Source organism: Trichoplax adhaerens, genomic scaffold, assembly GCF_000150275.1.
Source record: "Trichoplax adhaerens TRIADscaffold_16 genomic scaffold, whole genome shotgun sequence".
NCBI classification, from domain to species: domain Eukaryota; kingdom Metazoa; phylum Placozoa; class Uniplacotomia; order Trichoplacea; family Trichoplacidae; genus Trichoplax; species Trichoplax adhaerens.
In genome coordinates, this window is record NW_002060958.1 from 1,265,956 (window position 1) to 1,332,617 (window position 66,662).

Sequence of the window (66,662 nt, forward strand, 5' to 3'; positions counted from 1 at the left end):
AAAGCAGAAAATTCGGATTTATTTAATTCAAATATAGCTATAATGACAATATTGGCCGCCTAGTGTATTGATAGCATAATAGATTAAACGTCTTAGTAAGATATACAAGATGCATAAAAAACGATGAAAGTCAAAGAAACGACCTTTCTTAGAGCTACGTTTTTTGGATCGGTGCTCCATGTTATGATACGAGACATTGCACGTCGATTATCTATGAAGTCCAGTAAATATCAATAATTCTAACTTATCGTTGCAAAAACGAGTATAACAAAAGTATGCATCCTTACCAACACTATTCACAAATACAGATGGGTCCATTAATTCCGCGACTTCTCGAGCAAAATTAAGGAAAGCCAATTTTACCTACGCATTAATTACAGAAAAACGATATGTAGATAAACAGCCACAAGCCTATACTGCTAACAACGTGAGTACGTAACATTTTACAAACTTTTATATTGATATGATCTCCATTCTCAGATATAAATTTAACAAGGGCTATGAATTGGATGTCATAGGAAAAGGTTCGTCTAAAAATGAAGTCAAGGTTATTATGGCACATATTCCACGTCTATAGCACATATTACAACTTACGAACCGAATGGTATCCAAAGCATCGATCAACTTAGAGTAAACTGGTGGTGGCATGTCACTGCTTACTCTTAGCAGCAATTTGGTAAATATAGTAAAGAACCAGTCTTGCAATTTATTATGATATGTGGTAACAAATTCACAAATTGTGTTCAAAAACTTGTTATAAACCTATTTGGTATAGAGTTAATAATATGTATTATACCATTTTTTAATTTTTTTTGTCTTATATAAAATATCCAGTAGCATACTTGCATATGTTTCTCGTCTAACATTTGAGTAAGGCACTCCTTGATACGGTTGATATCTTTGTAGCTGCATTAACAGTGATGTGTCATTAGTTAACATCGTAAGCTTACAAACATGATAGTATAGACACATATTAACTTTGAAGGAACAGTTACTATAACCAGGTGTATTACAAATCTACAGTAAATATAGTAGCGAATGTAGCTGTTGGTTCAGGGTAAGTAAGTAGATGGAACCACATGTACACTTTGTAATAACTAGTGTTCAACAGACTGCTTTTCTCATGAATGGCTAACATCTTCATCAAATTTCAGATAAACTCAGCCCTAAGGTAGCAGATGCATTTAAGGGCTAACTTTATTTGCACTCAGGGCTGGATAAATCTTCAGTATCAACATGACAAGAGTGTAAACTATCAAACAATCACTGTTATTTGATTTCATTCAGATATAGAAGAAAGCGCCATCATTAAGCTCGAGTTTGTATTTATGCAAAGCAAGAATTATTCTTTCAGCAATTTTGCATTCAATATACACTTGATTTAATAGTCTACAATCTAGTATAACGAGAACTGTAAAAAATATCTTTTACCTCAGTTTATGTTCCCCAACTAGCAATCCCATAAATTCTTCAAGTCCTTCCATTCGTTCAGACCACGACGAACTTTTACATTTAGTCAGGCCAATTTCAGTTTCCTACATCAGTAAGCAATATATAATTTAGTACCTTTCAACGTAAGCGCCTCTAAAATTGCTATTGTTCGTTATGGTCCGTACTGTAACTCTTCCAGTGTGATGTTACCTTTAGGGAGGTGAAGTTACTTCTTACAGAGCTTTCAGATGTCATACTACCAGCATCGGATTCGAAATCCGCTGAAGTATCGCTTTTCCTTTGAGTCTAAAATCATTAATTCGCTTTATGTTTATATTTTGAGAATGCGCAAATATAAATTTTTATACCCGACTATATATCTTCTTACCAGAGCATTCCATACGTGAGTTTCCACTTCCGTATTACGTGTTAATGTTTTAAGGTCTACCAAACGGTATAATATGAATAAATACACAAGTATATACGATACCGAATAACAAACCGAGGTTTTATCTGAGTCATTCTTACTTGTTGTTTTTACTGGCTCCTTCACTTTCGGCGGAGCTGGTGGGCGTAGAGCCTTCGATTTAGTAATATCTACGGTCGGTGTATGTACTTTTCGTGTAGGAGTTTTTGCAGTAGATGAAAGTTTACTTAATCGCGGTGGCGAATTGGAACGACTACCAGCTGTTATTTAATGTATCGTATAATCAATAGATCATTTTGCACGGATTAAATAAAAAAGTGTACTATACAAATAAATTTTATTTTATATATTACGTTGCGATTGAGAAGCACGTGGTATTCTCTTAGTCGTATTTCCAGCAGGAGAAGCTCTGCTAGTCGTACTACTTTTCATTCTTAGTGAACTTCGCGCGTTTATCTTGCCATCGCCATTGCTTCGCCCTCTAACATCTTTAATTAAGCAGGAATCTAAGTTACTTTTGCTTCAATATATTGAAAATTATTTATGACTTACCAGGTTCACTATCTCGGTAAGTACTTAACAAATTCGTTTTCGGTTTCACAAACGAGCGCCTGGCATTCGAACTTCTTTCACTAAAAATCAATAAATGATTCAAGGTATAATTCTAAATATCTATCGGATAAACAATCAGTAAAATACTAGTATAGGTTGACTCACAAGGCAGCTGCTTTTAATTTCTGGGTACCGTCACTAGTATCAGTTAAGCTGTTAGTACTGCCATATGCATCGTTCTCTGCAATCAGCTGCTTTTGTTTAGAGCTATCCAGCGTAAGCATCATTCTAGGGGCAGGAAGTTAAATTATGTACAACACTGAAAGCGTAATTTTATAGAGATTTACTTGATTTTTATATAAACACCTACTTGTCAGCTCTGCTTTTAAAATGATTGGCGAAACCCCAAAAAGATCTAGAAATGTGAAAATAGTAGCAAGCATAGCTTTGATATCGGTCGTTATTTGGCATAATAGCATCAATAATGATTGTTTAGGCGTAAAAGATTACTATTAATATTAGGTAATAACCTTCTCGCGCTAGCCCTAGCACTTGCATTTGCATCACTTAATCCGGCCTTAACTGTCTTTTCTAATGCTTCAGCCTGCCTGAAAATAAATTTGGAATTCAGTATTTAAGGTTTGACATTATAGTTTAGTAACTGAGAATAAGCAGTAGAGTCAACTTTACTTTTCTAGGGCTTGCGTAGGCCAAGTGTGCAAAATTATATTCATAAATTCGAAAGTATAGCTGCAACAGGATCCAATGAAGAAATATTAGAATTATGAGACCTTATTAATTTAGTTTATTAACTCCTTCGAAAACAAAAACAAATTTGAAGAAAAAGATTACCTTCTCACTACATTGGCTTTCGAAGTTGCGTAACTAAGTATTACAGGAATCAGTTTGAAGGAATGGACGTGCTAGTGATGTGTAAATTAAAGTAAGAAATATATAATAGCCTAGTTCTTTAACGAATAATCCTTATGAATACCTTGATTATAAACATAATACAGGTATATCCAGACGTAGCCATCACCTATTCATTGCAATAAAATTTACTAAAATTATCCAAAAGTTTTAGCACATATAAACTTATGTTTATATTCTTTCATCATAAAAGGGGCTTACCTTTGCACTATTAGGTAGTAGCTGAAACAGCATAGGAAGTACCATTCCAGCAAAATGATCGAATTTTATTCCAATCGTAGCTGCTAGGAAACTATAAAAATAGTGAAAGATCGTGATTGTTTTATTAAATGTATAACCGATCATAGTGACAATTTACAGTACTCGTAACGTGGTACGAAAAATATCGAAGTTGATCATTACGATTACCTGACTGTTATACATGCCTCTCTACAAACTTGAGATCGAAGATCTTTGATCTATATAAAGTATAAAAGGTATTAAGGATATTTCATTATTACAAATGCAAAATTTAGACGGATACTTACAGCAGACTGATGTGCTAAAACTAGAGTTTTAAGCTGCGGTAGGAAGACATCAAATTCATATCCCCCAGCGTGTATGACGCCTCGTAATCGTTTTAACTAAGTGATGCAAAAGATGATTACAATATAATATTGGCAGGTGTAAGACAACCAGCATCGTATCCATCACTTACTGTATGCACTCTTTGCTCCCATTCTGACTTTTCGCTTGTCAATACCGTATTAATATCAGTTATTAAATCTTGTAGTTCACGAGTTGAACAAAACTAAAAAGGAGCACAGATGTTATGATAACAAAATATCTCTTTATAATAGTAAAAAACTACCTTACCTGAACGGGAACAAATTCATTAAAAGAATTCAAGAAATAATCTTCATTAACTGCACCAGCATCTGTATAATAGTTTAAGGTGATATACATGTACGTACAATTTAGAAGTTAATGGCAATAGATCACTAAAGGAATATTCTATAAATTCGAAAATCCATGTTAGTCACCTGCATTACTATTTTTATTTTTGGTTTGACCTATTGGAGGTTTTCTTGACGCAGGTGCAGCACCGGGAATGTTCTCTGTGGATGCATAACGAGATGAGGTAGGCGTTTGAAGGCCTGATCGAGTCTTTGGTGTAGCCACTCTAGATCTTCCTTGCATTGGAGATGGCTATCAGTGATAAATAAAAAGAAAGCGCTATAAATTAATCATCTAATTCCAATTGAAACTATTATATCGGTTGTAATTTACATTGTACGAGTTCGTTGCAGAACTGGCATTATTTTCATATTCAATAGTAGGAACATCCAAAACTACAACAGTATTCGGTAAGAGAAATTTTTTAATATATCAAACATTCATTCAATTTTGCGTTAAGCTAACAGTAAGAAGGACAAAATTAAACGATTCGTATATTTATATTTAGTTACCGGCGGTATCTAAGAGGTCTCCATTTTCAATTAATTCATTAAATTTCGTAAATAACACTGAAAGCCTAAAGTAAGCAATAATATCTTTCCTTGGTACCATATTTTCAATTCCATAATATAGATATCATTTTAACTAGATAAATTTCACGTACTTTGCGGCAGGGATATTTCTCCTACTAAGATCAGCTCGAACTTTTTCTCCGACATGCCGATAAATGTCAACTAACGTATCTATTGCAGTATCACGCACCTGCATGATGTAACGAAATATAACATTAGAAGGATAACACTAAATTATATCTTTAGAACTAATAGAGAATATTTGTAAGATGCTACCTGGCCATTCGGATCTGCGAGAAGTTTACATGCATGAGGTACAAACTTGGAAATTGTCAACGATGAAGATCCGAACCTGGTAACAAAGAGGTACTCATGGATTATTACCCCGTAATAATAGGACACGAATAGGATTATACTTACCCGTCAAGTGCTTTTTGAAGACACACTAGAGATTCGTCTCTGACTCTAAAATTTTTATGCTGAAAAGCTGGAATCATTTTCTCTAAAATAAACTACAGATGACAAAAGTTAGCGAAATGCGAACTCCAATAAAATTTATTTACAGATGCAAAAAAAGTATTTTCACCTGAGGTGAAGATCCAGGATCCATAAGCTTTTGCAGTAAATTTTGACATTGATCTCTAACCTATACAGAAGCAGTGGTATATCTTTCACTACTGGTAATACAGCGTTTTTTACTTCAAAAAGCACACAACCAAATTTGTTACTGAAAAGCTAAATTCACAATTAAATCTCTAAGATTTGATATAATGGTATGCCTACCTGTCCTCGACTATCCCCCAATCTATCTACAATGGCATTGAATACTAATTGTAAATAAGCAAGGGAAAGTATTAGCCCATTACTATATCAAAAGATGCTAATTTACAGAGTAAATAGATTCTACAGAAGCAAACGGATAGATCCGTTTCTAAAAATGTTATTTTTCTATTATAACGTTACAATAGTTATGATTGATAGTATCAACTTGATAAGTAATTTCGAACAAAACTATCTTATACGGAAGTAGATTTTACATTAACTTCTACTAAGTAGTAATGCGTTAAGTTATAAGATGCTAGCTAGCTAGTATAAATAAAGGAAAGGAGTTATTGTAACGTGGAGTGTGTTACATGGTTTTATTGGTTTTCTGATATATGACATTCCATAATGGCTAAAAGTAAGTATAAAACTATCTAATTTCAAAGTAATCGAGAATGTTTTAAAGAGTACAACATAACTTTTTCCGTTTAGAAAAAAAAACAGCGTTGATGCTTGTGTATGATAACGTACTTAATGAAACATACGGCTTAAAACCATCCTGGAGTCTTACAACAACAAGAGAGAGGCACTCGAGTCCAATGAGACTAACCTGAAGTACAAAAAAGCTAGCACAATTAATAACTTGGAATTCTTTTGATAAATTTAAAACTACAGTCCCTAACAAGTTGTACCTCATACTACAGTATGTTACGTAGGATTACTTTCTACAGATTGCTAAATAGCGTTAATATTTCTAGTAAGCAATGAACAAAAATAAAAAATGTAATGGCATTCATAAATTCCGTAAACCTGTCTCTGATTTTGCGAAAAGATACGTAATACGCTAAAATCCGGTCAGTGATGATCTTCTTAAGTATACTGTAAAGGAGTTCAAAGTATTCTTTCCATATTCAGAATTGTAATAGTTTCAAAGCTATCATACCTGAGCGGATATTTACTAATTTACTGAACTATGTGCAGAACTATTTTAGAAGAAAATGAGACTGTTGTATAGCAATCATCTTTGTTAAATGTACTGTATTGCAAAGAAGCATTTCATTGGATTTAGTGTCATCTCACAAGTCAACCAACGACTTGACTAAGATCCTATACATAACTTCATTAATATATCTTCGATTTAAGTTACTCATCCATTAATGGATGAGTAAAATTTTAGTCCAGTAAAATCCTGTTTTATGTTGACGCTACATTCAGTATGGGATTGGTGGAAGAATGGTTTAACAGTAGAAGTGGCGATACTTGAACGTTTCAAGGTAGAGGGAAATGAATTAGAAAGATTAACTCGATTTTGTTCTCAGAATATGTGCTTGTATAAATAATCTATAGAGCAGTATTGTTAAGATAGTGATTGCAGTCTAATATCAAACCTAATATCCTAGTACTGTGTATCATAGCAGAATGCAACCTCGAAAACGAATGTACGGTAAGCAAGTTTTTCTACAGGGTTAACCAGAAATTAGTAATCTAACTACACTGCAGTTTCGATGCAACTGCAGACACGTTCTTTATCGTAAGAATGATTTCGACATAATGTCAAACCTTGTCGAAGAGATCATTCATTGATATGACCGTCTATGATACTGGAGTGCTATATAAATAATTAATCGATTAACTTACACTAAATCTAAACATAGTGAATTTGGAATAGAGAATATGTATTGTCACAACAGTTACCACACGTTGATAATATCAGTCATGAACTAAGTTATCCAAATATTACGTTGTGCGATGATTCAGAAATTGGAACAAAATCTATTTACATGGTAATCACTCATTCAATGCAGTGATTGCGTAACGCTTGAATACAATTAAGACATGCTGGAATTGAAAGCAAAAAATTTATATTTCGAAGAATTCGAGTATACGACGGGATGCGTAGGGTAACATTAGTTAAATGTACAGAATATTCATTGATGGCTATAGGATGATAGCCCGTGAAATGGATTAAAATGATGATTTCAAATTCATTAAAATACAGTCACTATTAAATTGTGAGGAATTTTGCTTCTTTAACAAGGATTACATTCCAAATTGAAACAAGATACTGTACAAGCAGCAGAAAGCAATCCTACACTGAAACGAACAGATGTGTTAATATTGCAAATAATTAAAAAAGCGTCAACTCCACCTTATAGTTGCTGCTAGTAATCCAGCCGACAAGACTTTCTAGAAAGGCTTCAAATAGGCTAGGAGAAAAATCGATGATTTGGCTATCATCTAATAGGAAATTAATCAATTCTGAACCAGATTCTAATCTTTTCCTGGTGTCTTGTTGCAAGACTGCCGATAAGATTTGCTCGGCATTCTCGAAAACCATTTTGATGATTATGTAGTCAGTTGTAGCTTTAGAGTAGTACTATATTTACAAATCAGGTGTAATTTACGCGAGAGAAAATTATGCCAATAGCCAATTTGGATGAATTAATGATAGCTGTACGCGTATGATCGATGAAACCCACATGGATAGAGCGTTGGGATTGGAGGAGAATCTGTACAAAACTACGCCAATAATTATCTTGTTCGTCTAAGAGATAATCATCAATAAGAACATAAATTAGTTTTGATACATGTAAGCTCGACAAGATGAGTAATTTGAAAGAATGTTTTCTATCCGGTATAATAAACTAACTGGTTGATTATTAAGACAGTTCAATTAAGACAGGGCAAAAGACAAGGTGAACAAAATTGTCTTTCAAATCACCGCTTGCAAACAAGTTAATGACTATTGCGGTAAGCCTAGAGGCTACAGTTGATTACAGTCTATACGTGTGGTTTATTTCTTATTTCATTAATCTTGTAGATAGGACAATGGCCATTTTCAATTTCCACCTATCCAGGTCAAATAGACGATTAACTACTGTTATTGGCGACAGTCTCTGAATTTCTTACTGTCCGTAGGGAACAAGTCAGGGAAGGAGTGAAATGGGTTCATTTTTAGATTTTGCGTTTTGAGATCGATTGTCTTTGACTTTCAATTACTGTCAGTAAGACTAAGAATGGAGTTGAAGAATTTTTTTCTTTTTTAATGATTACAAGTATGACCATTGCAAAATAACCGCTGAGCAGTGTAAATGGTTACAGCAGTTGGTTACTGTAAGTAGTTTCATTTTGCAATGCAATGACTGGAGATGTACATACGTAAGCCGAATTGATTCAACTGCTGCAGTCTAATATTAAAGAGGAAAATAAGAAACTCTTACAAGACTTGCAGTAAAAGATTGCAAAGCAATTTTGACTGAATAACCGGGTAAAAAAAGTCTCCAATTGATTGGTATTCTTTCTTAGAAGATTGTCTATAATCCTTGAGGATGAACTCGATGAAGTGAGGAGGAAAATAGAAACTATTACTAAATTTGGCTGAATAACCGGGTTAAAAAAAAGTCTGCAATAGATTGGTATTCTTTCTTAGAAGATTGTATAATCCTTGAGGATGAAGTGGAGAGATGCAACTACTTTTTAAAGAGGAAAATAGAAACTTTAACAAGATTTGCAGTAAAAGACTGCAAAGCAATTATGACTGAATAACCGGGTAAAAATAACAGTCTGTAATGGATTGGTATCCTTTCTTAGAAGATTGTATAATCCTTAAGGATGAAGTGGAGAGATACAACTACTTTTTAAAGAGGAAAATAGAAACTTTAACAAGATTTGCAGTAAAAGACTGCAGTGCAATTGTGACTGAATAACCGGGTAAAAATAAAAGTCTGTAATGGATTGGTATCCTTTCTTAGAAGATTGTATAATCCTTGAGGATGAAGTGGAGAGATGCAACTACTTTTTAAAGAGGAAAATAGAAACTTTAACAAGATTTGCAGTAAAAGACTGTAGTGCAATTGTGACTGAATAACCAGGTAAAAATAAAAAGTCTGTAATGGATTGGTATCCTTTCTTAGAAGATTGTATAATCCTTGAGGCTGTAGTGCAGAGATACAACTACTTTTTGAAAGAGGAAAATAGAAACTTTTACAAGAATTGCAGTAAAAGACTGCAGTCACAATTGTGCAATTGTGACTGAATAACCGGGTAAAAATAACAGTCTGCAATTGCTTGGTATCCTTCCTTAGAAGATTGTATAATCCTTGAGGATGCAATGAAGAGATACAACTACTTTGCATTGAGATTCTTCCACTTGGATCCAATTGTAGTCGACCACACCGAGTCATGATGCCTGTGGAAGTGCGTCTACAGTATTGGGCAGTTCAAATGGCTGATCCCTTGTTACTCCCTGTAGTCTATCCACCTACCGCATGAATTTAGCCATAGTCTTCTCTATCCCTATTCGACATGATATCATGCAATAGCGTTGAAAAGAAAATGAAGCTATTAAATGCTGATTTTTCAAAGGGTAAAGACTGCCAGTTCAGCGTAGTGGCTAGCCCCTTATTAATTTTGACTAATGGAGACTGTATTTGAAAGTCCCTGCGTTGAAAGGCAGCAATCTTTCTCAATGGATGTACCAAGGAAAATGAAGTCATTGAAGTCATTGTAAGCATAGTGAACATGTGCAAGACTTCATGGATGTATGGGGCCATCATTGGCTGCATAAACTCGTCCTATTCCTGTTCAAGAATGCCTCATCTTGCTAATAACATGGCCATATTGATTGAATTAAATAGTGATACAGTGCAACTTTCAAAGGACTTACCCACCAGTGAAAGTGGTCTGCCAATGGCGACAACTGCAGTTCAATGCTTCAATTGGTAATAGTGGAGACGACCAATTTTACAACTGGAATTGGTAAACTCTTTCTATCCGCTTTCACAACAGTTATTCGACCCTTAATGGTCTAATTCAACTAGATAGGCTAAAGGAAAGTGCATAGAAAGGCCAAAAGGCAGGACAAAGTTTTGCTTTGGTCTTGCAGCAAATTTGAAATTTTTAATTTACCTGACTGAGCGCTCAATTCTACTCTTGCAGTAGAGTATCGCATGCTGTTGAAAACTTGTATCGCACAGTATAAGTTACTGGCGTCTGTCTGCGATGATAGCCTCGGCCAATGGTCTTGGCTCAAATCGCCTTCAGCAGTTAACGGTCGACCAATGGTACAGTACGTTACGTGGGCACTACTGCGTCTGCTCACATCAGCTGTGGAAATTGAACAGACCAGACGGACAGAGCCCTTGGCGGCTGGACACTCAGTGGACAGTGGACAGTGTACAGTACAGTACACTGTACACTGTACACTGTACAGTACAGTACAGTACACTGTACACTGTACACTGTACAGTACAGTACAGTACAGTATATTACAGTACAATGTACAGCACAGCCAGACTGTAGACTGTACCATGCAGCAGGGACTAACTGACAACGCAGTCTAGAACGAAACATCATACTGTACTGTCTACGATTTTCGTCGAAATTAGCCACTTGGTTGATTTTGTACATTGTAGTAGACGGTTTCGGTTATAGCGTATAATAGAATGACCAGAAAAATGGTAAACCCACTCATTATTTTGCCCTGAACGGCTGTTCCACGTCCGTCTTTCTTTCTTGTAGTCCGTGACCTTACAGTGTACAGTACTGTATATTACAGTACAATGTACAACACAGGCAGACTGTAGACTGTACCATGCAGCAGGGAATAACCGACAACGCAGCCTAGAACGAAACATCATACTGTACTGTCTACGATTTTCGTCGAAATTAGCCACTTGGTTGATTTTGTATATTGTAGTAGACGGTTTCGATTATAGCGTATAATAGAATGACCAGAATAATGGTAAACCCCCATTCATTATTTTTGCACTGAATGGCCGTTACGCGTCCCTCTCTCTTTCTGTACGTGCGTACAGTACATTGGTGCAGTGTACAGTACACTACGGTAGACTACAGTACAATACTGTAGTGTACAGTACTGTACAGTGTACAGTACAATGCTAGATACAGTACAGTAGTTCTGGGTCTGCGACACGTTCTGTCTGTCCATGTTTCCCAGGTCACACTGTACAATAAATGGGCTGCGAAATTTGTAGAGTACAGTGTACAGTACAGTATGATAGGCGATTGCTGTACTGTACTGTACACTGTACAGTACTGTAATAAACAGACGTCTGAAATGACTGTACAGTACAGTGTACAGGGGAATGACCAGAAAAATCAGAAGCATGCGCATTCATTACCACTCAAAGGCCACTTTGGACTTTCTATACAAGAGACTCGATACACAACCCGTGGGTGATTCTTAATGTGACGCATTAGCGTACGCATGCTCAATTCTTGCCAACATGGATTCCATTGTCTTGGTAAGTTTCCCATTAGAAAAATGGCGTTACTAATTGCGATATTCTTGCTATCAATCCTTGCTTTAAAGTAGTGATATATTGCATGATTACAATTTTAAAAGAAACACTGTCATAGTCATTGCTATTGCTTTAAAGGGCGAAATAGTTCAATATTATACATTAGAAATAAAAATCTCGCCTATCCAAAAAGGATGACAATCGCCAAGCGCTTGTTCTAGGTTGTCCCTATTTCTACTGTAGGATCATCCACCAAGCCACTCAATACTAGTATAAAATCTTCCACTTTCTTAACCATCTAACACATGAGATCAACATAAAACCAATTAGTTTAATATTCTACGTTAGAAATGAAAATCTCGTCTATCGAATAAGGATGATAATTACCCAATGTTTGTTAGACGTTGTTATGATTCCGACGTGTACAGTGGACACGTATGAACAAAGTATATCAAGACTGCACTGCCATAAAAAATCTCTGGCGCCCGCTCTTGATACTAGTATATGTAAGCTAACTGTGAGAAATCAATGTAAAAGTAGTTCTCTTGGTAACCATGACTGTTCTGCATTGATTCCATCTATTGTAAATTAATCTTGTTATAATCAAACTACAATTTGCAAATGGAACGGCTGCTAGACACGACAGTACTGTACACTGCAGTGAACAGCTTTGACCATGTTGGTATACTAGACTAGAAATTAGTTTGATGTCGATAAAGTGCTTGGGCCATCTAATCAACCCTTCAGAATCGTTATACAAATGACTAAAATAGACTGGATCAATATCTTTAGGACGTGACGTTATACGCTGTTAAAGCCATTTTGATCTTAGACAACGATGGAGAGAGAATTATTGCCAAGGTAAGTCGAATGACGTGACAATCAAGTTCAAGATTCCATAGTGGAGCATGCAGCGTAACATGACTGCTTTACTCATTATCATAGCATCGATATCGATGAAAGATTTACTGTAGCTTTTTATTCTACTTGTTATCCTAACGTATTTGTTGTATTTTTCTAGTACTACGATAATACATTCACTCATCTGAAAGAACAGAAACAGTTTGAGAAAAAACTCTACGATAAAACACCACGTAGTAGTGGTAAGATATGCCCTTGTTTCGTATACCTATTACCTACTGACGACAACATCAATGTTGCTTATTGTACAATATATACGTATATGGATAAATCCCAAAAATGGGTTGTTAGCCGATAGATTACAGTTTATTCAACTTAGGATACTCCTCTATTTTGCAATACCAACATGACTAACATGATGCATACTCATTGATCAACATTTGCAGCTGATATCATCATGTTAGACTCCATGACTGCTGTATTTAGAAGTAACGTCGATTTAAATTTTTACGTTATTGGATCGTCTAATGAAAACGAGGTATATCCACATAAATATAAAAATGGTGTAGTAAAGGATGAAAAATCACTAAAATTCTATTTCAAATGTGTTCTAACGTGATTGCTCTTATTCAGGTGATGTTGAATTGCGTCTTAAACGGATTCTATGACGCTATTAGTACAATGTTAAGAAAGAATGTAGAGAAAAAATATCTCATGGATAATCTTGATGGTGTTTTCTTAGCTCTTGATGAAGTCGTAGACGGCGGGTATAGATTCACTCTGTCTTGTTTGGCGTTAACTCGAATGATTATTGCCATCTCATCATTTCTTCCTATCTTATTTAGGATTATTCTTGAAACGGATTCTACAAACATTATTTCAAAAGTTGCAATAAAAGTATATCACCATACTTTCATTGGAGTGACTTAGCTTTCTTATACCTTGGTAGTATCTAACAATACGATCATTTGTAACTTTTATCATTAGTCAAATCCTTTAATTCAAAATGACGACTTACCATTAAGTGAACAAACTGTGGTACAGGTAAGATCGATGATAAATTCATGATACGTTGAAATAGCTTACTTTCTTAATAAAGAAAGCTTCTAATTTTTTGTAAAATAGGTCTTACAGTCTGCTAAAGACCAACTGAAGAGATCTCTATTAAACTAATCGTTGTGAGATGTATCGACAAATAACATGAATAAATGCATTGGCGTTAGTTTCTCGTGCATTCGATATGAAAAATTTATTCTATCATGGTACTATGTCATCAAACAGGGTAATTTATGGCGGATTATTCTAACATCCTAACTGGAATGTAAAGATTGCATTTCTAGGATCAAAATGTCTTTGTTTATTATGGAAGTAAATATCATATTGAATAAAATTTAAATGTAACGTATGTCTCTGCCTGTGGCCGCAATGATTGCAAATGTTCAATGTGCATGAACTGGTTGAAATCGTGTGTCAAACATTCATTTTATTACATGCATGGTTGTTGACTGGATACTTCGCATACAGTCTTGTAGCGATTCAGAGTATTCTACTACAAAATGAGAGATTTTGTAATTTGCTTTCGAACGATATCATTTTAAAACATTGTTACTATAGTTGCAGTCTAATCGATACGAATGATGTATTTTGTCTGGCTAAAGCTTTCTCTACTTTCAAATCGGCAACGCAGTCAGGTCGGTAGTTTTAGTAAACTACAAATTTTCTAGCTGAGTTCTATTAAGGGTAATCTTTATCGCTATTTTGCTTCAAAGATTTCTTTCAACTCACGTAATGTGCTAATAAATGAGAAATTGACTGTATCTGAATCAATTGCCAACAATAGTTCTCATTCAAATTTTGAATTCCATCGAAAAATGCTTATAACAGTATCATAATGTTTTTTAAAGCAATTTAATTTCCGTTTTGCGTTACAATATCTATTCGATTATGAAATTGCTATTGATATTTTATTTATTTCCGACGTCAATGTACAGATGCACCTGTAACACTTAACCTTTAAATTATAAAAGATATTGCCCCTTACCCTATGAAATTAAATTAAAATTAACCTGCCGGCTATAACCTAGTGCAAGTAGACATTCGAGTTCGAAGTCAATACAATTTAAAAGATATACCGTTTAATCCTATTTCCTGGCATTGTTAAACATCTGACAAGGTCAAATTTCGAATAGGATTCTTGATTTATTCATACAAAAATCTAATGCAATAATATAACCAATATTGGATTGAACCGTTAATATGATGTTCAGCTATGAATTTCTGTTAATAATAATAATGTATTTATTAATATTTTTGATTTAGCAACTCCAAGTTAACTTACGCCTTATATTCTAACTTAAAGTGCTAAAAAATATAACTTTTTAAACTTAAGATTCCACGAATTAGCGTAAATATATATGTTAATAACTAACGAAATATTACAGCTTTTTGTGCTATGTCCGACATTCTATCATACTATCTTAATCGAAATCGATTGAACTAGCGTGCGAATAATTTACTGCTTATGCTTACTTTAATGATTCTTAACTATTGATTAATCGCAGTGATGTTTCATTAAATCTTCTATTAATTTTGGATGATATGCTCCATGCCTTTAGATAGCAAGAGATCTTCTATACTGATAATCTTAAATCTTTGTGGCTTTCTATTAATCAGGTTAAGTAAGAATTATTTATTGTTCGATGATGCAAAGTACTGTAATTATTCTATCTAGAATTAGAAAAGACTTCTCATCGTCAAATGTAATCCAGAACTTTGATCTAAGATATATCAACAGTAAATCATTATAAATTGAAAGTATTTTACCTAGTTTAGGAGAATTATAATCTATCTGTGTTATAAGACTGTGACGCTTGAGGATAACATAAAGTATTTGATAATTTTCTTCGTAAACCTAACAAAGCTATCTCGTACCTTGCTATGAACTGGAATTTTCCTTCTAATGTTTGTCTCTGTACTAATATCGTTGATAATATTCTAACTTTTATGTTACTGACAGCTTTGTGATTATCGTATAGAATTTTACTATAGCTAGCTAGAGCTACAAACTACAGCTCAACTCCGTGACCTTCAATACTTTTTATTTCATGAATAATCCCTTATGTAGAAATTTCTGATAGTTCGTTAATGAATGAATTAATTAAGATTCTCGATAACACAAACAACAACACAACAACAATAACAACTTAACAACACTTCTGAAAATATACTGATCAATATAGCAAATGAACGTTAATATTTTACTAATAATTTTCGCTACAGTCTAAAATTAAATTTACAGAGAAGCAACAATGATTATTTTTACATTTTTACAATTGTCTCGTACTTACGGATGATAATTGCAGGGAATTTCTAAATCATAAATAAAACCAATCAATTAGTAATAACGATACCTAAACAAATTTTACTCAAGTAATCTAGTTAAAATTTAATTTGTACTAATAAGCCTATACTACCATGCCAGCCAGTGTCTCGCTTGGCATCGATCAATGGGTAGCAAAATAAAATAATAGCAACGTTAAACTACATCTACCTACAAAGAAATTTCTTGCGTTTGATAGTCGTAATCTCGATACTTGCCATTTAAATTACGAAAAGATTACTGTAGAATATCCTTCCAAAATATGAGATATTATTGTATTTTATTTAGAATTTGATAATCTGCTATTTTTTAAATGCAATTCAATTTGAGAGAAGAATAAGTCTAAAAAGTCTAAAAAAAGTAGCTATGTAATTCTGATGAGTAAAAATATCTGGATGTAAGTTCGTACAATATTTATTTCTTTTTACGAACAGAGATAAAAAAATTTTAATATATAGTACTCTGTCAATGTATATATATATACAAGGGTAGATGCGAGGATATGATTGATTAAATAAGGAAATGAAATGTTTGATATTATTCGATGATATCATGGATTAAGAGATTGAATAATTAAAGAATATGTTAGCATGAAAAGATGAGTCATCTCTATTAGTCATAGCAACTTAGTCACGATGGAGCTCGTTTTATTCTGTAATTCCTCATTAAAATGCAGAGTCGAACATTAAAAGGGAAAACAGACGGATAGCATTAAAAAAATATGAAAACTATATAATAATGAAAGAGTAATAATTTATGTGTGGAAAATGATTTATTTCAGACATTGCCTTGCTTTAAAGAGGGCAATGGAAATAATATAAATGAGATTAAGTATGAAATTATACGCTTACGAAATAACTAGTCCTAAACATAGGAACGATCTGTTTATATGTTGTCATCTACTAAGTTATAAATAGAAAGATCAGACTATTTTACTCCAGACGTAGCGCGTAGAATGCGAGCTTTATTTCTTTATGTAGCCCAGGATTGCTAAGGACTATATGATATAACCAAGATTGCATTCTATTCATGCATAATTTAATTAAACTTATTTGAATAAATATAGAGAAATGATCAATTGGTTCTATCAAATTCATGATATTTTTCATAGAAAGTCAATTTTAGGCTACTTGCCTATATTAGCGGGGACAAATACATTTTTTTTCTGTTGTTTTGATTCAAGCAAACAAGACCGAAACGATGCCCATGGTCTCACTATCTATTCATCAATTTACTTGTATTCACATAATTTGCAGACTTCCGTAGAGCAAACTGCAATGCAACGTTATAATGATTAAGCCCCGATAGAAAGCAATATTTAATAATATTAGCTAACCAATCAATGACAATGGCAAATTTTCCATTTTCATTATCGCACTGCTATATCAGTGATTTTAAGTTTTACTTTATAATCGCCAACAATACGACAAATAAAAACAATTTTACTTGATAGGCAATCCTCATTCAATATAGGAATTTTGTAGATATTTATATTCTTTTTTGAGTTAAAGTATGTTAGAAATTATATTTTTGAAATATACTCTATTTAATCAATGACAACCATGGATATTTACTCGTCCGTAAAAACATTAGACCGGATATAAAGCAAGGCATGATTAGCTAGGCAGTTTTTGAGAATGCAAACGTAATGCCACTTCCTATTATCGTAGCAAATTCATAATAAAATATGAAAATCTCCCAAGCTAGATTACATTCATTAAAATTACTTGACTGCAGACCGATAAATTAATTACCTTTTAAATGTCGAATCGGAGATGTACCTGATTGATTTTTTTAAATTAAACAGCAGCATTGCCATTTTTAAAGCCTTTAAGCAAATTTCTATGCCACGGCTTGTATTACCATTGCCCTATCAATGAGATCAATATGGCATTGGCTATTTCACGTTATTGCGTTAAAATTAGATGACAACGTTGTAACTATTGAATCTCATGATCATTGTAATAACTTGATTGATTGTTCCTATAAGATATCACAGCTAGTGGAAAACATCGTTTAAGAAAAATTTGTATAGGACCATCATCTGAAAAGAAATTTAAAGTGTTGAAAAGGTAGAACTGTAGCTATTACTAAGTAGTGGAAAATTGTAAACTATATTGGTCTGGTTGAAAATTTAGAGTGTCTCGCATTCATTTTCGCTATTTTTAAAACATAAAAGAACGATTATGAATAAAAATTACAGACAAATATTTTATCAATAATATTACGATCAATAGCCTAAAGAAAACATTATCTGAGTTAAATTATAATTAATAAACGAGCACTAGAATTATTCTTTCTTAAATCAATATCACAGTAATGATATTAAGATTCATATAATTCGTCTTTAAATATATATTGCCGCAAATTCAAGACAGTGCTCCTGTCACTGAGCTTCGAGCAATTCAAGTTCTAATTTAATTTTCTTATAATCACTATAGTATCACATTTCCTGTCTTGACGGATTATTTTTAGTCTAATAGTCGTGCACTATATTGAGAGGAACAATACCTTAAAAGGAGCGCATTGACTTGATTACGCACGAATATTAAATGTAGTATACACGCGTACATGTTATAAATTTGTTTTCCATCTATTAAGTCTTTAATCAGTATAGTGGCGCAAGCTAATGCATAAATCCCTATAAAGAAGATACGTTTTATTTATTTCATCAGTTCGACCTTACATACCTATTCATCCACAGTTCATACTATGTCTGCAGTGCTATACTACACTATCCTAAATCTCTCTCTCTTAAAAACTCCCGCCGACAAACTTATATCGTAGGGTGTCTACAGATTCTACAGTAAGCTTTCCTAATACTTACTCCCTTAAAAATTCCAACTTTATATCTTCGACGGCCGGCTTATATTATTTAGTTAACTTCTAATTTGGATATACTGTATTTTAATATAGCATTGACTTTTTATGACACTTATACACATACTGAAATTAATAGTTCTAATAGGGAATGCAAATCATCTACTTACAGTTCCAATCATTGTGATTGTAATTTACTTATGGTAGATTGTAAATTATCATGGAAATGTTCCGTGTTAGGACATATCGTAATCTGAATATTCTGTATTAGTCATTACATGTCTATGTTCGTAAATACTGTTGTCTGCATTAAAGAAGCAGTAGCTAAAATTAATATCTAATTCAGTAAATGATTCCAAGGTTAATTGTATTAACTATGACTTATGAACTATTGAGAAATAGTATATAAATGCAGCATATCGTGAAATAAAGGGAATTCTCAAACTTAGTGTTTAACGTAAAATACGAGGCGTTTAAGTCTTTGTGTAGTCTGCTAGTAGAGCAAAAGTGTTTGTAATAGTGCAGATATCGTTCCTTGATTGTGGTTCAAGGAATTGACTTATTGATCATATATTGCGTTATCTTGTTGCAAAGCTGTTTTCTGACATTATAATAATGATTTTAATCGTCTAGTAACTTTAAGTTCTATGCTGTACGGTTCTATAGCGCAATGGGCATTCCGGCAGCTACTTGTAACACTATTAACTATAGTTATATACTGTGCTCAACTTAATTTCGATAAATACGGTATTAGTTCTAGAATCTGGATAAAGACGAACTAAAATCTATTTTGTGAACGGTATTGGGAATTGTTTATAATTTCCCTTCTTAACTTTGATCTATGGTGAAACAGAAAAACAACGCGCAGTTACAGATGCCTTGGTTAAATTTGAACTTTTTAGCTATGTTTAAATAGAGTATACTTGTTATACGTTATACCGATATTAGCCTATATTGTGTATCAGCCAAAATTGAATATTAAGGCCTACATGGACTATAAAAAATGGTCTTTGCGAGTAAGTGACTGATTCTGATATCATACTAAGTGTCTATATAAGACATATATAAAGCGCAATGGTACGAATTTCAATTATTAGATGCTAGCAATATGGGTTAAGAATGTAATTTAAACTATTTACTGTCACCAGCGACTAATCGAGATTAGTAAACGGAGTCATCAGGCGATCTACTGTAATAGAGAATTTTTTTTCCGTAGCCTGAGCCCTAGTCGACTAGTCCTAGACCATAAATTAGGTCTCAACTTAAAAGGAAATCACAAATTTAATCCGATTGTAATAAATACTATCACCAGAAAATCTGATAGATAAAAATCTAGCAAGGACTATAACATACATTAAGTCATCAGTCAGAAAGATACGGAACGAAAGTACTTGAATATTAGTCCCTCGGACTTTTGCGACAGATGTTATACCACTTTTAGCAATGTAATATCAAGATTACAATATTTCTCGGTGAAATAGGTTATTTCTAGGCAATATCCCATCATATAAAAGGTTACTTAAAGTTATAATTCTTATAGAATCATGATCGTTTAATAACGCCCTTTACAATTTCTGCTTAAGCGTAGTTGGAGAAACAGCTGCATAGCAAGCATCTCATATGGAACATAGAAATGCAAAGAAGTTCAGATTATTGGTGAAATTTCCCTAAATAACAGGTATCGTAATTACTATGATTTCTTTCAAATAGTTTGAGCCTTGCTAAAATTTGAAGTATGAAAGACTGAATGTAATTGGAATAACTGGATACAAAAACAAAATTATTTGCGGTTTGAGCTTCAATGAGGTATTATATAAGATCTTGACAGTTTTTACTTCATATATAAATCCGTATATGATATCTATACCTGATATCCGCAAAAGACACTGAATTTCACATGCTTTAATTTCTTTTTCTCATATTATAACGCGTTGTAATGGAACTAGTATTGTGATTGTAGACTGTTAGCCATGTTTAGTATAATGTACAGTAGATATTTATCCTAAGAGATATTTGGTAGCTATAACTATAGACTGTAGTGGTATAGATTCTATGCTAGCGTACACATGACTATATACAGTAAGGTGTTGAGTTACTAATAAGGCTATAGGTAAAAATAGAACTGTAAATCATATATTAGGATATGGTTAATTCATTGTACTTTGGCTGGTGTGAATAATGTCTACGTAAGTACTGTAGTCGTATCCATATTGGATTAATGATGGTCCGCAGTAGAATAGTCTTACTAAGAATAATATAACTATGTATAATATAATGTAAAAGGTTGCCATGCGGATTGCAGCTGCGAATGCTACGAAAAGTATAAAAGCATGCAACTTTAGATTATTCTGTTAGTTCGTTGTAGAAGTCTTTAGAAGTAGTATTCGGCTAGAGTAGAGCTGTGTAGTTAATCTTTGTATAAGATTCAATAAAGCCCTTATTTTTCTAAAATTTGGAATTTCGTGATTGGTATATATCACACAGAGGAACGAAAAATTTTTACATACATATTACAGCTACATTTCTACTTATTCAATGTTTAACTTGATTACTATACAAGTAACTATGCTGTAGCTACAGAAATATTAGCAATGATCGTTTTAATATTCTTGCTATTTCCGATATTATCTTCTATGCTCTATTCCTTTTTTCGAAGATGTTCTGGATGATATTATTCTTAATTTAAAATTTACTTATCTGTAAATAGGGAGTTTACGGCAAAATGCAGTAGGGCATTCTTATTGCAAGTTTTGAGAGGGTAACAGTAATGTTATGAGTAGCTATAAAATTGATTAATTTTCTGCGTCAGTTATTCTATAACGCAGAAATACGATACTGAGGATATAAGCTTTAATTACTTCAAATATTATAATTTACCTATTTGGCAAACAATAATATTAATTACCGCATATTAAAGCAATGTCAAGGTCAATTTAGAAGTGATTATTTGTTAATATTACTAGGTATTTAACTATTTTTCAGGCCAATTTGCTCACACTAGTTTCAAATTATAGCAGCTGTCCTATTAAAGAAATTAAAGAACTATGGTAACACTGAAAAATTCTTCATAATTTATTTATAGTACATAGTTACTGTTTAGATCGGATAATTAACAGCTAAAGACAATATGTTGTAAGGTTAACAACTAGGTATAAAAAAAGCATCGAATAAAATCTACAAGGAATAACCTATTTTCAGGTAATTTCCGTACTGATGCCAATACATCAAAGTAATTGGATGAATTATTTGCATTACGCATACCAAAGATCTTCTTAATAATTTATATAAAGTATTATTGATAGATAAATGGCATATCTAATCAGCGGAGATATTTTCAAGCTATTAATCCAGTGGGATTTTACAAATTTACTTGAATTAGGAAATCAGCTTTAAAAACGTATAGATTTACATTGTTGCCTGATATCTTAGGATAACAATACTTTTGGTTATAACGATAATACTACTGCAGATTTAGAAATGGCTAAATCAATAAAGGATTATATGTTTTATATAGTGGCTAGCTACCTTAATTTCATGGCGATAGCAAATGACTGAATAGATATATCTTTCCTGTAATAAGTTCCAAGGCATTTTACGAATAGCAAAAAACACCCACAGCCGGCTAAAGGAAATCCAAGTTGTATGCTTCTACATAATAACGCGCTGGTGTATACAAATATTTTTTATTAACTAATACAAACAATTAATAGGTAAGGGACATTTAAGGTGATGTGTTAGTTTTACTAAGGGAACTTTCGAAAATTTATATAGAATGCTTCAGTTTATAAACCCATTTTATTCCCCTTATAGGAATAAAATATTTAGGCTTCGTTTTACGGAATATTTTTGCTCAAATTAAATGACATTATTCTACACTGCTTCTAATAACTTGAATTAATTACCGTAACATCTGTTGAGATTTTTTTGGTTCTGGATTTCTTTATTAATAATCTACTGTGAACCGTGATAAACTACCGTACTAAAGAAAAGTTCTAGCTCGGCACGGTCTCGATCGTAAAGAATTAATTTACAATTGAATGCTTTTAATTTCCGTTTTTGCGGAACCTAAACAAAAATTCTTAAGCAGCTGTAGTTACTTATTTTAAAAGATCCTGACTGACACGTTAAATAACAATTAGTTTTGCTTTGCTGAATTTCATTGCGTAAAATTATACTAACATAAGCTAAAATGTATAAAAGAGTCTCTACATTTTAAATATAGAAATTTAACTAGAATGGAGATCATCCTTTAAGATTTCGTTTAAGTCATTCTTAGCAAGAACTGCACTTGTATGTAAGTTTGATTTTTAACACACGCAGCTGCATAGTAGATTTAGAATAAGGTGCTAATTAAGTTCAGTTAGGGGCTTTTAAGGGGTACATTACTAAAATGATAATCGTGATATTTCAAATGATGATATAGTACTTATAACAGGCCATGTAGTACCGTCGGCTGTAAGTAAAAGTACGATGCAATAAAAACATTACGATCTATTTAAAATCAATTTTACCCGTTATTTCAGATAGATAAAACAATAACTTTACTCAGATCACGCCAAATTGTGTAGATTAGATTTTTGTCTATTTATTCTCATTTCTAATTCCGCAGTTTATTATGATAGCTCGATAAACTGTACCAGGTTGAAAGCTTTAAAATTTTTCAGTTTTTATTAAAAATTTTCTTTTAATTTGAAATTGAATGATTATTGCCATTGATTAAAGTTGGATATTGCACCGGCAGTTGCAGACTCAAGAAAGGAGTACTTATTTACCTTGTCATCAGCAATAGAGTATAATGAATAAGAGCTATTATGGAATTACATAGATATTAAAATTAAAAATTATTGTATGATTAGATTCTTACAATAATAGCAATTTGCTACTTAATAATATTGACTGCATGCGATGAAATCATATGTTGTCATATATTGCAAAACTATTTCTGTGTATTATCTTTCTAATTATTCACTGGAAATTAATCTATTTGCTTACTTAAGTATTAAAACAGAATTTTAATTAAAAAATTTAATTGAAGTATTGATTGAATAGACAATGTTTCATGCCTAATTTGAAATAAAAGACTATATTTTAGGGCTGAATACAAATTTCTTTATTATCATTGATAAAACTTCTTAAGTCTTATTATGAGATACAGCATTAGATGTATGGGAAAATATAGGAGAAATTAATATTTGCACGATGCATCATATTATCATGCTCAAAAATGAGTAGGTACCAGAGTTGCTTGATTTTCTTATGATTTGATGAAATCCGAATTTAACAAGATTCAGGAAAGAATTTCTGAGAATTTGTTGTTATATGATCATTATAAATATTTTACATACATCAAAAGTTATAGGAGAATTAGCGAAATTATAATAATAACTCTATTATAAATTATTTTCAATCAATTAGAGCGATACGTGACTCAAATTAAATACCAACTCGATAACTCAAAATCGATTTCAATACTTTCCATTTATTCTATTGATAATAAGATCATGCAACAGGAAAATATCATTCATATACAAGCAAAACACTCCATTTTAGATGTAACTTGATTTACTACCTATTATCTTCAACACTTTAATCATCATATTCATTAGGTTTAATATATGTTATATCTCTACATTAGTAATGATAATATTACAGTGGACGACAAGAAAAAAAATTAAATTGAGTATCAACTTGGTATTTCTATTGAAATTGATCTTACAATACTTTCAGATTATAAACAATTTATTTATTTGTTGGGTTAGACAAGGGAAAGAAACGGAATTTCTTTTTATTAATTAAATACTTTATATACTCACGATTCGACCTATCACAAATTATCAAACAGCAGAATCTATCGCTATTGTCATAAGTCCATCCTATCGATTCAATATCAGCCAAGGAAGGGATATTATCTGCTGCTCTCTTACGTTATCAAAGAATAACAGTTAGCATGAAGAATCAAATAGGAACGATAGATTGAAGTAATAATATTTTGCCTCTTTTCTCACTTTTGTATTTAACTCGCCGCTTGGCAAATCAGGTCATAACAATGGATCGAATCGAAAGAGAATTAAAGCTTTTATGTCGTTGAAGTACAGTCGCATCTTCATTGATTTGTAGTAATATCCCTTTAAGGAAGACAGAGTAATTTGCCTTTAGATGACAAATAATCAAAGGTTGGGCAAATACAATATAATAAAATAATAATGATTAAGTAAGCGATGCGTTCAATAACTTGAAGTGTTCATGTAGGCATATTAAGGGTAGAGATAATTGATAGGATAGCTCTGGGGTACGTAGCATCTATCATTTATTGATTAGAATCTTGTCGATATGCAGATTATTAAATATGAATGAATATAAATAATTATAACCATTCATTTGTGTTTTCCTTGAAAACTTGTAAGTCAATCAGTACTTTGGGAATTTTCCCGATATTGTTAATAATTTAGGCATTAGGGCAAAAAATATTGACGTACATGACTAATCCGTTGGAATTTACCCCATTTTTAACTTAAGCAAAAACGAAAGAAATCACCTTGCAATCTTTTTACTCGATAGCTAACGAAACTAAAAATGGAACTGGAATAGTTTCTAATTACCTTATAATTTAATCAATCTAAGGCGAGGAATTGTTTCCTTTAGCATAGTAATTATCAAAGATTTACTTAGCTTAGTCAAAATTCCGCTGATTAAGACATATCTTTCGGCGTAGAAATTGGGATTTGTCATAAAAGGGACTTTAGTAAAGTATTTTTCCTTATAATATTGAAATCAAATACTCGAATATTCTGGTTGACAAAAGTAGTCAAATGTTTACTGTCAATCCTAGCAATTTCTCATTATAATTAGATATTGGCATTAATCAACGCAACTTATCAATTTATCCAGATATAAGTACCTCATCTGTCCATTTATAGTATTACCTTACTTCTTTATCAATTTATATACATATCTTATACGTTCATGTATCTATATGTATATGTTATATAAGTCTACTTTTGTGAATCTATTTGCAACTCTGTCCCTCCTTCTGTCTACCTATACCTAGCTATCTAGCTAACTAAATGTTACAAATCAATATCAATTTTATACTCTAATCTAGTCAATATTTTTACATTGCAAGCAATTTAAATCATAAATTTGATCAGCTTATATCATTAATTTATGATTAAGAGTAAATAGTTCTCAAGGATGTGGATCAGGCTATCTGTGTAGGCGGTGCTGTCGTAAATTCTACCAGAAATCCTCTATAGATTTAAATTTAACTGGAAGGTTTTTTTACTCCATCCGTTTAATAAATTACTTACATGCATTCAAATATGTGATAATTTTTTATCACCAAAATATTAAAGAGCGTCTTTTTATTTGGTTCTATATAGTAGCAATTATTATAAAATTTATTATAAGGCAAAATATTCATATTTTATTTTGATCTTGTGTGAATTAAATGTGTTGAATCTGAACCATGAGATGGTGATAATATAATTTATCATTTTTCAAAATACTCCTCAGCTTTCTATCAGATATGACATAGCACTCAGCATACGTCACTTTTAATTTATGAATTATAACTTTAGTTATAGAATTGACTATTATAGACTCTAAATAACATCAATGGGTGCTATCTTGATTTCAAATCAATCAAGGATAACTATTTACAATATGGCGTATGGACTGTATCACTGCATACAGTTCTGTCACTGATATTTTTATTGAATTAGAATCCTGAGCTAACAGCGAGTTCTGTAATAATTTTTTTTCACACTGGCTATCAAGATGTTGTTCATAAATTGATCTTCATTAGTCCTGTTAACTAATTAGAAATAATTTATTCTAAACAGACTTATAATTTCTGTATAATTTCAATTCAAAAATACTTGATTATAGGCTCCAAAACAATACCTATTATAATCATCAATAGTTTAATATCTCCTATTAAGCTTGCTTATGACATATTTGATGAATAAGAATGACTAATTGTGCCAACTCTTTATCAATTATGTAATTTATTTTAGTATCTATGATAAAGTACCTTCTGCCTATTCGACTAGAATATGAACTTATAACATAAACTCGATCGTCACACGTGTAAAATGACCTACAGCAATGCCATTATGAACAAAGCAACCGAGCATTAGAACTATTATTGAAAAGTTTTCGTACTGTATCTATGCTTAAGCAGATTTTATGGATTTATTTACTGATAGAAGAAAACATCTAGGATTGGAGAAGTATACTAATAAACTTTTACGAAATTAGATTGTCTCGATACTCCACTACAAACGGTTGATCTGATATTTATACAAGTTCCATGAAATCATATTAAAATGAGCATAAACTAGTTCTTGCACCCCGATATTGCTAATATTGGTCGATAGATAGTAATAGAAGAAATTGCCATTTATCCTTTCGTCTATAGGATATAGAAAACGAGGGAAGAAAGATCTGTTTACATTTCGAAATTAATAGATTGAAATACACGGTTTGATCGAAGATCATAATCTCAGCAATATGGAAACAAGAAAATAATTCTAGTACATAACCATGATTGTATTATATGTTTAGATTAAACTATACTATCAGATAGCTGATACTGTATTAGTATTTAAAGCTATTTAGCGAAAAATTGATAAATATGCAGACGAAGGGGAATATGAGGCGTAATTTAACCGATTTACACTATAATATTCGTTAAAGTAATATTTCTACGTAAAGCATATTTAGTACAGATTAAGCACAGCCTGCAGATTGTTTTCTTTTGATTAACTTATTCTATTTCTCCTTCTATTATACTTAAATAACACTACTAGTGACGTGAAATCATAAAAATGGATGTTTACATCTATTGCTAGCAATATGTAAACCTATTATAGTACTTGTATACAAGTATTATCTTGATAGAATTGTTCTTATAGCCCGTGTACGCAGGTATAGCATTTGATGTAGAGTAACTACAGTATCTATTATAATATGATAAAACCAGGATTTATGAAAAGGAATATTGCAATATCGCAATGCCCCAAAGCCTTTTCCATATACCTCAATTAATACATATGTATTATTGTAATATTAAAATAACTGGTGATAATGCTGTCTAATAGTATTGACTTAAAGCAGTAAAAATGAGGGATAACAAACTATAATAACATGGAAATTTTAAAACTGTGTTAGATAACATTTTTATTACAGTATAGAATTTCGTTTTGCATTTGAACTAGGAATCTTTTTGAAGTAAACAGCCTATCATATCAAAAGGAATCGTAAATACAGTAAATTACTTTGTCGAACGAATTAAGTGCCTTTGGTCTCTGATAGAAATAATAATCAATTATCTATTATTCAATGATAAAAGAGTTGTATATCGGGTAAATAAAATTTTCAATGATACTATTAGAGTTATTAATCAGCAAATCAATCAATAGTAACTTGAAATAGTTAAAATAAGTTTAATTCATTGTAGATATGGAAAGAAATCAGTTCTTTGCTTTATTAGACGATATATATTCGTTAGATTAAGGAGATATTCGATAAGAAAATACTCTCTCCTTAAGATTATTGGATCTACAACTATTTCTCAACTCTTTACTGATAAATTAGGCTTTTCACTCCATTAAGTATAAGTAGATATTTAAATTTTAAGCGGATTAAATAATTTGATAATTCGATAAATTATGAAATTTAAATCTTATTAACATTCATTAAAGCATAACTTGATCGTAGGACTGGATCAATAGATCGAATTAGTTATATCAATATTAGCTGATTGATATTTTATGTATAATTCTGAAATTTATCTATTATCATCATTTCTTTACACTCCATTGCTTTTCTTAACGGATATATTATATCACTATCAATCATCAACTATTGAATATGATCTTGATAAGGAATGATAACATATTAGCTATAAAAATAGCTGTAATTATAAGTTATGCAATCAGTCCTAGCTGGTTTTTATTCACTGCCATTGATTGCTTAAATAAGTACTTCATTTCTATTTTAGCGTTTGAAAACATTTTTTTATTTGCCTAATAGTCATGCAATTTTTATACCTTTGTTGTTCGAAGCCTTATTTTCATGCATTGGTTTTAGTAATGATGGACACTTGTCATCAATAGCCAGTCAGCGTTTGAAATAAGTTATTGTCTTATACTAATTTGATTTCGTCATGTTTATGTCTACGGTAGCAAACAGAAATGGTGCTTGGCCTTGGGCTTATTTTTACTTTCAAGCTATTTTGCTGCAGCCCCATATTTTTCCTTAGATCTCCGACAATTTTGTTATTGTTTGTTGTTGTGAAATCAATTTGGTTGAGTATAAAAGCTTAGACAATACATCATCAATTTATTCACAATAGACGAAACAAATTACACGAGTAAACATTGCGGGGGATAATGATATTATCGCATTAACTTTCTTTTCGATTCAAAAGCTAATTGACTAGTTGTTAACCTATAAAAGGCAAGACAGATTGGCACTCTTGATTAGTTATATTTCTAACTTCTATTACAGCCAGTACTCCAGTCAAGTCATAAACCGCAATCAAATTTTAATTTGTAGTAACAAATCAATCTGTTCACACTAACGGTATCATATGTTAGCAATACAATATTAATATCAATCATCACCTACTTAACGGCTTATTGAGTTTATCATCGCTTTAAATTAATCACCTAATTTACTGCTACGTCTATAAATTATTTATATTATAATTTGTTTGTAGTTTCAAATTGGAATTGATTACTGCTTGAAAATAGTTATTACTCTTATAGCATTCAATTACTTATAGCAATAGAATTATTAAATCGTTTATTTCCCTCTGTATTGATTGCACACTTAGATATTATGGCTACAACTACTAATAATATCAGAGATAAGTCTACATCATTTAATATTGATCGTTTAATTGCTAATAATGACAACAACAAAAGTACCGAAATGGATTGTGGTAGGCAAGATTATCCGTCCACATCGCATGTGCAGTGCAGTCTTGATAGAAAAGATGCAAAAAATATTGCGAACAATCTAAATGGCAAATTATTAAATCACTCCATGCCTTCAACAAAAGCACCGGTCGTGACTAATGCTATGCTGGATCAAAATCAGCTTTATCAATGCTTCACACCGGTAACATCTACTACAATCAATAAGAATCCATTCTTAAATAATTCTTTGGAATTGCCCCTAAATGTGACAGGTAAGATAATCTATCTTGAAATCAATGACACTTAGAAACGGAAATATTTTTATCATTGCTACGACTTTTAAGTCAACATGATCGATAAATAAATATCGTACTTCTTCTTCTATAATATCCCATTAATTTAGTTATACAGTAGTATGTCATAAACATCATCTACATTTTATTTCCATAATTTGAGATCAAAGCGATACAGAAAATAGCATCAAATTTCATACATGTTTTATTCTGCTCACTATTTTCTAATGTACCCTTCTATTTTTATGCTATCATGGATAGCAAAATTGACGATGGCACTATCCTAGCAACCGATTAGAAACAATGTATTATTAGGTCAAGTTTTTACATGGCCTATTTTAATCACCTTTCTTAAATATAGCTAAATCATTAAAATTATATGCTGTAATAGGTCTAATTTAATATGAGGAATTTAAAGGCAATGTTCATATCAAAGTTTTATTTTATGTAATAAAATGAGTTTTATAGCGGTATGATAAATACTTGCATGGGTATCATCATGGTACAATATCGCAGACTTATCTAATAAACGATTAGTCTAGTAGATAGGTAGCTGTCGTTAATCGTTGTTGCTTCATATGACAATACAGGCATATTGAAGGAAATACTGAAATAGGCCAAGTAATCATTTTAAAGTAATGACATATTATCCATATCTCTTATTTAAAATTGATTTAGTCATGATTAATCAGTTGGAGTTAGGGCGTAATACTGTTAAGCTTTTACAATAAAATAATTTGTATACAGCTATCCCTTATTTGCATTTAAACGCGAATTAAATTACTATTTAGTTTGTTTAAATTAGTAACGCTGAGGTTAAATACTTTGAAATATTATGCAAGTTATATTTTGATAATTTTAACCGATTAATCATTTATGAATAATCTCATTACGAATATATAAACAAGTTATTGGAAAATTTTGACGTCCAATGCAACTATGAAAGTTGAATTAAATGGACACATATAAATTTCATATTTGATCACCGACAGTTTTTGAAAATTATTAGAGTAAACCACAAAATGATAAAATTCAAGAGCATAATTTTTATCTTGACGTCGATGTAAATGAACAACGAAAACGCTCATTTCATGATGCCTACGTACATAGCATATCTATATGTCTATTTAAGACTAATGTCATACAAATTTACATATCCGTTTCGATATTCTTTCGTACACAATCGAAATAAGATTGTCACTAATTAACCTACTTTATTACTGTTTATTAGCGTTAATATCAATCTCCAATTAGTACAGTGAATATTTTGAAAATTAAAGAAGCTGTCATTTAAAATCGGAATTCGGTATCTACGTATTATAGTTGAATTATCTAATAATATAATCATTAGTTATTGTCAAAATGCAATTTAAAAATAAATCAAAAGATTCCAATCGGCTTATTGTGATTTATTTGACCCTAAACCTTTTCTAAACAGTCCGGGTCAGAAAGATATAGAAGTTTATTATCACTGACTGCATTCTATTAAGCCCACAAGCAGTAGAAAATAGGATACTAAAATATCATAAAATGCTTATGTTAATTCAATATTTTTCGACGGGTTGAAAGACGGATCATTAATTTTCTTAATTTTTTGAGCAAATGTGTAACCTTCATACAGAAATAGCAAGGTTTTTTATAAGAAAAATGATGATTTTTCAGTTTTCGGGTTGGAGTGTGGTTTATTACAAAATCGCAGAAGATAAAACTATAGAATTATCTTTGTCTGCTGTATACCCAATACTTACATTGATAGCATGGAAAATGGTAACACTACTCTGATCATATTAGTCAAATTATGAAAAAAGAGTCATGATTGCTGTGAATACTATGCAGTAAACAATGATAAACTTTCGCAATAGAATAGTTCAAACCTTTTATATGAATGAAGAGCGATAAATTAAAATGTATCTAATAGTTCCACTTCTTATTTTGTCGGTTAGATGAAAAATTTATACTATTTCTAGCCAAGTTTTTAATCTCTTCCTAAAACTTGTTTGCTTTTTATGATTTAATTAAATTATTAGCAAATTAAAAGAAAATCGAATTGTTACTTGATTTCGACTATTAATATGAAAGATTTTATTAATTAATGGCTAAGTGAAAGTCCTTTAATGGATTACATTGCAATCTTGAGAATTGGGTAGTATATACGCTTTCTAATCATTAATGTAAAAAAGTTAATATTTTAAGGAGAAATTAAACATAAGATAGAAATGGATGTTTGATGCTTAATTAGAACACATAATTTTATCATATTTAGATTTGGAAATTATGTAATCATTTTTGCCGTTACTAAGCAACCTAATTCTCTTTCCACTATCAGTTTTTGTTTGTTATAAAATTATGGACTATTGGTTAGGCGGGTTATAAATTGGGCTTATTTTTATGCCGTTATCATTATAATTACTACAAATTACAACATATTGACGATATCGTAAACTAGTAATCAATAACTGCTAAAAGAGATAAATAATTCGGCACGCTAAATTAGCGTTAAAGTTTTAATCAGTGGTGAGAAAGTTCCAGATTAAACGTTGAGAATCATTTTTTATAAGCTAAAGTTTTGTAGTTCAGTTAATGGTTTATTGGGCAGCAAATTTTGTACTTGTATTAAAATATTTTAAGACCTTCTGTTTGCGATTAAAGCTTCAGATTTCTATTTTTATAGATAACTATAATCGATTCTTTAAATTTCAGCTCATGAATAAAAATTAAACAGATTTAGATCTTATCTTATAACGCGATCTAATACTGCCTCCAGACTAGCCTTAAAATAACTTGTTTTTATTGCTGATAAAGCTACGCTCTCAATTAGCAATTAATTAACCAATTACGGTAATTAATTCACTGATTAATGAATTAATTTCGGGCAAACATTCGATCGTTCTGCACTTTCTCATTTAGCTTTTATTTTAAGATATTATCTTTGAATAGACGATGATCGACGAATTATGCGATTTTACGTCGTACCTTTTTCCCGTAAAGGCCTTAGTATCCTATATTTACTATTCGTATACCAATTACAAGAATATCATTCAAAAAGACAGAAGCTATTATGTATTCTCGACTACATTATAACCAAACTATCTATTGACGCATATTTACGGCTCTAATAATAATGAACTGATATCAGTAAGGAGATATAGAGTTTCTTTGCATGTTATCCACGTTAGTAATGGGTACTAAACAAGCTATTACATAATAAGTTATAGATGGATCGATTATATTTACCTTATGGCCCTAGCAAATAAGACTGAAGAAAGCAGTAATGCTATTGTTAACGTTGATTGCTAATAGCAAACAAAAATAATCTCTATTCATTTCATGTAGTAAATATTCGGTAAAGAATGTATTAGAAATATTGATTATATTAATTCAGAATAAAATTAGAGTGCATAAATAAATTATATTCAATCAATACAATATTAACTCAATCAACGGCTATATCAGGATGAGGAGTATGATTGTTTGTATTAATTATCATGAACAATACTGCTGTCTTTAAATTAATGGAATATAGACTAGATTGTTGTAAGCCACATCAAATGCATCATTTTATTATTGTTAAATTGAGTTAAAATTGTATTTAAATCTGCATATGATGACGAATGGAATTCCCATTTAATCCAACGTATTACGAACTATTTGCTTGTTGAATTGATTTATGTTGGCAAGAATCTGAAAGCTGTTTACTAAGGGGTACCTAATAAAGCACGTAGCATTATCATAATCAAACTGATCTTTCTTCCTTACGCAAGTGTATAGAGTATATTCCCATTTTAGCACTCGCTATATTAGTTAAAAGAATTTCAACTGAACTATTAATGTTACCGTATTTAGAGCTCATACTTCCGTCCTTAAAAATGACTCTAATAGGCAACACCTGAAAATACTCACATGTGAAGGAACAATTTTGAGATTGCACTTACCGTATATAACAATCGATTGTTAATTTCCCTTATAATACAAAAATTGATTTTTTATTTGCTAATAGGGGTCGTAAATAGATTCGCAAATAAATGCGTAGATAATAATCTATATAGGGATGGGAATGATCAGTTAATTGAGTATAATAGTACCATGATAAGACTGATTAGGCCTAGTTGATATATAATAAATAATTAATTTAACTTTTGAAAGAAAATCTATAAATACTAGTCAAAAGGTATTCTTTCTGATTAGTACCATCAAAACAATTGATTGCTTGTCTTTCTTTTTAATCATTTCATGATTTTTTCAACATAATAGATCTCACCAATTTGAACAAGATACTTATCTTGTCATTATTTGTTAGTAATTTGATATAAAGATTGACTATCTATGCCTAGGCATGTTGGCTGTAAGATAAACATGACTGACGCTCATCGTTATCATGTTAATCGACAATGCCACCAAATAATGGGCTAACAGTGAATCTAAGAGACAAGATGCAATGATCATTCATTTTTTATCTTACGGTAACATTTGTACCGTGTTCCTGATTGGCTGGATTTAATTTTAATCACAGTGCATCAGTAAATCACTTAGGATGATTTCATTTTATGATTATCAATCCATTGGAGTGGATAGTGACACCGATAGCTCCTTCCATCAGGGCAACATTAAATTGCAATCCTTTGTTGCCTAGCTTTATAAGCATGTTTAATCAAATTTTATGAAGATTGTCCAATTTTATTCGGATGAAAGTCAGTTATTCGTAATTCCAAACATCCAGTGCGGATTATTATTCGTATGCATATATTAATACAGTAATTTAGATAGTATCTCGTTAAAATTACCTTAAGGATACTAAACACTTCAATTACTAAAGCTAGAAATGACCTAGAAAATAAGTAATAGTATTGATTAAATAATTTTCACTAGCAAATAACGGTAGGCTTATGCTATCTAACTGCGGTCTTTTTATATTTGTTATTGTTTCCGCTGACAATCCACTTCAATAGTATAAATTGTTTGAATGGCTCAGATTGCACATTGCCAGTCGATATTTGCTAAATAAATTAAGCAATAGATGCTTCAATTAGTCTATTATTCTTAATAGTAATATACTGTTAGAAAATTTAGAAGATGCTTCTCCAATACGGTGGAGTTTGAAATATTATTTATTTTCAGTAGTAAAGCTATGGGTTCTGATGGAAATAGCTAATTAGTTTATTATAATTATTTTTTATGCAAATACAATTGTGATTGGGAAAATGATGTTGTATGGTTTACGTTGGTTTTAAATAATATAAAATTAGCAACGCGAACTTTTGCAATGTCTAAAACTAGTCATGAATACCAATGCTATACAGTATTGCAAAAGAATCATCAATGAGTCTGTAAAATATTATTTGATTTACATTAGTATCTTGAACTAGAATTTTTAATTTTCTGTTCTACAAATTTTTGTTTATTGTCATTCAATAGATACTAAATGATGGAGATCACTTGTAGTTTTAACTATAATCTATTGAATTCGTATTATTTGCATTTTAATTTAGATTGAAATCTTGTAAACGTTATCGAACAAAAACTATTTTTAAAGGGCATTGAATCCAGCTATTAGTACATGGATTGATCATTTAATTTCATAGTTGTTCTGTTGTAGCATAGAATAATAATAATGGTGATGCTATCATAACATGTAATGATATTCGTTTAAGATTAGAAAATCTGGTAAATATACGTATAAAATTATTTAAATTATGAATAGATTATGCACTATGGAGTATTCATATACAAAATTCTGTTTGATGGAGGGGGCCAGATGAATATGACATGATATTATGATATTAGCTCAGATTTTATCCACCATCATATTCAATAGATACCGTCAAAAATCATAAAGATTTTGTATTTCATCGCTAAAGCCCCTTATAGCGATCATTTTTTTATTAAGCAGTTTCCATAGGATTAAATCAGCTTCATATTAAACATATTGAAGAGTCCAACTCAGGGAAGGCACAATTTTAAAATTTACCATAATCGTCTACTAAAGTAGCTTATAGTCGCATGTACAAAATGGCATTAGAAAGAGCATGACTATATTAATCTCTAATTTATCATTAATGACTTTGATCGATCGTTATCAACTACTGATATGTTGTCTAATTATCTTAATTTCATGCAGCAATTGATATAAATCACGGTCCATTAGAGATCAATGACTTAATAATAATTGCACAATATGTTTTCTGATAAAATTAAATGCATACGATTTAGTACATAAAAATAAAAATCATGATAAGGGCATGAGTGAGTGAAATTGAGGAATAATATTTAATCTTAAAACTTATCATGCGTAACAACAAGGTAGTCCATGTTGTTGGTATGTTATATTATATTGTAAACGTATTCTACAGTTGATGATTTGTAAGCATTTTTTTACATTCAACAATTACTTGTTGTATAATGATTAATGAATGGTAAAATTTGAGAATGTGAATAGTCCGCGTACTAGCTTTCATAGATGCATGTACAATTCTCGCTTTTATGCTATATAATAGGTTAGGGAATGTACGAGACCGTTGCCAATTAATTATAAGAGCCTGGAGATATTTTTGTTCTAGATGATTGCATAACAATCTTTTATTATGCATTGATTCTCAATTAATTTAATAGTGATACAAATAGTTGTTAGCCTGGAGCGTTAAACTAGGAAGTAATGATATTAGTATATTAGGCTGTCATTATGGGCTTGTATAATATTTCCGATACAAAATACCCGTATTTTCTTATTCATTTTTAATGGAATGTTGTTAATTACCGTTCGGCAAAATTGTGCAACGTCGGGTAAATTCACTTATATTATTATATCATCTCCGGCAAGTTATTGTTAAGAGGAAAATAATTAATTTATTTGTATGTTAAGCAATTAATATAGAAAATGATTTGAATTTGCATCAGTTTTTATTGATAGCAATATTTTGTTAATGAAATGCAATTGCAATTGATGACCTAACGCCTAAATATTTTATTTGTTATTTCGTGACGGCATTTTTTACGTCGATTACCGTGCTTGAGCACGATCAATTTTTAATTTCCGTTAAGTGTTTAACTCTGACCACTAATTTAATAATATATCATCACTGAGACGAATTCAATATTATAACTTGCTATTTCTATTTACATTACCTGATCAAATTGGATAAGTTAACAATTCTTTCTATTTATACCGGGTGTTAAGGTCATTCCCAGAACTAAGATTTAGTGCAGCACTTTAAAGTTAATCTATTTGATATTTCGGCTAAAATATGCCTTCTTATAGTTCATGTTTTTGTCTCAATATCGTATAGTATACTATAACCGATTTGATTCACTGCAATCATCAACAAATATAAAAAAAACAATATTCGTAGTTGCCTATCACTAGATATAAAGAAATTTCTACATTATTTTCTTATTACATTGGAATACAGTACGAAATGATATTCTCTTGAATCAATACTTTCTTCTATTTATGATGATATAAAACCATGAAGGGATAAATTGCCTTTCAATATTCTATGAACATTCCATGCGTATCCTATTAACTAACAGAGCGTAAACCTAATATAAATTATAAATATAATGATAAGCAATCAGTGAAATAAATCATCAACACGACGAGGCCATTGATATCTTCTCATTTACTAGCAGTTCCGTAAAGATGAAAATGAGTTAATAAAACTGGACTGAAAGCAATGTTATTCTTTAATAATTATCGATTGTTGTACAATCTATCTAATTTATTTATTCACTGAAAAGTTGTTATCTTATCTTGGACCTATTATATTCTAATCAATAGCAAAGCTAATCAATAGATTATCACGGCAAAATAACTTCGATAAAAAGAAGATTGTTTTGATATTTTGAAAATTGAAAAACAATCTTCTATATTTAGCATTTTAGTCAGCTACGAAACGATACGATTTAAGGCATTGACAGTCAGCATCGTTGATTCATTTATCGCCTTCGATTGCCATTGATCACATCTTGATTAGTCGTTAACAGTTTGAGACGCGCTAATTTCCTATTTATCTTTTGAGAATTATTCTTGAAAATATTGATCATTATCATTTGTATACCATGATGCCAACGACTTTATATCCTACAGGAGGACGTCCACTTCATTTACCGCTGATGCAACTCCAATCTCCGATGCCATATCCTTTTCAGTCGCTAACGTGGCCCTACTTAGCTCGTCATCCACGCGACAACAACAACAATGCAGTAGCGGCTGCAGCTGCCGCTGCTGTTGCAGTTGGTCATTTACCTAACGCGATTCCATCTTTAGATGCGATGACAGGTAATTCTCATCACTTAGCTCACAAGCGATTAATTGCTCGCCATGGTTTAGTTAAACGTCGACCACGGACCGCATTTACCTGTGAACAATTGCTAACATTAGAAGAGGAGTTTAAGAAAAACAGGTACCTTTCGCGATCGCGTCGCCTTGAAGTAGCTAAGATGTTGATGTTAAATGAGACGCAAGTCAAAATTTGGTTTCAAAATCGTCGCATGAAATGGAAAAGGAATAAAAATAATGGTAATCTGCCCATTAGTGGAGGCGAAAGCGATTACTCAATTAATATGGATGAAAGTAAAGATTAAATTTTAATCATTGTTATTATATACGAATATTTCGTCCACCTTATTATTTCATGTCGATTTTATTCTCGTCATTCGATGTGCAACTTTGTGAAATTAAGAGATATGATACCTCGCATATTAACTCCATTTTTAACTACTTATTTGTGATCTAAATTGAAATCTTAAAAATTTTGCCTTCAGTAGCTGAACTATTTAAAAATATAAGTTATAATATCCTCATATAGAGCAGAAAGTAAAAATTTTTTTATTTGTTATAACAGGATATATATAGCTTGGTACAAAACCTCTAGTATTTTGATCTCATATTTGATTAAAATTATTCGTAAGCTGAAAGTTTCTAAACTTACATTTGACATTATTATTTTGAGGAATCATCATCTTAATCGTTCTTTAAATACGAGTATAACTAAATTTCATGGTAAGGATTGTATTTATAATCAGCTAATGACCGTTGCACTTTTAAATTTGATATTTTAAAAATGAACAACTTATCATTCGTTTTATTCCAAAAATGCTACGTCTTATAATGATGATAATAATAATACTAAATTATATACTGCAATATGTATTAGCTATCATTGAGTTGTCATGGTAGGAAAACGACATTATTTATTCCCATCTCCTGAATACATTCTACGCGATGTTCGAATTATTTCATATTTAATAAGTATTTCTATTGCCTACGGCAATAGAAACGGATTGATCAACTGAATATTCTCCAACTCATACGTAGTTGCTTTGCTGATTTTTCTTTAATTAGTAGATATTAGGTCGAGGATATAATTCATGATATTATATAAGATGATTCTATTATCTAAATCTAATCTTACATATATATGTGCATATAAATATGAAGCTTACAGATTCAAGTAATATATATCTATAACTAGATGTATTGTATATGTATGTGTATATAAATGCACATATATAAATATGTTATATATATATAAATATATGAAAATGTAGGCCCGTATGTATGCATGTATACTCTGTACGTATGTTGAACAAGATTAAATGTTAAAATTGGTTAACGGAATTTGGCATCTATCAATCTCTTTCTTAATTAGATTGTAATGATCTCAATTTAGTAAAGAAAGATATCAAAATTTGAGTACTTCAAAATAATCGATCAAAGTGATTTATACTTAACTACATCCGGTTTTTCTAGCTAAAAAGATAATAATTGACATAACGTATATGATCGCCATTGAATTCATTTTCATACGATATTAGAGTTTGAGATCAAAGTAGTTTGATTAGTGAAATCTACTCGCATTTACTACTGAATGGCACAAAAAGCTACTATAGGCTTTACAATTATCACAGAAAGCATCAGACTATCAATCAAAGTTATGGAATGAACATTCAATTTTTAAAATTATTCCTTTTTGAAGAGTATAAGAATTATGGATGGCAGTGATCTATATAGCAAATTAACTATAAATAATATTTTGTTACTGGCAGATAATTTAGTTCCAAATTAGAATGAGATACTAGTAAAATTATGACCAATGATAATGAAAAAGTCAACTATTAACATGATTAATAAGATAAATTTCGAAACGAGAATAGCACAGAGTACGTTTCTTCTGTTAAAAACATTAGTTTTATCGTATTTATTAGAGCTAAATTTATCCATATTCTATAACATTAGTTTAGTTGGATATGGCATCAGCAATGAGAATTAAATTGGTGCCACTATTATGAACGTAAGAGTGATTTAATCAGCTGCCTTTTTTTTTGAAGAAGGATACCATTATAATCATTAAAGGATCTTAGCTTAGAAGAGCAACCATATGGTATTCTTTCTTTATATTCAAATGAGTTTGCAATCAAGGAAGTGCATGGTATAATAGAAAGGCAGTATTAATGCCTCATTATTGATTTTATTATAAAAAAGAAAGTGAAAAATATCTAAATTATAACAACGCGTGCATTATAATCATTAGATATTTCGTCGCTCCTTTTCAAAGACATTATGCCTAAATTTAGGTAAAAGAGTCGTTTCAGCTTCAGTCCTGTATAGTATAGGCTTTCAGCTTGTTTTTTAAGAGTGTTCAAATTCTATTAAAGCAGCTTTTAGTAAAAATCAGAGGTAATTTACAACTGCATAACTTGATCACACTTTTACATCAACTGACAGGCAACCCATATTGTAATGTATAGGCCACTTGAAAATTACAAATATCTGACAATAAAATTTATTTTTCACATATTTATTCAGGATAAAATAAAAAAGTTTGATAAATATAATGTTCTTGTAATACTTTTCCATCAATATCTGTCATTGCAGTTGTTCATGTCTGCTCTTATAATTTTAAATAACAATATAGTTAAATATACAAATGAAATCAAAAGAATACTACTCTGTTTCTAATCGATTAATGGTAGCTTTAGTAGAAGTACTACCAATCTATATATACTAACAATATCAACGCTCTAACCCTTGAGTTATTATTCAGAAATACATTGTCATCATGTTCATACATTACGAACAATGCTAAGTAATACATCGAAGGTGATCACCTGTCTTCTGTTTGTTATTATTCTTAATTGAAATCACTAATCAGCTTTCCAATTTTACGACTGGAATAAAATTATATTTCAATTCTCCTCACTTAATTATTGGCGCTCCAATCAAGGTCTGAGAATAAGGATCAGAGATCTTTGCAACGTGAAGATTCATAAAAAATTTGAGCATTGATTACATGAGTAAATAATTTTAGCATAACAGATGACGTTAATGGTAATTTAATTACAAATATTTAGTTTTGCTAATCATTTAATTTATAAAAAAAGATATTAGATACGGCCTGTTATAAGTTAATTTTATCAGATTTAATTGAGTCTACCTTGGCTAACTACCATGAGACACTTTCCTTGCTATGACAATGTAATAGAACAATAACTGCTCCTAGAATTATTTTTGTTTTATTTTCCATAATCAGGGCATTAATCGTATCTGAAATTAGCGTAATTTGCAATAAAACTTTTAAATTTGATTAAAATTAATTCATAGTTACGATCGTTAAGATTATTGAAAAGTTGTACATAATGGATATTCATGTATTCATAACTATAGTTTATACATTAAAGATGAAAGAAATATTAACCTACATTGGGTTAAGTTAAATTCTAAGTCTTTAGACTAAGCGTTAACCAGTACTATATTTCCCGTTTTAATTAAACTAACCTACCTACTGCCACCGAAATATCTGTATTTCTTTTAAAAGTAAATGCGTTAGGTAATAAAAATTTAAGTTAGATTATTATAATTGAAAAAGCCTAGCAGCTCTGCTTATAAAAGTTTAAAAAATTTAATTTCTTTGCTTCTATCTAAAGCAAACAAGTTTAAGTGGTAATAAATTAAAGTTGATCTTTAGATCATCTCTAAATTGACATTCCTGTAAATTTATATGCGTAGCTTAGGATAAATTGGAATCGAAAAGGAAACATTTATTTAACTTCGTAGCGTCGCTCAACATGATAGATGACAGCCTTAATCTAAGGCTTTACAGTAAGTTTAATTAACTCCATCCGCAAAAATTGAGGTAAGATCGGAGAACAATGATGAAATTAATTTAAATAAATTAGTTGGAAGGTTTGCTGTTTAATCATTTACTGCATAATTAACTTTTTCTTCTAAAACAAAATAAGATTTTTACTTTAATTTATAACTATTGTAATGTAAGAATTTAGTTTAACCATTCAGGATAGCTGTCGATAGCGGAGGTGCAGTTATATATCTCATTTTTATGTGCTTAGAAAAAGGCAATATAAAACCAAGCATATGCTTCGATATATTTAAAGTTTATCTTAAACATAAGAATAAATTTCATCAAGGTTGAAAAAGGAGTTAGCACCAGTAACTAATAATTGATAACCGTAAGAGGTTTTTGGATGTAAGGATTTTCCTTATTATAGTAATCGTTTTCGCATTATAATGTTTAAGAGCAAGAAATAAAACTCATTTCTAGCTTCTATACAAAATCGTTGTACTATCACGGCAATTATATATTGTGATTGTGCTGATAGTTTGCGATTATTCCCCAGGGCGGATAATTTGAACACGATAGTGAAAGAATGGGTTTAGTTAAATAAGAAATGGTTGAAATTTTTCCTTGAAAGATTTCTATAATTAATTTACTCAATCTAACAATGAAGTGGAGAACAAATCGACGATAGCTATGCCTATTTAACCATGGATTTCAATCATAATAACTATCCGCTCCTGCTCTCATTATTGCCTCATTTTTCTCTGAGCTGTCGTACTCCATCATTCTTGGAATTGTATCATTCTGACGTCATTGCAATAAACAATATTCAAATAAACCATCTGGGTTAATTGTTCGATATAAACTAATCAGTTAAATGATATCAATTGTAGTTACTTGAAGGGAGTTATTGACATTTATTTAAATCATCGATGGTCTAATCCTTGTTCGACAACATGGAAGTACATCATTAAACATTGTCATTGATAAAACGCATCTTCTTTAATTACGAAATCAGCAATTGTAATGATTTAATTTACATTGATTTCTATTTTAGTTAGCCTATTTACTCTTAATTTTATCATCTTTGTGATCGTTTACGCTAATACTGCCAGTGCAATGACTAAATTACTATTATGATATAGTATCCTGTTTTATAATAAGGTTAAAAATTTTATTTTTATTGATAGCACTCTTCATATTATATAAGTCTGTATTTTCGACAATATATTAGCAGGAGATTCTAAAAAAATCATTTTGATTACTATGATTCCAGATTAGCATTATTTGCTATTAAAATTAATCCATCATGGAATGAAAGAATGCAATTTGGAAACTATATTCATAATATTATTTTATCATGATTACATCACAGATATATTGTGTAATTTGGTTCAAGAGACTATTATCTGTCCATAACTAAATAAAAATGGATGTTTTCCGTTATCCTCTATTAGGTTGACGATAGTTGTATTCGATTTATATACGGTATTTGATTAATTTATTTTACGGTCGGCAGATCACATCTAATGAATTACACTATTAGACAATTACCAGAGTGTACATTATAACATCCTATTAATCGATTAATTAATTGTTATCAACACAAATTTATCTATTATTATGGAAATTAATAGTATTATTATCTTTTTATTATGATTACATAATTCAATAATGCCATAGCCGGAAGGTTAATGTGCAAGTGATTTGAATTGAATGACGTTAATGATGAAGTTGGGATTAAATTTTGCATCTAAAGTTTTAAATAGCAACGTACATCAATCGGATATGACGAAAATACTGATAAATTTTACTTTTATGATATTAATTCAGGAAATTGCCATCTCCTACTGTAAACTGTCTGTTTATTATAAATTATTTGTGTACAGTAATGGGTTGATTACCATTAATTTTTTGGTCTTAAATTTACACATATGGTGATGATAAGCAAATTGGTAGTCTCATCTGATGAATTAAATAGCAGATTGAATTGATTGGCTATAAATATACATGCATGCATAACTAGTGGAAAATCACCGGTGATACTTTGCACTTTTAATAAATTCAGGAGCCTTCCTGTTTGCGAGATGCTACTTTAGATGTAATCACGTACAAGGATATTCTTTGAAATAAATGTATCAGGATTTCTATTTCTGTATTGGTAGTCATAGGGACAAATATTTAGTCTTTTGGGTATCAAATGTTATCAATCCAGACATAAAGTTGTCTAGAATAGAATAACAGCTATTATTTAAAAGAGTTAGTTAAACGGATGTTATTACCAATAATCTTAATAAAGTTTAACGAAGCTATTTTTATTATTCTTTATTGTCACTTTGTAAAAGTTATTTTTTCATAATTACTAATGTAAGAAATATTACCTTACCTTTTGAACTATTAAAGTATCACCGAAATTATTTAATATTTATACAGCAGAATCTTTTCAAAAAATAGCATATTAATGGTGATGAAAACTAAGTAAACTTTTTACTATCTGATTTAATCCAAATACAATTTCTTATAAAAATTATTAGAGCTATTCTAATCGATTTCAGAGGTTTACTTATTTATTTCAGTATTTTGATCTTAGACCCACTGTTTACAAGTTGTACTTTTTCAGCACGTAGAGAAGGACAACAGCAGTAGTACAAGTGAACACATCCCAGTGTCCTTGGTCGTGTTTTAATACGAATACTATAATAAAATAACCTAAATACGATTACGTCTGTTATTGCAATCACTACATTAACGATAGAAACAAATAAAGACGGAATTTATAGAAATATTAATAGGGAAATATGAAAAAATAAGCACTGTTTCAATCTCATAAAATGTAAGCCATGTAGTATCATAATTAACCAATATTCCCTTAATAGGGTACGAGTATGTTATGATTATTAAAATTAATAGGAACACATACGGTACGAAAATCATATCAGATATGTATGTTTTGTCGAATTCAAATTGCTGATACAAAGTGGAATAGTATAGCGAAGGTCATTATAAATTTATATGCGATGCTTTTGCTTAAAAATTTCTACATCAAAAGCTGTGTTTCTCTAAAAATTAATGTTTTTATGGCTCAATGACATCAGAATTGAATAATAGAATCACAGAACAAAGGCTTAATGTTAGTGACACTAGTATTTACAAATTAGATTTATATAAACAGTTATTAGTAAGAGAATTGATTCATTTATACAATTCTAGAATGGGTTACTTAACGTAAATTGTTGGTAAATTATGATAAGAAAAGGTAATACGTTTAGTAGTATAAGAATTCATTTAATAATGAATAAATTTCTACCAAAATTCATATTTTGTTATAATAGGAAGTAAATTAAGTAAAAATATATTTTGTGCAACTATAAATTGTATTTGTTACAAATAATCTGTCTTAAATTGAACTGCTAGTAACTAAAGAAAGTGAGAAACGTTAAGAAAAGCAAGTTGTGGATAAATAGCTAAGATTTATGGAAATATTTTAGTATTTTCCTTATGAATATCACGGCATTATCTATTTTATTTCATTTAAATTGTTTTCTTGCATACGTTAATGAGATATTGTCAACTATTTATAACCTAAATAGAGAAAAAATATTCGTGAGGAGAAGCATATTTCTAATATATTTGCTGCTGTAGCAGAATACGGGCATAGACTATTTACTTCTTCATTTATGAGCTTAAAATAGTAGTCTATAGCCGAAGAGTAGAATACTCAACCGTCTATTGATCAATCAATTTCATCCTATAATGCTGGTAGCACAGGTATTTAACATCATATCGAATATTAAAATGGTTACGATGCTTGATGAAAATTTTGATAGTTATTGATGGGCGTTACATTGCATTCAAATTAACGGATCTGTTATTCAAAACTTGATTTCAGCTCTCATTTCACCTAAGCTATACCTTTAAATCATCCCACAGGTTGTGGCAATGAGCTCATTTGTAAGAGAGAAGGATAAGACATTTATTTCTACTATTTTCAGTTTAATTAAGATGTAATGTACCCATATAGCTTGCTTTAAACTCCTGAAACTGTAATTTAGCACCTTTATTACTTAAAAATTAATTGGCATATTTCAAATTAAGAAATACGTACTGTATTCATGATGTACTCGACCTACCAGACAATAACCATTATACTTTCATTTAAAGCTTTAAATTAGGGCTATCAATCTGCGCTAATATTTGTTAAGCTTGATTAAATTCAGTGTACCATATCCAATTATAAAATTAGTTCGTTATCGAAATTAAGATTTTATAATTACGCCATAGGTCATAGTTTTTCTGGACAATAGTTGTTTTGGTGATTGTAATAGCTGATTGAAATCGAGTTTTATTACTTGATAACATAAACTGGAGCAGCTGTAACACTTATATGGTAGCTATAGCTCCGGAAAATTATTTTGTTAAGCATATATTTTGTATCATAGAAGTATAACCCTCGAGTTATAAATTATTTTTCTATAAAACAATTATAAACCTTTTGTAATTATCTTTGCAAAACTAATTTGGTATCATTTAGTGGAAGCAGGGATTGTAGACATACAATTCAGTTAAAAATTAAGTACAATTTCCGTAACATAAGCATGAAAAGTCGTCTTTAAGTCACGATCTTTACTTCTATGAAAATAATACTATATTTACTAGTACGGGCTTATATGCTAGATTGGTTTAACCTGTTATTTTCCTTACTATGTGTAATGTAACTTAGTATTGTGATTGTAGACTGTTAGCCATGTGTAGTATAATTTACAGTAGATAATTATCCTAAGAGATATTTGGTAGCTGTAACTATAGACTGTAGTGGTAGAGACTCTATGCTAGAGTACAGATGACTATATACAGTAAGCTGTTGAGTCACTAATATGGCTATAGGTAAAAATAGAACTGTAAATCATATATTAGGATATGGTTAATTCATTGTACTTTGGCTGGTGTGAATAATGTCTACGTAAGTACTGTAGTCGTATCCATATTGGATTAATGATGGTCCGCAGTAGAATAGTCTTACTAAGAATAATTTAACTATGTGTAAAATAAGGTAAAGGTTGCCATGCGAATTGTAGCTGCGAATGCTACGGAAAGTATAAAAGCATGCAACTTTAGATTATTCTGTTAGTTCGTTGTAGAAATCTTTAGTAGTAGTATTCGGCTAAAGTAGAGCTGTGTGTAGTTAATCTTTGTATAAGATTCAATAAAGCCCTTATTTTTCTAAAATTTAGAATTTCGTGATCGGTATATATCACAGTTCTATTCTTAAACTATTGTTACAAAGCGGCTTTTCAACAAGATAACTTAATGCACGATCAATCAGTCGATTCCCTGAACCACGTATCAGGGAAAAATATCTACTCTTTCCGGAATACTTTTCCTATACTAGTAGACTATAAAAAGACTTAGACGCCTCGTATCTTACGTTAAACACTAATCATAAGAATTAACTTTATCATACGATTTAGCGCATTTATATACTCTTTTACAATAGCAAAGATATCCTAGTTGGTAATATTAACGTTGAAACCTGATAATGAATCAAAAGCTAATTTTTTCCTACTACTACCTAATGAAGACAACCATATTTGCGAACATAGCCATTGAATGACTAATACAAAACTGTCAAATTAATATATGTCCTTGTCACAAACTCCCGTCTGACAAGATAACGTTGTGATCGAATCTACGATCTCGCAATAATTCGTACGCCTTCGATTTCCGTTATACTTCTAACTTTAGGAACTAAGAACTAACTTTTATTAATTTGTCCAATCGTTTAAATAGATTTTATCTACAAGCTTTTACACACCTCTTAGAAACTACTAATCCAATTATAGATATAAATGACCTTTAGCACATCACAATTTAAATCGTACCGTCTACAATCTATATCTGGTTACGTAATCTCCTCGGCTTACAATATCATTGTAGCCGCAAAGCATGTACTATTTTGGTACGGTGAGTTAGCACCGTGGCAGTCCTATCACGGAACATTTCTACAATAATCTACAATCTTCCATAAGTAAATTACAATCACAGTGATTTCAATAGTAAGAAGATTATTCTCGATTCCTTAATTAAACTACTAATTTCAGCAGGCTGTATATATCACCATAAAAGCTAGTGCTATATTTAAATATCACATATCTTAATTAGAAACTCTTCATATAAGGGTAAATCAACAAAATTATCCTAACATACTGCAGATGTTTCTACTATAATCTCGATATCACAGTGTATAACACTGTAACAACTACTCTTCTTAGAATTTTCATTCTCAATGTAAAAGATATATGAGAAGTGGATTCTCTGATAATCTCTGCAAGTAGTTGATTAGTTAGTGAATTTTTCTTTACAAGACGATCAGTATAAGTTTCCGAAGCCACTACTCGTTATACACACATTCGCATGTATTGAAATAGATTTCTAAGCAACTAAATACTAACACTAATAGTCATCGATATGTTAACCACGACAGATATTGCTGGTATTGCAAAGTAAACTGGCATGGTGTATATCGTTAGTAACATCAAAATGTAAAACTATTACAAAAAACTAAATACTGTGAGACTACAGTCAGGTTTGTCCTCCCTGATATCTATATACAGTACGACTCTAATACTGACAATCTCCATGATCAAGAGGAACAGCAGCTGCACTAGTTTTTCTTAGACAAAACTGACCTAAACTTTATAAAAATAGGTCAATTTATAATAGATCTGCATAAATAATAGTTATCAGTACATAGATAATATTATGGAACTATGACATTATCTACGAAAGAACGTACAACGCCATAGGCAGCCGCATTCAATAAATGTCAAAGTATGTTACTTGGCAAAAGTAAGACAAGGATTAGTTAGTGAAAGTCACTTCGTGAGAAGCAGAAACTAATTTTTCAATATAAATATTGCATAAACGTTGAGTATTTTGCTGAACCTAGATAATCCGATTGTTTTCTATTTCGGTTTAAAATTAGAATATTTCAACCAATATTTATTTCAATTTAAACATGGCAAAAATGCCTAATAATTTAGGAGAGCCAAAATTGTCCACTTATTGATCTTGGTCAAGAAGTTATTCTGTTCAGAAAATTTAAACAACTATCAAAAGTTCGAATTTTTATGATATAGATGAATGCCACAGTTTAATTTTTGCATTAAATGTCGGTAATTGAAAAATATGTAAGATACTTAGCACGCTATGATTTTTAGATTTTTATACCTTTTGACATGCTACCGTTAGCAACGGAAACAGCAAAAGTAGGCTATATTTGACTGCTAAGTGTCATTCATATACGTAGAAAGTCAATACATATATGTATTTATCAGCTAACTTGAACGAAATAATCTTCTTGCCAATGATCTAATGAATAGCTTACCGCTTAAATATTTTATTGCAAAAATGATCACGTAAGATATTTTCGGTATTGAGAGGGGAAATAAAATCTATGAATGTTTTAATGGAATGACTTCATAATAAACAGTCGCGGTACCAGGTAAATGTTGCTGTTGCTCCAAAATGGTAGTAAAATCGTTAGATACACTGTTACTACCTTGCTTCTCCAGAAAATTCGATGCTTCTTGTAGTCTTCATTCTGTTATATTTGACATATATATCTAAGATATGTCATTTTATATTCTAGGTAATTTTTAATGATTATTGGTTGGTTTTAGTTACTCAAATATATCGTTTTCGGGCGCTAAGCATTTTAGCCAAAGTTAATTAGGAATGACACTGTACCTGTGATATTGAACTGCTAAAATCATAAAATATTGGTTGGCAATTAGACTCTGCATTTTATAGGGATAAATAGATAAGTTAAAATTTTAGTCATTATAACTTTAAATTACATAATTAATTACAACATTTCTTCTGACATTAAAACTGAACTATTTATAGTGTATTAGTGAATTATATTTTGAAATTTAGCAAATAAAAATAAGGATTTTATAATTCTATCAGATCTAATTTTAGTCTTATAGGATTATGAAAATAAATGATTAGAATAATTTTCTTAGTAAGTCACGATTTAGTAAAGAACTTTCCATACTTACAGCTTTGAATAAATTACTTGGGATTGTATTTCCGCTAATAAATGTGCGTGCAAGTTTATCTAGTTCACGGCTTTACAAAATAAGGGATTAGTATTGCTTTCTGGACTGCTTAAGACTAGATGTAAGTTATCTATAACCATCATTCTAGAATAAATTTTATTAAGATATTACGTTAGTTTATGCACTTGTGTAAACTAGCTTACTGTATTATACATTTAAACTTAACTACAGCTTTAGACAGGAGACTGTGTCTTCCAAAAGCATTTTAAAAGGATAGCCATACTATGTACATTTTAATATACCGTCCTAAACTACCTATCATCTGAAACACTAACTAGAATAATCTACTTGTGCCTAACAGTTGCAGTACAATAATTTGATCAATCATTTTTGTAGTTACTATTATCAGAAATATTGAACTTCACCCATAAATATTAACGACATCATCAGTACGCTACCTCATCAACATTAATACTGTAGATTTTTGTATTCTGCTGTTAGTTATATTTTTATATAATGTATTATTGTACCCTTAAATTGTGTATAATCATATACCACTTCATTAAACGAGTCATAAGCTAATTCGTCGACAAGTTGTTTAACTAAATAAATGATTCTTAGAAATTAGTAGAAATTTCTGCTAATTAGAGTATAAGTTTCTCTTATTATGTAATTATTTACTTTTTAGACCGATACAATTAGGGGTAGGATTGGCTATATACAAGTATATACTTATTATTGTTTAATGGAAAATCAAACAGAAATTATACTCTGCGATTTTATTTACATTGCTACTATTTCAAATAAAATACACGCATTGATTGCAATTTTTAGAGACAGACTATTTTGTTCGAGAATTTCATTGATTTTCTGGAGTGTAGTACCTATCTTAAGGTAAGTAGGGTACGGTGCTGTTTGTTTGCATAAGAGTAGAATAGTTTAAGATCAGTGTTTATTCAATGTCTTGCTGGGATGGTTAATGTAATCCTGCAGTATAAAAGCCTGCGTAATACAGATAAATTTTAGTGTATTCAATCAGATTTGGAAGAGTTATATTTTAATTGTCTTACATTTAGATGGTAAGATTACTATTACTTTAACAGAGTCTGTACCTTTTAATTTCTTTCAGCTATTCTACCTACGGTAATAGGCTAATTATTATTATGCGATAGTTACTACATTATATAGTATTTATCCCTCACAATTCGTTCTTATGTTATTTTCTGATCTCTGATCCAATTCTAGATGGCTAGTACTAGCATCATAGTTGGCAATCAATCGGAGTTTCACCACTTAATTGAAAAAAATGATAGTCATGAAAGCCAGCATGGTGTTTCATATTTATCATCAGATCGTAGAAGATATGAAGCCTTCGGCGGAAATTTTAGTACAAGTCAATTCGATCAAGGTTCATTTCAGGTTGATTGCCGTAGCATTCCTTGGCAGGAATCTAACTGTTACAATGGTGTTACTCAGCAGAATGCTTTGCAAATGTGTCCAAGAAGCAATTTATCACCTTCAGATCCAATTCTGAATCAACCTGATCCCGCTAATCATGATGTTTCATATCATCAGCCACCAGTATCGAGAATAATTGACCGTGAATATTCCTATGAATGTAATTCAAAGAACCATTTCGTGAGCCACTATAAACCGGAACATCGCCATAGTAATTCATCGAGTCTTAGTTGTAGCACTTTGCAACCAGCAAGCCCATCATCCGATGATTTAAGAACCTCTCAAATGAATATTCGAAATATTATTTCTAGTAATACGCAACCAAATGAAAGTTTAAACATCTATCCTGATAGGCATACAGGTAAAAAAGTACTTTATTTATAAAATTAATTCCAATTTCAGAAATTAATGCAATGATAGATAGTTATACTAATATACTACGACGTTACCTATACATGTCGTTAGTTTTTCACTAGTTTATATTTATCGATATTTCGGATGAACTATCCTTAATTGCCTGCTACTTGCTTGCAATCGATGCTTATGGCTTAAAAGATGTAAAGAATCTACTATGTAAAATCAGTAGAAAAGTAGACGATGACTATCCTAGTCGTTGATTTCTTCTAATGGTAGATTTATAATTATTTTATAGACGGAAAACTGATGCAAAACTCATTTTATAGATATCATTTTGTACATAAACATCTCGTAACGCTAGATCTAATCGCTTAATTTTCACTCATGCATCTCTTGATCGTTTACTTTCCATCATTAGCTGAATGATGGTTGAAGCTTAATTAAGTACAAATTTAAACTAAAAATTTTAGTTAAGGCAGTTTAAGGCATAAAAGTTAAAATTTCGTAAATTTGAGAACATCCAATGTTGGAAAGAATGTTGCTTCAAGGTGATGATAATTGCTATTATTGCTATATCCTCTCTATGGTGAATAATATCTGTGAGGTATTAGTCATGGGCTAAGAGGAGAATCTAGTGATCCATGTTTAAACATGCCGATATTGAAGAAGATTTTCCACTAAATGTACGATATGTAAGCATATTGGGTTAGCACATAGATTTATCTATCTACAGTATCATCGGTGCGAATTGCCTATTTGCGGTGCGCATAAAGTATCTTCACAACATTAAACTAAGAACTACTATTTGCAGTAAAATTTTGGTGCATGAAATTTGATTCTTTTAATTGTTCTTTAATCACTAGATTGAGCTAAATTGACTATCGATTGTAATTAAACGACAAAATAGTAAATTATTCATCATGCTTTACTTGGATGTATGCCTTAATATCTGAAAGCCTCAATATTTTCTTGCTATAAAAGACGACATTATATGCCGAAAGTATCGTCTAAGAATAGATACTTGCATAATATTACCATCAAACGTACAACATTGGCTATTTTTCACGCAATCTTAAAATTTTTTATATAGCTAATTTTGAATTACACTATTACTACTTTTAAAAGTGATGTAATTATGAAAACATTGAATTTTCCCCAATTTGTTATGCCTTTGTTTGCTATTCCTATTTTAAATATAAATTTTCGAAGTAAAACAGAATTTCAAGATTTTACCTACATCGCTTCTTTAATTAACAGCGAGGATATTAGAACAAATTAAATAATAGTAAGGATAGCCAGAATAGGATGTCTTTCCTGCTGTTTATATCGTGATGGAAAAATAACACCTAAATAAATAATCTGCCCGATACAGAACTATTGTCTATACAGTAAAGTCAGAGAAAGCTTTCCAAGAATGATATATTAATTATTTAATTATTCGTAAACTGAACTTGTAAACGGATGTTGTTGCCATATTTTGCTAGTCTGACTTTACCTTTAGACGTAGAAATGATCAAATACTTAGATCTAGAGTTGCTACTGCCGATTTCAGTAGGTAGCTTACAATTACAAATGGAAATACAGATCTTGGTGTAGGTCGCGTGCTTAGTTCTCCTATTACTTAATCGCGAATAATGATAAATGGCTATGAGTTCATTAAATTACCAAAACAAAACTTAAGAGCTTATAGATTGTAATAAGATTAAGAAATTCCTACTTTCTATCAAGTAGAATATATAATGAAGCTTTGTTACTTTTGTAACACTTAGGATCGACAAAGAAAAGAAGAACTAGAACAAGTTTTTCCCCTGATCAGAAACGAGAATTAACAAATCGATTCGAAAGTAATCCTTACATCAAATCTAGTGAACGAAGAGCTTTAGCAGCTAAACTTGGTCTTCCTGATAGAGTGGTTAAGAATTACTTTCAAAACAGGCAAGGATTAATTGACATTATTAGACCCAAACTGTGTAGTGCGGATATAATACAAGATGGCAAGATTTACCTTTCGTTATGAAAATTTGATGATATTGATCACCTAGTAAATTTCAATGTGGATTAATTCAATATTATCCGTATAAGTGATTTATGCGTATTACAATATTGAAGAAATATCCTGTTACTAAGCTATAATTATAAATTATCATGAAATTTTTGGCTATTGTAGGCGGCTGAAAGATAAAAGATTGAAGCGTTCAGAAAATTTTTACAAACATGGTGGTGCAAACTTTTATTAATAGCAGCCTATATGATACAAGTATGTCAATAATATTTTGTCGTTCATAGAGATCTCGACGAAGAATATGATATACGTATCCATTTTTCTGCCATTAGCAATATTATCTTTATTGCAAACGGAAGATGATTGCAAATTTTATAACCTTCAACAAGTTAGCGATAACTGCTGATAAAATACAACTTTGGGATAAGTAGAAACCTTGATGGTTTTCGATGTCTCAATGACTATTTTCGCAATCATTCAAAATTGCGGTATCATCGATTTCTATACATTTAGATTATGATATACTCGTAGAACATGTTGCGTTTACGGTATACTGTAATATATAAAATTCAATACATGTTTATGCTATTTATCTAAGCGACGACTCTGTAAACAGATTATTTCTTAACAATTTTCTCTTTAATTTTACTCGACTGCACCTTTTCCTTTTTATATTCTCCACTATTATTATAATTAACAGTCGTAATGTAGTATTTACTTCTAAATACAGTATAGTCTATTATAAGTAAAAGTATTAGTTTGCACTAGACTGTAGCATAATTCTAAAACAGTAACTTAACTCTAAATATGCATGATCTATGTTTAACAATTTACTCTGTGAAAGTATCTTCTACTCTAGGTAACTTATACCGTAGCACTAGCTTAACATACAAGTAACCTATTTTCATAAATCATTCGCGCCTTTAAATAATTTCCTCCCGCTGTGGCCCTAACAATATAAAAGCTATCTTCTTTCGCCTATCGCGTTATGTAGTTCTGGTAGTTACACGGTAAGCTTGCACGCTTTACCGATTCTACCCTACTATAGTTGTTCGACTAGTTACATCGTTACTCGCACGATAATCTTACGCGATTATTCTCTTATACTGGCTCAATAAAGGCTACTCTTCCGCTAACTATTCTATTGCACTTTATTGCGACTAATGCCGAACTCTCAACCTTCTGAAACATCACACATAACGTCAGCGCGATTATAGTCACATAATTATAGAATTTACGGTTTAAGAAAGTAAAGTATGGCAACCGTAGTTTAATTTTTACCTTCCCAGCAAATCTATATCATAGACTGATATTATTCAGAATTATCTTTTTGTAACGCCAGTTTCTAAACCAGTAGATCAACCTGAGTTTCATTTAGTGATAGCTTTCCGTGCATAATTATAGCATTGTTAATTATAAGTTATTTAAAATCGAGTAATTTGTCAAATGATACAATTTATCTTAACCAATAGTACGAACAAAATATGCTGTTCTTGAGTGTTTCAGATTATGTTCGCTAGATTTCGCTAATGCTTTACATCTCGTGTGTAAGAGCTGAATGCTTTCGAAATCTATTAATATATTTTATTAATCATCACTAGGATATAAAATTTATTGCACCGGTAAAGAAAAATAAAGTACAATACTTGATCTAATATGCTGTATCTTTAGATTTAGTTTATCATATTACGATAATAATTACACCTTTACCTACATAATGAAATCTACTTAACATGTACGGTACTTAGCCCTGTAACAAGCACCTCAATTGATCTCAATCATATTATTCATATGCGTAATTCTAAGTTTGATGATATACGGAATCTCATCTATTAAGGCGGTAAAAAATATATAAGTATAGTAGCTACCGCGAACAATAGAAATCATTCTCTCTCAGTGATAGATTCAGTTTGTTACGTTTTCAAATTTTAATACTGTAAAGCATAGCCGGAATAGATTATTAAGTAACGAATCAGGACATAAGAATGGTTATTATGTAGTAAATATAAGGTGTAGAATGATGCCATAAATAAATATGTATAGAAATGCTGCCAAGAGTAACAGTAGGCTATCTAGCTACAGTTAGGCCATTGGCTGCAGAATGAGTCACGACTGCTCGAGGGGAGATGAGAGGGAACACCTGGGTGGGGGTGCAAATCTCATACTGAAGCTGAGAAAAGTACAAGGTTTATAGGAAGAACGTAAAGACTGAAAGAGTATGGACAATGCCGGGGAAGAAAGGATCAAAACATGTTTACCTCGAAGTTCGGACCGGACGTCTATAAAGGCCTGAAGTAGAATTAGGTTAGCCTAGCTCAGCTAGAAGAGAACCGAGCCCTAGAGTCATATCTACGAGAATAGTACTGTTAGCCTAGCTAACTTATCCGCCATGGCGGTACCTGAAGTATTTTCAATTGCTTATATTGTGATAAACCGATTTTAACTTATACGCTCGCTGTCCTTCTATTTTTCGGTAATTACCGAAATGAGAAGTATATGTTGGAATTTGGTTGCTGCAGTTACATATAGTAATCCATCATTTAGGATTTTAAATATTCTACACCATTTGCTAGTCATGATAAACACACCATGATATCTCAAATTATACTACTAAAGATTATTTTAGATATTAAAAGATTTTCTAGTGATCACCGGTTGAAAAGTAATCTTTTATTTCATTTTATGACTGTATACTAACAGATTTATTTGATTATAAATAGATTTATATTCCTGACATGAAATTAACATCATGTAATGATCATTTTTTATAGTTAGTGAGATTTATAGTCAATACATTTTTCAACCGTATGAAGTTTATACCTTGAAGATGTATTAATTATTAATATTGTTAAATTTAAACAGTTAGGCTGAAATCAATAGCTGTCGTGCATTAGTGCTACTAAAAGTTATCGCAAAACCGATTATTGTAAAAATTTCAAATTTTTTAATTTAGTAATTGACTCCACAATGAATACTCAATGTATTATTTGCATATCCAATGTATAATTGTAAAAATATATTCGTGATCCCTTTGATCACAATTTGATGGTTTAATTTGCAGTAAAATAAATATCGCATACAGTGCATTTAAAATTAGCTGAATAGTTTAATAAAGTTTGAATTTGAGGTTCTTAACAATATTCGTACTGAATTCGGCAGTAATGAAACGAGATCTGTATTATTTGTCTACCGTTTTGTTAGTAAGATTATATTCAAAACAAGCTATAAAATACTAATGCTTCTGTATTTTACTGCTGCTAACAGTATAACTTTAATCAATTTAGCCGTTAACTTTGACCACTACTTTAGATCCACATAAGATGCTATATTGGAGATAAATCTTTGGTTCCTAGTAGTTCTTCACGAAAAAGTAGATTTAGATAAAGTTTTGGTTCCTAGCAGCTCTTCAAGAAAATTTAGTATTCATCTTTCATGCGAGCGTCAATGTTATATGATACTATACTGAAGTAATTCAATTAGTATCGGTTGGATAATAATGACGTTGGAATAACTTTTCATCGTATGGCTCTAACATGTATAGTATAATTCAATTAGCAATTATAACCTTTCCGTCATCATAAAAATACAATGGATTAATTAGGGGGTTACTATTATTCAAGTACATTTATTGACTCTATGTTTTATTCACAAATCATTGCGATACTAATTCAATAGCTAATTTAAATTGGCTGCCCATTAGTTACGTAGTCAGCAACGAGTGACTATAATACTATTCTAATTATCGCAGCCATCTTGATAGTTTTCTTGACCAATTGCTTTCTAGTTGGGCTAATAAAAAATTGATCATGGCTCGTAAGAGATGTTGAAAAGCCATATTAGATGCCTATAATTGATTTTTAATAATCTATAGTACATTTCTATCATAAAGAAAAAGAAAGGTTTTTGAAATACTATTATTAATGAATAAAGAATTGGTTTGTGTTGTACTGTATCAGTCGTTGGAAAGAGTTCACCCCTTAGTATCTGCTATGTAACGAGTAATTTGCCGTAATACATAGTCTTTTCAACTCTTTAATACGAAGAAAAGCGATTTTATGTAGGCGTACTTGACTATATGTATCGTTTGCTTACTTCATACACGCTACAACTGTAGGTGTTACAGTAACACCATCCGTAGTCAACTATTTGAAAAATTGGATTGCAATAAATCAAGAAGTTTTTATTAATTATGATGTAGCTTTTGAAGGCTGCTTTTAAAGTCCAAATACATGTTATTTTTACTTAAAAGTAATTTTCATAAGTGCAGATCGTGCTATGGAAACATTTTAATTATATCGATTTTACGGTAACGTCAAATACCATTAAGTTAAAACAAAGCCAGCTACCCAATTAATTATCTTGCTCCTTGCTGCTGATAAAGAATCGGAAAGATTGAATTTGCTGTCTCTGAATTGGTATAAGAATGGTTTAACTATTTGTTATTTACAGTTAAGATGAAGCCGATAGTGCAACCTTCAATACCTAACTCATTGTTGACGAAATCGTTGAAGACACAAATTTATCATGGATTCTAGCAATGTTGATGAAGTAGAAAAAGAAAATAAGTCTAATGTCAATAATAAAATGGAATTGGTTGTTCCTAAGCAAATAACGCCACCTACTTCAGCAATCTTAACCGAAAAGATAACTAATCACGACAAACCGTTAAGTAAAGCTAGTACCAGCATTAGTTATACAGGTAGCCTCACTAAAAGTTCTAGATTATACTCAAACTGGACTAAAAAGCGATCCAAGAAAAAGAACAGAGTTCAAGATATTCAAGATATGTTGGACAAAAACATAGGAGTTAGATCAGCTACGGTGGTTCGCAAGAGTTTTCGAGATATTTACGAGGTTAATGGGATAATACTGTTCCTGACTATTATATTGATCTCTTTTGCTGACTGAATTAGTCATACTCGTAATCAATCTTCACATGTTCATTTTAGTTTTAATTAACGTGATTGATAGATTAATGTCTAATCTATCTCGAATTAATTATTTGTGATGCACCATCTTGCATTAAAGTCTGTTTATCAGTAGACAATCAAAATCTGTTTTAACATTGTTAACCTCACGTTAAGTTGATCTAATTCATTCTATTTACTACTATTGCAAGTAAGAGTTTCAGGCATAATATAATGGTCTGAAGTCCATTTCAGTCTTATTCGCCCAACAAGAGCGACTTAATTGTATATACAGTTGTAATTGACGGAAGTTTTCCTTATACTATCTATGTTTTAAAGTGGGAAATTTATCCTCAATTTTTTACGATAACGAATAATCGGAATAGAAGGTAAAATCTGACACTTTAAATACTGTTTTCAGTCCCAAACGAAGTTTCCTTGGTATTTATTAAGCTTCATCGCTGAGTATTTCTTTATATATTTTCTTGTTAGCTACGGCGGAAAATAAAAATTTATGTATCGAATTGACACGTACAGATTCCTCTATATACACTTAACTAGAATTCATGATGTTATATTATGTTACTGTATGAAACCTATGAGCTTTAATAGTCTTACCTACATGCTAATCCACTGCTAACGTCTATAACTGCCTACTATTTCTGTTCATATACGATAAAAGTCTTAAGATTTGATAAAGGAGTATTATTCTACAATTCTGATCTACCATATAGAAATTCTGATGTGATGCTTTGCACTAGAATATTGTACTACGGAAAAGATAGCTAGATGAATTATCTCCTCTTGCTGATATAACGTGGCTAGAGTAATTTGATTAAAAGCTAGTCTTGCAATATTATAAAGTCTCTCTTTTTGACTTTGATTTAGGTTACTCGACTTGGTCTTGTTCAGGAGCTCATTGAACTACTTGAAATTTCTTACTATCGTGATAGAATCAATTATCAAGATAAGGAAAATTGGACTCTGATGCATTATGCTGCTCAATATAATCATGTGTCAGTTATTCAGACGCTTCTTCAATATGGAGCAGGTAAAATATTTAATTTGACAGAGAAAGGAATAAATCTACTTTCAGTCTGGTTGAGTACTGAACTAGATTTGCTAGTAATAGAAGAAGAAACTTCCTTGTTACATGTCTATAACTTTAAAATACAACATCAGTGAAATTGTAGACTTATTTCTTTTCTTATGTAGACATTAATTGTAAAGGAGGTCGCGATTCTTCCAGTCCTTTGCATTTAGCAGCACAATATGATGCAGTTAATGCCACAGCAACGCTTTTACAGTATAATGCCATTATTGATATTGAAGATGGAAATAAAAGTACTCCATTACATCGATCTTGTCAACAAGATCATCCTAAAGTGATTAAAGTAGGTTTGGTATTAACAAGATGGAAGTAAGGTTACGTTAAGTAAATCAGTATATAGCGTTATTTTCAAATATCTTGTGAAATATGCCATTCAGCGGAAAAGATAAGTTAGAAAAAGTCGAGTAGTTAACAATTGACATACTGCAAAGGGTTACAATATAAATATATGTTTTCTTAAAATACAGTTAATTTTGATGGAAGCACAGCGCCAAAGTAAAGCAAAACTTATAGTTAATTATCCCGATTTCGAAAAAATGACTCCATTACACAGAATAGCATTTAATGGAAGTCGAAATTCCTGTCAAGCTCTAGTTAGTAGATATTATCTAATGTGTTCATAACGATGAAATAATTTAACAATTTATGGTACAAGTTAAACTGTAGAGTTATGATATTGTAATGACGATACTAAAGAATTTGTAATATTGACTTTGCCTGAAAGTATAGTTAGAATATGGTGCTGATACTCACTCCAAAGATACATCTGGTAAAACAGCAATTCACATCGCAGCTTTATTTAAAAATATTGAAGTTGCTCAACTCCTAATGGAATACGGTAGTAAAGCTCATAGGATTGAATTATTGACTTCATGCTATGTATAGTAAATTACTATTTTCTATAAATTATTTTATCAACTATGTAGAGAAAGCAGGTTAATATGAATTATAAGTTTTAATTTGGGTCGTTTCAAAATATAATTATTATCGTAGTGGGAATTTAAAATTTTATTATGCTTAATCTTGCTGCAGTGGATAAATCAGAACAACAAAGTCTTATGAAAGAGCTAGATAATAATGGCTTCACTCCATTTCATATAGCTGTGGCATCAGGATGCTTAGAGGTAATAACTTGATAGTCTATGATTTTTCTTGGTTTTGTATAAATTAATAATATAGATTAAAAATTGTGGTTAAGTACATTATCTGCGTAATTCGTTAATAATATTTAAAATTTGATTCTTAACAATTTCCAATACTAGCTAACGGAATTATTCTTTAATAATAACACTTTTGTTGAAGATCGAACGGTTAGTTCATGGTTTCAAATTATTTATATTTAATTTCGAATGATATAGATTACGTAGCATCACGAGTTATTGTTGTAATTGTCGCCCTTGATGTATATATATATATAAATATGACTTGACGTCGAGGTACTCCAGTAAAGGTACAGGAATGAAGTAATACTTGCGTAATCTTTACAAGTTACGTTTATTAACTTCTATCCAAATCACATTAGAACTACTCTAGGTAATGTAAGAGGTTATATAACAGTAATGCTCTCTACAATCAATATCTCGAGAACTTAGCTACTTAGAGTATCTCTTAACTCTTGAACCCTTCGAAAAAGCCTGATTGCACGATATGTACAGTCATAAGTATGTAGCCTTTCGGCTACTGGTTGGTTACAGATAAGTCAGATCACCTGACTGGATATGGTTCTCTTATGATAATAAGTGCCAATACAGTTATCCTATCTTATGTTGTACAGCAGGACGATTTCCGTGCGTATTCATAACAGTACTTAGTCAAAGTATAGAACATATACTGTAGATAATACCAAATTACAATAGTTATTCAGAACTTGTGCTATACTAGATTTAAAATCGATCTGTAAAATAAATAATGCAACCTTAATAAATCGCATTTAAGGTATTTTGAAGTTAACATTATCTATAAAGAACAAAGCATTTGAAATTAAACTACTCAAACTAACTTATAAATCGATAATAGGAGGTCAAATATCTCAGTTGATTGATATATTCATATTAGTTCCATCATGCTATCGTTAACTGAATTTACGCATTTTATGTTGTTGTTTTAGAGCCAGATGCTAACTCCTATCCATATAGCTGCCAAAAACGGATTTTGCGATATAGCTGAATTACTTATTAAACATCACTGTAACGTCAATGCTACGGATAATTTAGGAAAGACAGCTCTACACCATGCAGCAACTAGCAATGATAGTAAAATGATAGAAATCATTCTAGAAAATGTAAGTTTACATACACGGTAAAAAAATCAAAAATACTTTCTTGATCAGATACTTAGGGATAATATTCGTATCTTACTCGATATTCTGATGTGATATTTATTATTTATTAAATATTCTTTGTAAGAGCGGAGAACTTGAAGCAGTTGATAAAAATGAGATGACTCCGCTGCTGCTCGCGGCCTATCGTGGTCGTAAGAAATCTGTAAAGTATTTATTAGATCATCATGCGAACATCTTAGCTCAGGATCTTTGCGGTAGAACAGCTATGCATTTGGTTGCACATCAACAAAATACGGCTATCTTAAAGTTAATTATGGAGGTAATGGTAAAAATTTCAGCTAGAACATATCATTCTGTATTGATTACAATTATCTATTGCGTTGGTTTAGAGTAACGGTGAACAGTTAATCCATCTTCCTGACAAGAATGGCGTAACACCTCTCTTTATTGCAGCAGAGCAGGGTTCCGTTGCAGTACGTAAATGATTTATCATTATAACATATTGACAATAAATCGCTATTTCGATAATATTTTACGATATATGATACCTGATGTTAAAGATGTAGATAGAATTCGTTTTAATTAAAGTTACTGTTGTAGATTCACATTTATATAGCATGTTACAGGTGCTGTAATCGCTATAAATAAATAAATGATACTATATAAATATTATTTTGATAGTGAATTAGCATATTCCGAAGCTATCTCACGAAGATTTGTCTTAGATGGGAATTTTATTCTTACATAAAGCTTGGATATTCTACTATTTCTCTAGACACTTAAAGAATTATGGCCAAAATCTCCGAAAGCTGATGTTCAAGATCAGTATAAAAATACAATACTCCATGTTGCGGCTAAGAATAACCATCGCGATACGGTTTGGTATATACTAAAATGTATAAGCCAAGATATTAACGCTAGAAATAATTTCGGCCAAAGACCAATCCATTTGGCCGCTAAATATGGCCATTATAGGATTATCGTTTTATTGAGTAATGCAGGATCAGAACTTAACGATAGGTATGCATTTAGATACTTCTACATTTATTATAGTCTGGAGAATGATGGTTTTAGAACGTCAATATTGCATGTTTAGAATGAACTAGTGCAAACTCCCGTCGCTTTGCTGACGGTTTACGATAATGTGCTCATTTAACAGATAGTATATTACCATTTGTCGTAGACCTGTCAGAGGTTCAGTAGCTTTATACCGTGTACTTAAATTCAGTTAAATATCAGATACACTAGCTGTAGCTATTGGTTGCTTATTTTTTCACTGTAGTATTTTCTTTTGTCTAAAAATGGTAGGGATAGTTTTTCTCATTCGTCCCTACATTACTGTGTGCAAGGCGGCCATTTAGCTTCGACCAAGTTACTACTTGAAAAAGAAGTCGAAATTAACATTACAGACAAGAACGGTGTAAGCTGGTGTTTATTTTGTCAGCTTTAGTAAGATATTCACGTTGTCTAATAATGATTTATCATCATAACGTAATAATTTTCCTTTTACTGTCTATATAAAAAAATTGTATCAGAATACTCCTTTACATTTGGCTTGTTCTTACGGTTATCCTGATCTTGCGAAACTTCTTCTTGAACATGGAGCCGATCCTACTTTAACTAATTGTTATGGACAAAATTGCCTTGATGTATCTATTGATAGCGATCAAGCAGAGATTAGTTCTATAATAATTAAAAGTAAATCGTAAGTATGGAAGTTAATGTATATTCTTATGCTACATTATTATAGAATAAACTATCATTACTTTCACAATAGAAAAGGTACCAAGTGAGTAAACTAACAGCAATAGTTTCTGCTTGTTACGGTAGTGAATCTACCGTGATGAATGATAACTTACTTAATTTAGACATGTATATGTATCACGTTAAGATAGTTATTAATTTGGATGTGAGCATGAATCACTTGATGACTTAATATAGCCGATACAAACCTGTTCCTAATACAGGTTGAATTGTACTAAGTATGGTATATGAATTGTCAATAGTAAATTCAATATAAATCCTGCTAATTATAGGCTAGGGCAAACATAAAGTTAATCTATAGTAATATTACAAATTTATTGGATTAGACTAGGAATAATTTAATGTATTCACGAAGTCTTAGTGGTCGAAATATATCACACATCGTAAACCAGTTTTATGGCTAGAAAAGCTATTTAAATGATTGATTTTGAATATTAAATTAGACTTGCATTTTCTAGAATAAAGATATAGTTAGAAGATTCTGAAAGTGCATTTCTCAGTTATTATTACTTAGCTACGGTAATCTAATTAGTTTAGATTAGGCAAGTTTAGTTAAGTAACACTGCTATTATTAAGGATTAGATTCTGCATTAGGCTTATAAGAACATACATATAAACAAATGTATGTTTATACTTTTATTACATGAGATGAAATAAAGTATCGTATTATGACCTGTTATTTTCAGTGCGGATTATTAGTATGGTATAGTATTAAGAAAGACATAGAAATTACTCTATTTTCTGTATTAATATAGCCGATGATAAAGTTGACGGTTATAATAAAATAAGTAATTTCACTATATAGTGGAGAAAAATGTATGGAAAATCGAGAATTTGATGGTTATTCACCTATGAAACGCCTTATTGAGAAATTACCAACGGTAGCTGAAGTAAGTAATATACTTATGACGATGAAATCGATATTAACATACAAGAATAAAACATGCATCTGATTATTATTATTTAGGATGCGCTAAATAAGAGTGTTAAATTCACTACCAGAGCTAGAGATGATTGGAAACAAGTATAGTTTCTATTTTATATAGATTGAACTAAAATGAACAATTGAACATGAAAAGTTACCCGCGTTTCGATATACTAAATTATATATTAATTTATTGACTTTGCGATAGGTGGTATTCGATTTCCGCTATCTAGAAGTAGATCCTTTTGATACACAATTTAAGGAAGCAGAAGAAAAGTATCTAGCTGTAGAGGTAAATATCCAAAATTTTGTAGCAGCATTTAATTGGTAATGGCGTGATACAAGGCGTATGCAGGCTTACCAGAGATGGAATGATTATAAACCCGTCATTAGGTGTTTTTATTTAATTTAGTTATACAATATTTAGTTTAAATAAACGAAGGCTAGCATATAATTTATCTGAGATATTTTATTGATAATAAAATAAAATTTAGACAATGCAGCAATATCAACGTAAGAATCTAATGATGCATCCAGTTGTGACAGCCTATCGACATTTTAAGTGGTACGATATTGGAATAACAATCATTCAGTCGCTAGATAGTACACTACTGAAAATATTTTTAAGTTTAATCCTATTCTTTGCAGTAAAATTTTACATTTGCATAACTGTCATTGTCGCTATAGAACTTACTTTAGGTTAATCTTATTTCTATTTCTCGTTATTATCTAGGAACGCCTGCATGAAACATCTATATTATGCCGGATTACTATTTAGGCTTATTTTTCTAGCCGGAATAGTTATTCCGATCAGCATGAACAACCATGGCTATATTATATTTAGAACAACGTACGATAAAGGTGTCACGCGATTAAACTTAACTCCAAGTCAATTAAATTATTACGTAAGATTTGTAGAGATACTCGTAATAGTTGATATCAACAATATACATAACTTATATCAGAGATTATCAGGCGTTACTGGTTATTTCTTATAAATGACATTGTAAAGTATGGTAGTTCATAAGTGTCTATAAAACACATCAGAGAAAGTTAACATAAGACAGTATCATGTATTTATAAAATTTCAGATTAGTCCGTCGATGAGCTCTCGAAATTATATTATTTTTGGCGCTGTTTGCATTGCTGTTATGGCTCATCTGATACAAATTATAATCTGTGTAAGTATTTTAAAGCATGCAAATATGTTTTAGCATGTAATCTTGCAAACCATGATTTTAACATAGAATTTATGTGGAAGGTTAAGCACAAAACAAGAAGGAAATTTAAGCGATTGTTAAATTTTGAGCTATATATAAGAAATCAAGATTGAATTATTATATTTATTCTTAAGACATTATTCTATTTTAGCCTAAGGTATTTTTGAAATCAATAGCTGAAGTTATATGGCAACTATTATTTGAAGGGGCTGCTTTATTCTACTGCCTTCCGTTTGGTACTACTGTGTATCCGGAAAAAGTACAAATAGGAGCATTAACCGTTTTACTAATGATGCTTACATTTCTGAGCAGCTTAAGAAGGTTTGTTAGTCCACGAAGCTATAGTATCGTATAT

The 66,662-nt window shown here is 30.9% G+C and overlaps 3 protein-coding genes across 3 annotated transcripts; all 3 read left to right on the plus strand.

Moving 5' to 3' along the window:
• Positions 1-11,858: 11,858 nt before the first annotated feature.
• Positions 11,859-14,100, plus strand: TRIADDRAFT_63405 (expressed hypothetical protein; the record flags this gene model as incomplete). The annotated part of the gene is made up of 8 exons (XM_002116534.1): positions 11,859-11,876; positions 12,666-12,734; positions 12,895-12,976; positions 13,181-13,272; positions 13,368-13,501; positions 13,580-13,631; positions 13,722-13,778; positions 13,860-14,100. The coding sequence occupies 8 exons, from the start codon at positions 11,859-11,861 to the stop codon at positions 13,905-13,907; spliced, it is 552 nt and encodes a 183-aa protein (XP_002116570.1). The 3' UTR covers positions 13,908-14,100.
• Positions 14,101-29,778: 15,678 nt separating this feature from the next.
• Positions 29,779-38,728, plus strand: TRIADDRAFT_50911 (ANTP homeobox protein; the record flags this gene model as incomplete). The annotated part of the gene is made up of 2 exons (XM_002116535.1): positions 29,779-30,130; positions 38,232-38,728. 2 exons carry the CDS (start codon positions 29,779-29,781, stop codon positions 38,726-38,728), a joined length of 849 nt encoding a protein of 282 aa, XP_002116571.1.
• Positions 38,729-53,871: 15,143 nt separating this feature from the next.
• Positions 53,872-54,036, plus strand: TRIADDRAFT_9178 (uncharacterized protein; the record flags this gene model as incomplete). Its single annotated transcript, XM_002116536.1, has 1 exon — positions 53,872-54,036. A coding segment is annotated over one exon (165 nt), but the record flags the coding sequence as incomplete, so codon positions are not given.
• Positions 54,037-66,662: the final 12,626 nt, after the last annotated feature.